The following is a 72089-nucleotide window of genomic DNA, read 5'->3' as shown; positions in this document are numbered from 1 at the left end:
TTGTATAACATATCAAACAAGAAGGGGAAAGCTAGTGGGAGAGTCTGCGACTAACCAAACTATATTTTTTGTGGAATAGCACATAATGATGGATTCAATAGAATATTTCCGTCTGAAAAAAAAAATTTACTATTCAAATAACGTTAATTATATGTTTAAGTTGTTGAATTTATTGTTGTTAATTCCTACCTGAAAGAGCTCTCATATTTACTTTCTTGATGATTCGAACTCACAATCTTAAAATTGATAATTTATTTATGTGTTTCTTCTTTTTGAAGTTCTTGTTAAGGTAGAGTTAACATTTATTTGATTCACTTTGTAATTTATTAATTTACACAGAGTTTGTATTTATTAGTTGTATAATAAATTTATATGTATATAAATTTATTAGTTGTATATATCTAGAGTTGAAACTATTAAATTCTGATGAAATTATATATCGCACCAGTCAGCTCCTAAATAGTAAGATACAAAAAACAGAAACGCATTTGCACACTTACCAAAAAGATTTTTTTAAAAAAATAGAAGCACATAACACCATCAGCAATAATTTGATAAACTCAACCTTGTGAAGGGATCTGGTTTATGGGCGATATATATCTACTGTCAGGCTGGAGAAGGTACAAGTGATTGGTGCACAGTCTCCAACTGATGACTTGACAAACCCAGGAACCTTGTGAAGAGACATGGTGCGACATACTCCTCACTGCCAGGCTGGAAAAAGTACAATTAGTTGGTGCACAGTCTCCAATTGTGACAAAAAGGACAGAGACCTCGACCAATGGCGTGGTCTCGAAGGTTATGACTATTTTTCATTAACCTAATGTTCAATAGCTATAACTTTAGTTTTTGCAACTTCAAAAACTCTTGCAAAGGCTCACAAAAGCGAAAATTCATCCTCAAGATCAACTCAAACCAAATAGAGCTGCAAGCTTATTGGTCTTAGGATTAATTCTTTTGTACATACACTGTAAATCTGTTACATCTATAGAGGAATCAGATAGTTGTTTGGTGTGAAAATCTTAAATCAGTTGAGTCCAACTGATTTAGTGGGCACGTTGTGCTGCATAGTAAAAGTCTAAGTCATCCGGAGCGTGGTATTTTAGTGGACAACCTACGTGTTGCTTAGTCAAATTCTAAGTTGTCTAGTAGTGAAGCTTAATGTGCAGTGTGGTATCTAATTAGGCTTATTAAGTGATAGAGTTATCACTTAAACATGAGATTAATAACTTTTTCTCACATTGATTGTAATCGGGTTTTACTTTTGCTTGAGAAGATTAGTGAAAACGGTTGAAAATCTTGTGCGACAGGTCATGGTTTTACTCCCGTGAGCAAGAAGATTCGTGTTGTGTTGTTGCTATTATTTACTCTTCGTTCTTAATTTGTTTAAGTCAACGAACCTGGTCCGTTGACTGATAATGAATTGCACGAACTCTATCAATATATATATATATATATATATATATATATATATATATATATATATATATATATATGAATTGTAGAAAATTATTTCTCCCAATTTAATTATTTCGGATGTATTTCGTATGAGGAGATTATTTTTTTAAAATGTTTTCTTGTTTCTCCACATTTGTTTGTATAAAAACTTTAAAAATATTTTCTTCCAAAAATGAAATTTATTAAGATGAAAAAATTAATTTTGTTAATATAACTATATAAGTAAGGAAAACAGATTTTGTCGTAATCAAATTTTGTTAGAATATTAAAAAAAGTAAAAGAATAAATATTTTTTTAAAAAAAAAAAAAGGTAGAAAAACATTGTCCTGTTTGTACCAAACATCCCCTAATGTCCTTAGCTTTAAGTTGCCTAATCATGGCTGAACTAGCTACAATACAATAGGACGAGAGATAAACATTAATTAAATGAATCCACCATTAGTTTTAAATAAATCCGTCTTTATTTTTTTTCAAGTAGATTAAATACACAACACATATTTTGCGTCAACATCAAATAATTTAAATATATGTAATTCACATAAAATAAATGATGAGTCTACATTCAAGGAATTTCTATTTCAAGCATATCAATTGTATCGGTCTTAATTCTATAGCTCATGCGACTAATTAACAATAAACATAAATAAATAAATTTTAAGTCTAATTAAATTTCACATAACAATAAATATAAATAAATAAATTTAAAGTCTAATTCAATTTCAAAAATTAGTTAGTGAGGGAGAATTGTCAAGATTTTATATTTAAAGATGAATTTTTTTCAATTAATATAATATTTTTCAATATTATTGTTACACTTCACCTTACCTCACGTCTAAAGTTAAATATCTCAGACACACACGTGGGCGGTTGAGTAGTGGGTTGATTTGATCAGAAAAGTAGTATACCTCCGACTGAATCAATATCGCGTTCTCCTTTGCTGCTATGATGCATAACAAATCATTTAATTTGTTGGGGCCTAACATTAGTACATAATAATTGAGATGAATCTTTCTCTAATGCTTATAAATAAAAACATAATGTTCAAATTCATATAAAATAATAATTTATTGAATGATTTAGATGTAGAACTTTTCAACAATGTAGAGAGAACAAAGTGACATGACCTCTCGGAAAAACATATAAGCAATAAATTTTGAGCCCTTTGACTCTTTTTGACCAAACAGGAAAAAAAAAACATATAAGCATGTGGTTATGAATTGAATTATTATTGTACATTTCTATTGTTTAAATTTATTTGTTGAATTTAATTTAACTAGAAATTAAAGTAAGTAGAAAAAAATCTTAAATAAAAATATGAGAAATTAAAGTAAGTAGAAAAAAAATCTTAAATAAAAATATGTAGAACACTTGATTTATACTCCCTCTGTTTCATTTTGTATGTCATGTTTTTACTTTTTGTAATAAGAAATAATGTAATTATATTTTTTTACCTTATTTAATTTTTTTGGAACTCAAGTTTTCAATCAATGAATATAAATTAATTTATTTTGCTTAATTAATTTAACCAATGAACATGAATCATTTACTTAGCTTTTCTAAGTTGGTCGAATGTGTATTTTCAAAGTTAATAACTCACAAGGATAAAATGAAAAATATGATAATTTATGTATTTATTTTTATGAAATGACAAGTATGTATTATGGACCAACTATTTATAAAAAGAGATCGACATATAAAATACGACTAGAAAGAAGGAGTATAAATTTGAAATTTTAATTTATAGAGTTTTTGGCCAAACTTTTTTCTTTCATTAGCGAGTGTTTTTGGAAGAAAACAAATATTTTTGAAGTGTAGAGAAATGGTTGTAAAAGCTAATAAAATAGTTTTTACCTAAAAGCCTTTTTTGAGAAAAATATAGTTAATTTTTTTTAAAAAGCTTTAATTTAACATTAATTATTTCCCACAAGTGTTTTTTAGATTTATTGGTCTAATTAATACGAACTATTTTCGCCAAAAATTATTCGTTTGAAAGCATTTTCAAAATAAGCTAATTTTAGAAGTCGGTCCAGGCTATTATTTTTTACTTTTTAATTTTATAATAAATGTATAAAAGAATTCTTTTAATTTTATTTAAATAGTACTACAAAAATATTTAAAAATTATTTTTTATTTTTTTGAAAGCAAAACTTAAACAAATCAAGTCAAACATGCTTCAAAAAAATAAATTAGATAAGCAAATTGAAACTAAATAAATATTAATTTAACCATGTGATAAAAATTTATTAATTTTAATTAAATTTTGAATCCATCCCTCCGTTTAAATCAAATTTCTTTTAAATTTTAATCCAGAAAGTCTATCTTCTTAAAGTTGCATTATCAATGTTCTTTTTCATTAAGCTTATATATTATACGTTATAACTTGCTGACGACAGATTATTTTTTTTAATTTTTCCCGTACAATTAAGGGCCCGTTTAATTACGATATAAGAGGGCATATTATTCATGTATAAAATATTGTATTAGTTTTATAATGTTTGGTAAAAAAAATTTATTAGGTTGAAAAGTCAACATGACTTATACTATGTCTGATTGCATTTTTGTAATCCTACATAATTAATATCAACATAACTTATGAAGAAATCCATGCAGGGTAGAAAGTGGAATAAGTTATGTGGTATTAGTTATACATGTATTATGGGGTTGTTTGATTACTGGTTAGAGTTATGCAGATATTATCAATGCAAGGTTTAGTTATGGAGGTATTAATTATGGAGAGTTTAGGTATGCAGGTATTAACTATGCAGGGTTTAGTTATGTAGGGCTTACTTATGCAGGATTTAGTTATGTAGGGCTTAGTTATTCAGGATTTAGTTATGTTGGGTTTATTTATGCATTAACTATGTGGATATTAGTTATGTAAATATTATTTTAGTTACGTAGAAATTACAATACATGAATTATTAACTATTTAATAGTAAAATTGTTATAAATTATTTATATATAATTTATTTTCAAAATAATAATACATGCTAATAAAATGTTTAATATATTGAGTAACATATGATGCTAATATTTGATTAGCATATGTGTCGTTAAAAAATATACAATAAAGTTCTAATATTAAAAAATATTTATAATTGGATAAATCAATTAAAATAGTAAATATATAAAAAGAAATGAAAATAATCTATGTATAATAAGAAATAAAAACAACACATGTTGATAATAGAAAACAATAAAGTTTTCAATGGAAAAAAATAAAATAAATTAAAAGAACTAAAAATGATCTAAATATAAAAAATAAATAAAAACAACAAATCTATTTGTAGGAAAACAACAAAATTTTCAATTAAAAACAATAAAATAAATTAAATGGAAATAAAATAGTGATCTGACCAAGAATATAAACAAAATTAAAATAAGTACAAAATAGTGGATAATATGATCATGAATTCGACCTTGCTTGATGATTTTCCTCTTTAAATCTTTTTTCAAATCAATTTATAAACTACTTTAATTTTTAAATTAGTAGTTCTTTTTTTTTTTTGTATTAGTGACAGAATATTAATCAAAATAAACATAATCAAAAAGAAAAACAAAGAAACCATGATGAAACTGAAAATAGTTTACTTACACTTCTTGTCTTTCCACATCTTCTATGTCGTATCGTAGTTTTACATTTTCTTTTTCCTTCTATTTCATATTAATTAATTTTTGAAATATTCTACATTTAAGAAAAATAAATTAAAATAAAATTAAATCTAGTATTTTATTTTTATCTTTATTAATAATTATCAAAAATTTATAAATATGATGATTAAATATTAATTAATTACTAATTTCAATTTAATGAATATTTAAATTAAAAAAATACATAAAATTAATTTTAAAAAATTAAAATCTCTCAATAATTTAGTTAATATGGGATGAAGGCAGCAATATCACAAAAATGCTTTTAAGTTAATCAATAAAATCGTTTCTCTCAAATGGTGAATTCTATGCCGCGTAAATTCAAATTAATAAGACTTATATACAGATATCATATCCGAATGAAAAATCAAAGCATAATTCATCATGTTTTTTGTGATTTTAGTGAACCAGATGTGAAATAAAAAAAAAACAGAGAGATGGATTTAGTTGTTCTAAGAATCAAAGAAGAGGGAAACAACCAAAACATATACTACTAATATTAATATATATATATATATACTTATTATCTAATAAAATTACAAGATCTTTTGAACCTCTATAGCTCAAGTCTCAACTCCACCATCTTTATTCTTATCATTAATTACACAAGCCCAAAAAAATCCCATGAGAAAAATCTAATCTCCGCGAGCAAAGCAGAGTAGTCTCTACTCTGCTCTCCTCGCAGGATTTAGGGAAAACAAAAAATCATATCTACGATGGGTTTACAGGAGTAATTTTGATTACAAGACCTGGAAAAACATCATCAGGATCATGAATATGTGGATTCTCTTCAACAATAAAAGGATCACCACACTTATCACTAATCGTATGTAACGTTTCTCCTTCTCCAACCACATAAATTTCATCACAAGGCCGACTCAAGAACCGATTCCCTTTCATTACGGCTCCGTCTGTTGAATAATTCTCTTTCACTGAACTAATCAAAAGCAAACCCAATACAAAAATAGCACAGTAAAACGAAGCTGCATCGGCTATCGCTACTAATTGTGCTTTGCTAGATTTTCCTGATACTAAAACGAACGCCATAATTTAATTAATTGTGCTTTTCTTTTTCCTGAAAAAAACAGAGCAAAATTTTGAAAAAACAGAGGAAGAAGAATGAGTTTTTTGTTTGAGAAGGGATTAATTATTATTATTATATATATAGAAGAAAATAAAAATGAATTTGGGTTGGGGAGGTAGGAGTTGGTGTTATATTCAGTCGTGTTTGATGGTTAATGGTTTAGGCAGTTGAAATTGAAAAAAATCATCTCAACTATATATTTCATCTTTATTTCGTCTACTTATGAAAATTTTGACTAATTAAACGCGCCATCATTTATTTTGATTGGAAAAAAAAAACTATTTTTAGCGATAGAATTAAGTTTATTTCTCACATATAGTCATTTATTTTAATGACTTCTTTTTCGGCATAATATATAAATATGTAATTTAATTTGACTTTAAATCATATTTATGTACTTCAATTTTGAGTGTGCATAAATAGCCATTTAAATTTGTATAAAGTTGAATAAACAGACGCACATGTCTACATGTCATCCTACATTTTTGTCCTACATAGTATCCTACGTGTATTGTGTCATGTTGGACTCATGTATTTATTTATTTAAAAGTTAAATAGCTAAAATATCTGTTTGTGCATTATGAGAATTGGAGGTCAAAATTAAAATTTGAAGTCAAATTTAGGGTCCAATACATGTATTATGCCCTTTTTTTCTATTGAAGTCATAATAATAGTAATAAATTCTGAAAATTCAAAAGTTTCAAAAAATATTAAATTGTCAATTTTGTGCATTTTATTTTTTTACTTTTAAGATTTGAAATATGCCAAATAAGTTTTGAAATAGAGTATATTATCTTCCCATAAAAGATATTATAGTATATATTTTCAAACAAAATTCATTTTCATGAGTACAAATTATGCTTTCCCTTATACATGGTAGATTACTCCTTATTAACCATATGATAGCTAGTAAAACTGCGAAAAAAAAAGATACATTCCACGCTTGAAAATAATAGGAATTGATATTAGATGATTTTGTTTACTAATCTAGAAAAAGAAAAAATAATTTAATATTTATTTATCAATATATAAATATATAAATATAAATACAAGTGGTGTTATCTTGTCAAGTGGTTGACCAAATTTTTTTTAGGGAAGGTGGCTATTAATTAGGTGTCCAAACCATTTATTTGGTGAGTAAAAATAATTAAGTGGGGGAGTACTAAGATTAGTTTCTGTATTATTTGATAATGGATAGGACACGTGGCACATTTATGAGGTTTTTTGGTAATTTTGCGTCAAAGTTATAGAAAGGTCACGCAAAGCAGATGAGTCATATGTTGTCCACACCGCCATGCCATGTCATGTTTGAGTTTGGTTTCTACACGTCTTAAACTTTATAGCAAAATTACTCAAATAAAGGTTTATGTTTACCTAATTTCTAATATTTTCTTTTATTTTAAAAATCACTGAAGTTTTTTTAAAAAAAATATATTTGAGTTAGAATGTAATGTATTTAAGCTATATATTATGAGCTAATTTTTAATGTATCGAAGTACATATTATGTATCTGGGCTAATAAATATATAAACTACATATTATGCATCTATTATATATATCTGAGATACATTTTATATTTCAATTTGTATTACTTATTAAGAAATTAATATAATTATTAAATTAAAAAAAAATAGATTATAATCCCATATTAAAACTCGTGATTTCTAAATTTCATCTTCTGAGAAACTGCCACCTACTTTTGCATATAAAGGAGTCTCTCCAGATCATCCTGAAGAATTTTGTCCAAGTTTACATGGATATTTTTAAGTAAGAGGGATGAGTTAAGATAAATATATTTGGTTTATTATATATTTTATATAAAATTATTTATTTATGTATATTTAAAATTAAAAAATATAAATATCAGTTGAAATCAAATTAAATGTCAAATAAATCACATTTATATATTATGAACAAAATTTTATATCAATTTCTCTCTCTTTTTTTTTTTGGTCATTGTTTAAATTTTGACCTCATTAAAATTTGGCCTTTTAAATATATATACTCGCAGCCAAATTTACTTTATATCTTTTTAGATGGTATAGATTGATTATACAAGATCATAAACATGTTATATCTCTTATTTAATTAAAGAGTCCATCACTTGTTTTTAGTTGTTTCAAATAAAATGTGCAGATCTCTCTTTAATAAGTGATTTACTATTAAAACGAAAAAATATCGAATCAATAATAGGGAAATTTTTGCTGATTATATTTAATATAATTTAAATTATTAATTAAGTGTATGATTATTTAGAGTTTTTTTCTTTGTTAAAATTTGAGCGGATAATAATCATTTCACCAAAAATCAAAAGCGAAATCATAAGAGAGACGATAAGAGTTGAATTATTTAGCCAATTCCTGGTAATCACCCTATCATGTTACTTTTCTCCGTCCACAATTATTTATCAGGGTAGATCATGCATTTTCTTTAAAGAAAAATTTAATATAAGGTGTAATTTGATAATATAATTCTACTGTATTAAGAATATTAAAAATTTACATAATTTTTCAATTGAACAAAATGAAGTAATTATTAAAGGCAGAATTAAAAAAAAAACTAATTATTTCTTGATTGTTTAAATGAACAACTAATTTTAAACATTTATTTTTGAATATACCTGTCAAACAATTTTAAGACGGAAAAAGTATATGCGCTTACTGTTGACACCTAATTTTTGACCCGCGTCGGTATGAGTTAGTTAGTTTTATAAACCTTGCGAAAATAAATATATGTACATATATACATATATGTATGTGTATATATGTATATCTTAAACCCATTCCTTTACCCATCAGCCCCAACATTAATTCCCAGGCCCAATTACCTCAACCCAACCCAATTCAAACCCAACATTCCCCTCAACCCAACCCAATTCAAACCCAACCACCCAAAAACCACCCAAAAACCCGACCCAACACCTGACCCAACCCCAATAACCCGTTTTCCCCCCTTTCTTCTTCAGCCCCATTCAATCTTTTCCCAACAGAAACCCAGAACAAAATAGAAACCCAGAACAACAACGAAACCCGGAAAACCCCGCGTCTCCCCCACGCTCTCTCGCTCTCTCCCTCAATCTCCCCACGCTCTCGTCTCCCTCACGCGTCTCTCCCCCACGCTCGCTCTCTCCTTCCCCTCTCGACATAAAACCCAGAAAACCGGAAAATCTCCAGAAAACGCAGACCTACGCAAACCCCCCTTTTCCTTCTTCTTCTTCTTCGCGTCAACTCCCCAGAAATCGCGCCAACAACCCCGCAGAGACCCATACCCTGTCAAGCAGGTCTGCGAAACGTCGCAGTCGTCCTCGCCAGCACGCAATGAGTTTGAAAAAAAAAAAAATTTCGAATTTCGAATTCAAAGGGAAGCCTGGCGATCCCCCCTCTAAATACCCTCGATTTTCAGTCACGGGGGAGAGGATTTTTTTTGGGAGAACTTTTCTCTACCTTAAGGCTAGAAACAATCAATCATATACATTTACGTGTGAATACTTAAGAAAGAGACTTCAAGGAGATTGAAAGCCGCGATTCTGTTTCTTCTGCTTGTTGATTCGCCTTTGGAACCGTTTGGAGTTCATTTCGGTGGTGGAAGCTTGCTATCTCGCTCGTCGTTTCCGCTCGCTGCTTTCGAAAAGGTAAATACAGTTTATGCTTATGTTAATTTATCTCAGTTAAGCTTTGTTTGATTCATCGATTCGAGTTCGACTTTGGTTTGCTTCTACTGTAAATGTGTCTAGTATTGAGGTTTCTTGTTGATTGATGGGTTATGGATTTCATTGTGATTTGCATTTAAAGTATCGGATTCGATTTCTAGCGTCGATTTGCATTATGTCTCAAATGCCATTATGATGTTCCCTACTACATCATTGTTGTTATGTAAGCTTTGTTACCCTTCTGTTCATCATGGGTTATTGCCTTAGCATAAGATTTCGTTGCCTGATAGAATACAAATTTTGGTTCAAGTCTTGTTTAAGTTTGTCTTTCTTTCTTCTTCTAAGAATTCCCTATGGAGCTATAATGTGTTTTTCCCTTTGGAATAGTTTGAGTTTCTAAGTGCGTAGGGGAGGGGTACACTTCGATTTGTGCTTCTTGAAATTGTATGGTTCGATCTTAATTTAGTTCTTATCTCGTTTCGTCTGAAATATGGTTGTTGGTAGTTCAAATTCTAGTTGCCAAATAGTGTTGTACGTTTTGTCGTTTGCTTGGATTCATTCATGCTATCTCACTTTAAAATGGACCTTTTATCCCTCTAGTTCATAGTGCTATTCTCAGTGAGGTCCTCGGGTATGCATTTTATCGTTTGTGTTAGTAGCTATTCGACTAATTAATGGCCTTTGTATGCCTGAATTTAATGATCCATGTTCATTCACTGCATGCTTTAGTGATAAATTTGCTTAATGACAAACATGAGTTGCTATTGTTTAGGCTTAGTTTGCTTCCTTAGCTTTGATCAATTTTCTTAGTTTGGGTTTCATTCGGCCTTCTCTAAAGTTATATGTGTTTCTTTTATTTGCGTTCCATTCAAAATACATCTGGTTTACGTCATCGTTCACATGTTAACTTACTTCTATTTTATCGCATGTGAAACTCCTCTCGAATCCTTATGGATTCTACTCCAACTCGTTGCATTCTCTCGTGGAGCCGTAAAGGCTCAAAACATATTCTTCGAGTCGTAGACCCCCTCAAAACTGGCGTACAGGTTGAACAAAAGAAGAGAGCTGCTGGAAATTAATTTGCAGGTCGGAAAACCAGCAGCTTCAGTGCTGGAAAGCAAGTTTTGCAGATTTGAGAAGCTGTATACCAGCTGTATACATCCGTTATACACTGATATACAGTTTGAAATGTGCACAGGAGGCCTAATCCAAAATCTGGGTTGATGGAAGTGAAAATATGCTTCTGGAAAGGGACTTTAAACTCTCGAAAGTCGAAAAACAGGCTGATATACAGTCTGTATACACTGATATACAGACACGATATAATATAAATATGTGTAAAAAATGTGATTGGCAGGGGAACGTAGAGGGACGCCTATTCTAATTAAAATTCGGAATTAGGCAAACAATGCGGACGTAGGGTGCAGCCCGTATACATTAGTATACATTATCGGGCGACGATATACATTTGTTAAGTAAGTTTTAAAAATTGTACAGGTACAAATGCGCAGGGCAATACAGGGAAAAGTAGCGGAAAATATATATTCAAATAGGTGCGGGGCTTGAGAGGTCCAAATGGGTCAAATATATGCTGTATACAGCATGTATACACTTGTGTATACTTTGTGATTCTTTTTTCAGGATTGGGCCAGGGCCCTTCAGCCCCCCCCTTTATTAACAGGCCCAAAGGCCATTTTTTTTCTGCAGGTTTTAAAGAAGGCCCAAGTATAAGGATTAGATTAGGACAGGTGGGCCAAAGCCCAATTGAATGAATTTGGGCAATCAAGCCCAAGTTCAAATAATTCTTTCTCTATTATTTATTTGTTTGAATTATTTAATATCTTGGTAGATTTTTTTTTTTTTTTTTTTAAAAAAAAAAAATCTCCTAAAGGGGTAGCCATTTTTCATTATTTAAATTTTATTATTTTTGTTTTTACTTACTTTTATCACAATTTAGTTTTCCTTAAATTAATTCCCTCAAAATATCTCCCTTTAGAAATAAATAATAAAAATAAAATAATAAATATTAAAATAAATTTTCTTTTTACTTAAAAAGTCATTTAGTCAAATCGCCGGTCAACCGCAAGTTAGCGGACATCCCGAGGGCCTAATACCTTCTCGGGATGTACATTGAACTTCGAACCTTTGTTTTTCAATTGATTTTAATCTGTTTTAAATCTTTTGAAATTTTTCTTGATTTTATCAAAATCAAGTGGCGACTCCGTAATTCGAAAAGTCGATTTTTCTTAAATAATAAGATTAATTGATTTTTCGAAACCTAGTCAATGTTTTTTCATTTTTAAAACCAAAAAAATAGTTAATAATAATTTTTAAGTAAAACACTTACAAATTGACCAATGCAACATGTTATGACCATCGGGGATTTGCCAATTTGGCAATTTCAATCGACTCTATATATATAAGTCCAAAGTTAAATGGGTAAGAATAATTATTGAACATTTTAAAAGGGTATATTAATTTTTTTAAATCAAAAGGATAAAATTGCTCCTAACAAAGCGATTTTCTTTTGATAAAATTGACGTGTTAATTTCTTTTAAAAAAACAACAAAAATCAATGTTATGACAGTGATTTTGTCGAAAAAAATTTCTTTTTCCGCAGCAATTTTGTCAAAAAGAAATTTAGCAAATGGGAGCCCGGACCAAAATGCCTATAATGCCTCTACTAACTTAAAAGGAAATCGTTGTTATAGCAGCGATTTCAATTTCAATTTTTTTTTAAAACACTGCATGAGCAGCGATATTGAAAAAAAATCAAAAGAAAATCACTCCGTCAAGAACAATTTTGCTCTTTTGATTAAAAAAAAAATTAATATGCTCTTTTAGAATTTTTGACAATTTTTTTTCTCTTTTGACTCCCCATATATATCACTTGAGACGGTTACTACATTCAGTCCATGATAAATAAAAATTTAATATATAAATATATTTTTTAATTTGATCATATTTCATATTGAGGTTTTTCAATTTTTGATATGTACAAATAAATACTTAAATTTGTATAAAACTGAATAAGTAGACACGCGAATTTTATGTGGCATAATACATGCCGAACATCACATGTGATATCAGACAGAAATTGCCTTATCGGGTGTCATGTACTGTGTGTCTATTTATTTAATCTTATACAAATTTTGAGTGTTTATATATATATATATATTATACCTTAACTAAAATACAAAAGAAATTGATGCTGGATCAACTTTTGTCTTGTGATAAGAATTGTGGGGGGCTAAATTTTTTATGTTAAACTATCCCAAAAATATTCTTTAACATTGTATTACATATTTATATCAAACTCAACACAATTTTCTTCAAAAGAGTTGAGCACCCAACAAATGCTTCCCAAATGAAATGATTCACCTAATTTATCAAACTTTAACCAACCTTTCATTGGAAAAATATTCCAACTAACAGTAGCTGACCCAGTCGTCATTCAAGTCTTTTCAACAATTTTGGCCAAATGTAATTTACCTCATTTCAGACACAACATACATAAGCATCAGTTTCAACAGAAATTGTCAAAATTCCGAACACTAAAGGCACGCCAAAAAAGTGTTGCCATATTTTATGATAAAGACCGTGACTTTTTCATTAAAATTGCCCATAAAATATAAAACTAAACCAACAATATTTGAACAAAACCCTAGGGAAATGACTTCAGTAGTTAGTATTACTATCATATTTTTTTTTTTAGACTAAAAGGGCAAAATCGCTACAACCAAAGCAATTTCTCTCTGGCAGATATGGACACCATTTACTCTGTTTAAATTAAAAATTGAAATTGCTATCCGAACAACGATTTTCTCTTTAAAGAAAAATCTTTTATATCTCTAATATTGCTGCCATAGCAATGTTTTCATAGAATTTTTTCAACGCTTTTTCTCATGAAAACACTGCTTTAGCAGTTTTTTATAAATAATTTTTTTTAAAAAAAAAACGCTGTGCTAGCAGCGTTTTACTTAATTTTCTTCTTTTTTCATTCCTGTACTTAATTTATTTTTAAAACAAATAACTGCTGCATTGGCAGCCTGAAATTTATTTTTATTTGGAGGGGGGATTTCATTTTTATTTTTTTTATTTTTTTTAATATTTAATAAACGTGATTTTTAAAAAAATTAAGGAAAAGAAAAATAAATTCAGGAAAAAACGCTACCAAGGCAGTTAAAAGTAAAACACTGACTTTTTTTAAAAAAAAATAATTATGTAAAACGCTGCCCTGACAGCGATTTAAAAAATAAAGTTTAACAAAAAAGCGGTCAAAGCAGCAATTTTCATGAAAACAAAATTAAAAATAAAACCTATGAAAACGCTGCTACGATAACAATATTAGCGGGGAAAAAAATTGGGAGAAAATCGCTGATCAGACAGCGATTTTTAATTTCAAAGGAGAACACGATGTTCATATGTGTCAGAGGGAAATCGCTTTGATAGTAGCGATTTTGTCCTTTCGGTTAAATAAAAATATGATATGCCCTTTAGAATTTTCGATAATTTTTTTTACCCTTTTGGCTTCAAACTTAAAATACACTATCAAATAGTTTAGTGAATAAAAAAATATACTATAAAATAGTTCAAAAAAATAAAAGATCCTTCATAAAATTTGATATTATAACAATAATTTCGACCAAAATTAAAATATTTTTCATACCATTTTCCCTAAAATCTATATAAAAGGGAAGAGCGTAAGTCAACTCCTTAACTACAATCGATCCACTAGTGGCTTTAACTATTAACCCTATAAGTTAGGTAAAAACTTTATATTTGTTTACGTCAAGTCCCCTCGTATTTTCATACCTCTAAACGAGTAACATTTGTCCACTTAATTATTCAATCAATAACTTAAAATTAATCTCCTCAACTATTTGTCTGACTATGTTTGAGACACAATAACTCGACCAAATAGTTAAGGGGATTAATCATAATTAATTGTCTACTTAAAACATACATATAAATAATATTAATTTAACATAAACACACGATACACGTCAATTATCCAATGAGATAAATTGTAGACGAATTAAAAAGGAAATTAGGTTCTTTTTTATGTACTTAACGCCCAACAACCTTGGGCACGGAAAAAATATTTTCAAAATATATCATAAAGATGAGTCAAGTTTTATTTTTTTTTAAAAAAAGCAAATTAAAATTGAAATTCTACCTATATGAAGATTCAGAATTTAAAATCGGAATTTTGTTTAAATATCATAACCAAACACAAATTTATCAAATTTAAAGTCCAAATTGTATGATCAAACATGAAGAAATTAAGAAGGAAATACGAATTCAAAGCAAGAAGTGTGTGTATATATATATATATATACATATAATTTATGCTCCCCACACGATTTTATTTCTATACATATACAGAGCAATTTATTCAACATATATTTGTTGAGGCTAAAAAAAAGTAGTTAAAATGTTTTAACAAATTAAGTACTATCTCAATGACTTGTTGTTGTTGAAAGGAACAATCTTAATAACAAGTCCAGGAAAAACATCATCAGGATCATGAATATGTGGATTCCTTTCAACAATATAAGGATCACCACATTTATCACTAATTGTATGTAATGTTTCTCCTTCTCCAACTACGTATATTTCATCGCACGGTCGATGAGACATCGATAGTTGATTTCCTCTTACCACAGAATCCCAATTCCTAAGGTTATTTTCCCTAATGGAACTCATTAATACTAGTGCCATGAGGCTAATTGCACATATCCATGAAGCTAATTCAGCTATGAGTATTGAAGTTTTTATTTTGCATTTGTATTTATTGGATAGAGAAGACATGATTTTTATAATTGAGAAGAAAATAAAGATGATTTGATGATATTGTGTATAAAGATGGTGATATTTATATGGATTTTATTAGTGATGAGAGAGTTTTTGTGTGAGCTTTTTAGGTTGAGGATGACTTTTGGAATATTGGTTTTGAATTAGGCAAGTTGAGTTAGTTGATTGGACTACAATATGGCGTGTACTTATTATATGTTCACCAAATTATAATAGACCGTTATGATTAATATAAAAGGTTGATTAGGTAGCTCAAATATCTTTTGTAAGAAAGACCGCGATAAAGTTAGGATTTTCATTAAGAGAGTTCAAAATTTGAAGAAGTGAATATAGAACTAGTTAAAAGGAGTTTGACATCTATTTTAAATAACAGTTGAATAAATAGTACTCACTCTGTCCCAATTTGTGTGACACTTTTAAGATTTCGAGATTCAAACAAGTCTATCTTCGATCGTAAGTTTTTCATATATCTTTTAATTATTTTAAACTGTCAATTATTGTGACTTGTATTATTTTTTACGTAATTTATAATAAATACATTTCGTCTCAAAAAATATTGAAAATTTCACGCGCAAATTTTTAATCAAACTTAAACTGTTTGACTTTCCAAAAACGAAAAATGTCACATTAATTGAGACGGGGAGAGAATAATTTTCCACGGAAGAAGATTAAGATGAACCCCTGTCCCAAAGCTGGCTTCGCTCCTAGAGATGGATCTTGCGTTTCACTTACCCCAAAAGCTAGAGGAGACTATCTATCGAAAAAATAAGAATTGGGATGGGTTCGAGTTCAGCTTTGATACCATGTAAAAAGTGAATTTTGGTTCTAAAAAGCTAGCTCATGAGAAAAAGATTGTTCAAATCATATTAAAGAACTCACTCATCATTTAAACGATCAACGTGGAACTCTTCATGGTTTGACATATGAAAAGGCTTTATTATTATATATAACTAGCTAGTACAATTTTAATATAATGTTCCTCCATGGTTGGAATGGTAGCTTAAAATAAGTTTATAAGTTAAATATGAGTAATATATTTGGTTGCTATAACTTGTAAACTATGATGACATTTCAATTAATAAAGATAGAAATGAAAAGTTTACGTTATTATAATTTTAAAGACATCATTATTCTAGTTAGTTATTATAATTTTAAAGACATCATTATTCTAGTTAATTGATCCCTTTCAGATAACTATTGACTAACTACAGAAATGAATTTAAATACTTAATAGATATTGATACATCAACAAATCTCACTAGTATTTTTCTAGCAACTAACCTGGCAATAGCAGCATGGACAGGTTTTATTAACACCAAATACATAATTATAATAATATAGTAACATACCACTAAAACCTCACGTTTAATAAACAATTACAAAGAGAAAATACCAAATACAATTAATAACAAATGCACTTTCAGAATAGAATTAGGAGGAAAACATTTTAAAAAATCCAAATGTCAACGAGGAGTACGTACTAAAAAGGTGATCGAAGGATGGGCCTAGTGGTAAATAAAGTAGGAGGAAAATTACGAGTCTCATATTTTAATTTTAGTGACGATAAAATTTTTTTAGGTGATTTCTTTGTTTGAATTTCGGTGATCAGTATTTATATTGGTCAAAAGTAGCCAGTATCTGGTAAAATAATTGAAATATGCCAAAAATCGACTCTGAACACCAACGTCATTAATAAAGACGAGGAGCGTTTTCTTGTTTTTTGAGGGATTAGGTTTGTTGGTGTTTGTCATTATACCAGCCGTTTTATTGGCTTTTATATCTATCATGTTTGTTGTTCATTGTGTTTCAATTATAGCATTATTTTATTATTTTTTTTACTTTTCTTAGCTCGTAGGATTTGCACTACTTTCCTTGTTAGTTCTATGTTTTCTACATAGTTGAATTTGTTGCACGTAAATCAGGTTTTTCAGAAATAGCATCTCTACCTCAACAAGATTGTGATAAGGTTTATATCCATTTTATCCATTCAATTCCGACTTGCGAAATTTCACTGAGTACTTTGTTATTGTTAAAAGGGGATGAGTGTTAAAATGGTGCATACTTGAGCAAGTGGAGGGGAAGATGAATGACGTGAAGGAAAGGTTACCTCCCCCATTAATTAGACCAATAGTTCAAAGCTTTAGCCATCATAATCAATAACAAACCGAACCCTAACCTAAGATCCTAAAGTCAATAATGAGTACTAAAGGATTGTGAATATTCATCAAGGGGACCAAATGATCACTTTAATTTCTTCTACAAAAGTGTATTTTGGCTGATTGCACTTGGCTTCTTGACCTTGTCAATCCCTTGTATGTATGTGCGCTCTTTATTGACTTGATAACAATGATTACAACCATTTGATGCAAATATTCCCCTTTATATTTCATTGATGAATAATTATACATCAACATAAGTATTTGTTATTGCCACTCAACAATCAAACATATGTGGAATCATATATTTGAGAAAATTACGCGTATAAGTAAACATATATTAGTTAATTAGTCAACATAACTATAATTTTTCTTAATTACAATTCACAATCTACATTTAGCTATAATACTCGGCTCAATTTTTTAGTTTTGTATAATTCATACTGTTATATAATTTGGAATAATATCATTTGCGTAACGGTGTGGTATATTGGTGGACCCCTTTTTTCTCATTATATAAAGTAAAAGGGTCCTTTTATAAAATGGGTCCGATGTCTAGAAAACGTAGTTATGTGACCATTTGTACAATTTACCCCTATATTTGCATGTATTAAAGTCAATTAAATATTGATTATGCGGCGTTGATAAGTCAATTAATTTTAGTAAGAATTGGTTGGGTTGGGCCACGATCCATTGTTTTCTCCAATGAAGAAGATGAGAAAAATTACGCGATAAAGCCAATTTATACTATTTAATTACTCATTATAAATATCATTTGTTATAATTATTATTCACGACTAACATTATATGTTAATTACGTGGACTGACTTTGAGTTTACATAATTTGTCACGATTGTATATGTATAATTCGCCAGAATATACATATACATATGTATAATACGCAATTATTTAACCTATATACATATGTAGTTCACTTCTTTCCCACTCTCTGCCCTCTCTCGCTCGCCTCTCTCCTCCCTCTCCCAATCTCGCTTTTCATATATACAAATGCATATGTATAATATACAATTATATACATATACAATTTATCTCTCTCCCACTGTTTGCCCTCTCTCGCTTGCCTCTCTCCTCCCCCTTCCAATGTCGCTCGCCTCTCTCCTCCATCTCCCGATCTCACTTACCATATATACAGATGCATATGTATAATATGCAATTATCCAACCGATATACATATATAATTCACCTTTCTCCCACTCTTTTCCCCCTCTCTCTCCCAGTCTCTCTCGCCTCTCTTGTAGATACGAATGTGATATCAAACTATAACTATGAAAAATAATTAGACTATTTTAAAGTAACCATATGTGAAAATAAAAATGATACCATCATAGAACAGACATAACAAGATTTGATATTTGAATCATCTGTAAACACAGCAAAGTCTCAAGGTTCTATACCTGAAGACACAACAGCAGTAGTAGGAACACAACTCTAGATTCTCTCTATTCATCAGAGGAAAGTGAAACATAAGATGACATGAGAATCCACAGAGACATGCACTTATATTCCATATCTAACCTATGAACCACCAAGGAACACATCATTGCCAACAACAACAAGAACACACACATGTCCAACTGGACCATCAACACAGATGTCAGTACCTGTTTGTGCCATTTAACTGACATTTATGTTCAATTTTGAACGTGTACAAGTAGGCACACGCGCATACACACATCTTACTATGGCAAATCATCTGAGACACGTTTGACAAGCACCTAACCAACTTTTAACCTGCCAAAACTGTGGTTGAATGGTGTTTTGTTGCACGAATATAGGTTTCGCTGTGAACTTGGACCACATTACTGGTAGAAAAATTGCAAAGTAGGTGACAGGAAAGTGAAATTGAACATTTGCACAACAGATGTGTTCCAGTACTACTGGTATAATTGGAACATTTTTCACTGTGCAACACTAATGCATACATTAGCAAACTTATTCAAGGAACACACGATTTTTGAGCTACATCCATAACTCGTGAAAAACAATACAGGACGGGAGACCAGAAATGTCCTTCAGAGATTTACACGATTATCATGATTTTGAGTACAAACCAGACTAGGAAAAAATATGCCTGGAACCCATCGAGAGCTCACTAGTTAAAAGCAACTAAATGGCAAGGCTCTAAGCTAGCTACCTCTGAAAACCAAAACTGGTACTTCTTTATCTTATTATATGTTCCTTGCTTGGTACATTCTCTCACTGGGAGAAGAAAAATAAGATAATTGCTGGCCAGCAACAAAGAAATGTTGTCGCCGTAAATGTGTTGATCCTCTCAAGATGTACTGCTGGATTCAGTTGACCACTTCCACACTCTAACTTGACCTGATTCATCACCAGTAAAAAATAAACCAGCAGGACCAATCTCTATTCGACGGACACCCTCCTTAGAGAATATCTTCCCCCTCTCAGAAAAGCTAACCAGAAGAAGTAATGGTGTTAAAGATCAGTCAATAATAAGAACAAAATATGACTTCCAACAACATAGAGAGAGAGTGAGAAACTTACGATGGCAAATCATAGACACGAATGGTGTTGTCATTGCGCGAGCAGAGCAATACAGGCTTTGCTTCTGAATCATGCATGCCACAGAGAGTAAGCACTCCCTGAAGATAAGAAAACACTGTCAAATGACAGAGCGTCTCCAAAAAATAGATTATGAATCTATAAATCATTGGAGTTTGGCAGGCAAAGCAACCCAGCCTCATTTTTCTGCTCTATATGCAATCTACTCAAATCACAAAGCAAATAGAGAAAATTTGAGTATAACTAAGTTTCAAAGTTGTCACAACAATCATTTTCTCCAGAAATGTTTTCAAGATGTTAGATTATGAGATCAAACATAAAAAGTGTAAATTGTTGGCTGATATTGGGCACCGACTTGCATAACTAATGCAGCGTTTGGTTTGTGGTATTAAATAATACCTATACTAGGTAACACGGGAATCTATCTGTTGTTTTAAATTTTATGCAGGATGAAATGTGAGAATATTGGTATTGGCAATGTAGGATTAAATTATTGAAAGACCAAAATGCCCTTTCAAAATAAGCAACTCTTGTATAACAGTTTTTCTTTATTAATACCAGCATAATGAATATCGGCATAACTAGTAAATGAACCAACCAACCCTCTGAGTCCCTTTAAACATTCATGTTACAACAGTATTTCACATTTTATCGACATCTAAACATTAAGAATGATGCTACTCAAAGCATCTACGATTTTATTTGCTGACAAACCATCCAACTTATTCCGAAATGAATCCAAATTATTCTGTCTCTTCCATCTGGATAGCACAAGTTCCAAATTTAATGCATGTCCTCCATGTGAGGAACATACACCAGCTTCTCCACATACTTTTACAGTGCAAAAAATTTGAACTGTTTCTGTAGACTACTTACAAAAATATGTTCCACTCATCACCAAAAAGATAAAGAGCACAAGTAGCAAAACAAGTTATTGTTATTGGTGCATTGGTTTTCTTATCTTCCTCCAAGGCTACTTAAAATTGTCTAAAACATGACCATACAAAAAATTGACCATCCCCTCCCGTCATCCACTTTAAAGAATCACTTCGGTCTTCAATCAACCTCACCTCATTTAACTGTTTTAGAAGAAAGGTAACACTGTCAATCATCCGCTTCCGGGTGTTTTTTCATAAATTAATGTATCTACTTGTTTTACAAGTCAAGATGGATTTGCACCAGGGATCGACACTCAGCCTCTTTCTATTTGCCTTGGTGTGGATGAATTGACACGGCATATTCAGAGCGAGGTGTCATGGTGTATGTTATCTGCAGCTAACATTGTTTTGATCGAGGCGACTCGGAGGGGAGTTAACGGTAGGTTGGAGGTGTAGATGCATACATTGAAGTCTAAAGAGTTCAGGTGGAGCATGCAAGACCAAGACAGAGTATTAAGAGTGCATGAGTCAGGCATGGAAGTGGGACTTGCTTGATACACAAGCTGTCCTCAAGAGAGAGATATTTAAGTATCTAAGATCTCTGATCCAAGGAAATGAGGAGATCAGCAATGATGTCACACATCGTATTGGTGCGGCATGGATGAAGTGGAGGCTTGCATCTGGAGTCTTGTGTGACGAGAAGGTACAACCAAAACTTAAAAGATAAGTTCTACAGAGTGGTGGTTAGACCAGCTTTGTTGTATGGAGCGGAATATTAGCTAGTCAAGAACTCCCCGGTTCAAAAGACGCAAGTGGCAAAATCTAGGATGTTCAAATAAATGTGTGGGCATACTAGGAGCGATAGGATACGCAATGAAGATATTCGAGACGAAGTGGAAATGGTCTCCATGGTGGACATTGGACAAGATGAAGGAAAGGGAACTGAGATGATTTAGACATGTGAAGCGAAAACGTGTGAATGCCCAGTGAGGAGGTGTGAGAGGTTAGACATAGTGGGATCAAGGAAAGGCAGAGGTAGACCAAAATAAGTATTGAGGAAGGTGATTAGACAGGATATGGAGCATCTTCCGCTTACGAGGACATAACCTTACATAGAAGGATATGGCAATCAAGGATAAAGTTAGAAGGTTAGTCGGTATTAAAAGTTGTCAGTTGTCTTATTACTAACCTATTCATGTAGTTGATTTGGTGGTAATATAGAGCATTGTGTCAGTCGTAGTATTAGCCTATGTATGTATTCTTTAGCTTTTGGTATCTAATATCATTAGTGGTTTGTTGTGTTTAGGTGATCGCACCTTGATATTTAGTTATGGTTCCTTAAATATATGCTCTCATTGCTTTGTATTAGTTGTCATATTTCTCTCTGCTCCCGTTTTTCTTTAGATTACTACTTTGATTTGCTTGAGCCAAGGGTCTAATGGAAACAATCTTGGTCTATCGTAAACAATCTCTGAACCTCGCAGAGATAGTGGCCTCTCACAGACCCACTTTATGAGATTTTAGTGAATAAGTTGTTGTATCTATAATAAACAAAGAACTACACCAAAGATGTAATTCAGTAATTAATTACAATAGTAGTCAAAAGTGCAAAACCTACCACCTAAATCCCTCATAAACCGTCTAAAACATGATTTTTTAAATTTGCCAAATCCAGTCCCCTTACTGAGATATTCTACAAGATACAAGTCTCGATAACCATCTTCCACATAATCAAACACACCTCCTTTAATGTTCAAAAAGAAAATTAATTCTATCTATCTCCCAATCATTCAAGTTCCCCACTAAGACATCCTAGTAAACAGCTTTCTTCATTAACTAAAATCTTGTAAAAATCTAGAAACCTATCTTTCTAAGTGGTATTGTCTATCCATTTGATTGACAAAAATTTATCCATCTTCCGACCAGCTCTTCCTGAAGACTCCCAAAGCACTCCCAAATTGCAACTTCGGGGTACCAGGTCTAGCAGACCAAGTCTTTTCAATTAGTTGATCTTGAAATATGTTCTTGTTTTGTTTCATTCCAGTAAAATAGGACATAGATAATGATCAGATGAAATTTCAGGCTTACTCTTCTATATAGAAATTTGAAAGTGTCATTGCGCACATTTGAAAGCAAAATCTATCAATTCTAGATGCAAAGGCATAAATACACTATTACTTCTAAGCAATGCATAATGTCCTCCATGAAGAGGAGGATCAATTCGAGAAATATCCAATAACACTTTTGAAAAATTTAATTTGGCTATATAATTCTGAGAGCACCTGTCCACACTAAAATACTAGTCTTTGCTGGTATTGAAATTACCCCCAATGACACGTGATCAGCTCCATAACCCTTTCAATACGAGAATTCTAACATAAGGCCATGCCATTCTTTTCTTGAACAGGGGCCTTGCATGCCAGGAAATAGCTTAAGTCTAATGTTTGTCGACGAAATCAAACAGCAAGCAAGCAATTTTTCTTAACACTCCTAGATTCTCCTGTTCAACATCCCTACAAACTTGCTCACTGTTACTTTCATTTCCCAATGAATATACTCAATTGTTTGGCTAATCTCCTATTGCTGAGGCGTTTTTCCGTTTCAATAAATTCATTAAAAAAAAAAACTGTTGACTCATAGACAACTATCTTGTTTCTTTTTTGTAGATAATATCCTTGCATCTTTTGTTGTTAGAGCTGAATAAATAATTTAATTCTAGATTCTATCTATTTTTCAAAAATCCATATAATTCAATTTTTTGTAGAATTTAATTAATATTTAGCTTTTATAGTTTGTAAAGTATATACTGTCTTTATTTAGCAACTTTAACATTATCATTATACAACAAAGAAACAAAAGACAACAGTTTTCAGAATTCAACTCACAATAAATTAATTTCACTCATAGGTGTTGTTTGGCCAAAAGGCCCTGTAGAAGGATTTTAATATGTTACTCCCTTACGAACCATTTTACATGATCATACTAATATTTGGATATCCACATTACATTTTTTTTTGCTACAGTTTTCTCAAAAAAAACTCAATTATCTCATTTTTTTTTATGACAAGGGAAACCCGCAGCTGCTACCCTTTGGGTGCGCATAGGGGAAAACCCCCGCTCCTATGCAATAGCTCACAAACCACATAAGAGAGGTAACCCGCACAAGGCAAGCCTAGTGCAACGAGCTCGACCCAGAAGGCAAACCCTTGCTTTCGCTAGCAACGGGTCTCAATTATCTCATTTTTAAGGAATGCTTTCTAATGTTTTTATGCAGTTCCAAATATACCTTCCTATTTTAGACAAAGTAGAGCCAAATCATCATCGGAGACCAATAAAAGTTGAAAAGTTCTACTTTCATGTTTTAAGCACCATTTATTTGGGACAAGATACCATTTTTCTTTATAGTTTGTACCATGTATAAGTTACTCTTTAAGTAATTAACTAAAGAATTTTCAATAACGTCAATGTAGTATGACTTCTGTTCTAGAAAGTATATTGAACTACAAGTAGAAATTTATTAGTATTAAAGAAAATTTCATCAAAAATAAACACAAACCATTTTATGAATCTCTTCCCTATCAAACAAATTGATAATCCTAAGCTTCCGTCAATTTTTCTTGTGGGATTACATTGGGTATGTTCTGGAAGCTTGTGTTGTTGAAAGCTTCCGTCAATTTTTCTTTTTCTATTTTGTCTAACATATCACTTCTAGAAGGTAAATTTTAAAACTTGTCATCACCAAATGAGTTTGTTTTAGTTTTGACTTAATTAATACTCCGAGCCATTTATCTAGATGATATGTGAGACCAAAGAATCATAAAGTAAATGTGGACAGACGAAGCAGTCTCACTTACACAATCCTCTTGATGAGTATATGTAACCTCCAAGTTCCCACTATCATTAGCAGCCCAGACCTATAAAAACAAGCACAATCATCAACACATGATTGGATAAGCTTAAGAGAGCTAAATTTTTCAAGAAAAAGAACAAACATAAACCTTTATCGTTTTGTCCAGTGAACATGATAAAAGAAACTGATCCCAGCATAGAACAGACATAACAACACTTGTATGATCTGTCAAGATCTGTAAGCACTCTAATGTTTCAAGGTTCCACACCTGAAGACACAATAGCAACAGTAAGGAAAAACAGTAGCAACTGCAAAGTCTAGGTCAAAATGCAGAACTCTATATCCCTAACTTTCTCTACATATCGAGAGGAAATAGAGAAACATAAAGTGACAAGAGAATCCACATCGCTCTCTGACCAACTTACTCTTATTGAATTGTCCATGGAACCAGAATATAGTCTATTAGCTCCAACGACCAGTGATACCACATGATGGCTGTGTCCTGTCAATGCTTTGATTGGATCAAAATTATTGGTGCTCCCATTATATTTCCATGCCAATATACCATCCTGCAGTACTTTCCAGTTAATTTATAGACTGAAAGACCAGGTTGTATAGGCATGCACTTATGTTACATACAATCTTCTTCTTTTCCTTTATTTCGTAAACATATAACTAACCATACACACTTACCTCCGTACCAGCAAGGAGCATATCATTGCCAACAACAAGAGCATAGACTTGTCCAACTGGCCCATTAAGACTGAGGTCAGTTCCTGTTTGAGTATTCCATGCCTGCAAAGTTATCAGACACATCCGTGACGTAAGGAATGGAATTCACTATATTAAGAGTGTTGAACGTATTCGTAAATAGATATGCGTGTCTATGTATGGGATGCCCAAAGTATGGAGAGAGAGAGAGAGAGAGAGATGAACTGCAAGCAAAAAAAGAAAGATAATAAAATAATTCTGTTTGACAATTCACCTTGACAAGATTAGTTAAACCCACAAAAATCCATGGGCCTTCACTCAGCATAGAACCTACTTCACCATCAAAATTGACAACCCCTGCACACTACAACAGGAGGAAAGCACAGCATAAGAAAACATTCATGATCCTCCAAAGCTACAAACTAGAGTCTCACAAATCATCATATCCAATGGAATATTTTGGCAAGAGACTACTTGACTATACTTCAGATGGAAATCTGAAAGAACGTTTATCACATAGACAAGCTATATGTCCTTTAGATTCAACTTCAAAACTACTTTTTTTTCTCTTTCTGGGTAACTTTCAGTTTCAGAACTTGTTTTGTTACAACTGGTCAAACTGAATCAATTTTTTCTTTTGGTTTTACTTTCAGTAAGGCAGAAGCCTCATATTTTATAATCTTAATACTTAACAGGTTAACTGGAAAAAAAATTCTCCTTATTCTTGGGATGCTAATAAAAGCTGATGCAACATAAATTACTTTGCCGGAGAAAAGTGATCAGTTCACATAGTAGGGACAGAAGTAGAGCCGAGTAATTGACATTGTTTCTTAGATATTCCCCAGTGAATTTTATACAATATGGGGATTTCAAGGGCAAAGAAGACAAAATTGTCCTGTTCCAATTTTCAGGTAAATATGAAAGGAAAAAGTATGAGGAGAACCTGCCCAGACTGGCAATCCCACACTCGTACTGACTTGTCCGTACTCCCTGAATAAAGCTTATCCGAGCCTGATGGCAAAGCAATCCCTGTAACAACCTGTTTCAATACCCATTTAATTAAACAATAACAGAATACCAACCCAATACTGAAGAGAAAAGCAAACTGTCCTGCCCCTTAAATGAAGGGCAGAATCAAAACTTCAGATATAAAAACAGAACAGGATTTCACATAATGAGTCTTCAGATTCTTTTAGACAGAATAATCACCTTTTGGTGCCCTTCAAGTGTTGTCAACAATGTGAAGCAGTCCCCAGTAGTCCATGAATGCAAATACCTACAGGTGTTTCCATATGTACAATTCCCTTTAACCCAATAATTACAAACTTTTTCAGTCTTCCTCACAACTGCACCTCCGCCAGCCGCAGTTCTCCCCCATGTATTGTTAAAATTCGGATTTCTCCGCATTCCCGAACCTCGATTATCATCAGAAAACCCATGAGGCCGCTTCGACGACGACATTCCATTCCCCGCCGCATGTTGCTGCTGCTGTGGCGGTCCCGGTAATTCTCTATGTAAGAACGGACATGGAAACCTGTTACATCTTCCAGCCCTCCAATGAAAACAAACTTTTTGCTGTTTATTATTACTGGTGTCCCCTTGTGAAGAAGGGCCTAGCCGCTGGAACACACGCTTGCTTCCATCCATTTCCATTACCTTCTGTAATCTTGAATGGTCAAGCCTGCTTTCTCTCTTTTAATTTGCAAGTTTCTCGAGCTTCTGATATGATCTTTGGGAGACAAACCCAGTGATATTTGAAAATTCGAGCTTCTGATATGATCAGTGGATGCAAACCCAGTGACTTAGAGCAAGCGAATAGGGTTTGATCATGACAAAGGGAGACTAAGAAGCTCAATGAATTGATGATTGGATACAGTAAAACGAGAATTGGAATCGATTACTAGGGTTTTGATGAATTGAAAACCCTAATTTCGGAGTTGCAGAAAATTAATTTGGAAGAGAAGATCCCCAATTTGTATACTTCGCGACAGCGTAAACTTTACGACCAGGTAAGTAACGGGGTTATTTTCCCCGTAAAAATAAAAATATTAAGAAACTTAGCACGTTTAAATAGTTCATAAATTTTATTTAGATTTGTAATATGTGTTTTATTTTTAATTTGAATTTTTTCATAAATATAGTAAAACGCTTAGGGGTCGTTTGGTACAAGAGTAATAATACATAAATTAGTAATGTAAGGGTTTATTTTTTATATCAATTGTTTGGTTCATTGTTTTCCACAATTTTATATTTGAGTTAAAATTTTAGAAAAAACTTTTTTCCAATTATTTTCTTGAATTATTGTGAACTTTTTTATTTTATGTAATTGGGTTAATATAGATAATTATCGGATAATATTATTTTTTTGTTGCTTTTACCTAGCTAGGAAAAGAACAATTTTATTACATGTTTGTTATTTTCTCACTTGACTTATTTAAGCGTAAATAATTTCATCTTAATAAATTGATCATTCACAAAACACCAGTTTTCGATTTAAAAAAGATATATCATATACTTTTAAATTGAAAAAGACGATAAATGATAGTAAAATTGAATAAATTATTTACGTTTACACATAAAAATGGCAAGTTGTTAATTTTAATATGTATGCAATTTTTAGAAATTGCTCAAAATATAAATAATTAGAAACACACAAATATATCATCAAATAATACATTCAATTAAGATCGCAAACGTCATGTGGTGATATATTTGCCTTTTTCGATTAGTAAATGTTAAACAACTCAAGTTTTATATATTATGTTGATTTATATTGAATTTATTTAACACTCTATAAATAATAAAGTTTGTAAGCTAATTTTTTAAAATAAATTAACTAGTACAAATATAAATCATAAAATCAAGAAAATAAATAAAGGATTTAAAGATTTTTTTTGTCTTTACATAGATATTCTCATGGTATTAAATCGTATGTATTACTAATACCACCAATGGAGCTACTAGTTGTACCTCATATAATAATTGATTAGTTATACATATGCTAAAAATTCCTACCAAATATAGTACTAAATAATATGATACATAATACGTAAACTATCCTAATACTTAATACTCCCTACCAAATGACCATTTATATAATTTTACAACATAAACACATCATAGTTCATACTTCATTCAGAAGGTATCAAATTATCTTAAGGTGTCAAATTAATAAATCTCACATCTTGATGTTATTTTAAAAATATATATTTGTAATCATATGTTACTATAAACTCTAAAATATATATAACTTTATAAATATTTATTGATCATGCAAATTAATAACAGTAATAACCAATTGTTCTTTGATAAATCGAACATAATTCATGTTGTGCAATTTTTTAAATTTGTGTATGATTTTTTTTTGTAATATATAAATTTATGGGTCAATATCTTTTTTTAGAAAAAAAGAAATCAATTATAATTTGACATTTCAAAATTGAAGATATTAGAATTTGAAATCATGATTTGAAATTAAAATTTGATTAAATGACAGAAATTCCTTATTCAAGTTCTCTTATTACCATTATACCCTGTTAGTTTTACAAATTCCCAAAATCCTTCATTTCCATGCATTTGATTAATGTATCAGCGCATCAAATTCATGTATATCGCGCATTAAATTAATGTATCTCGCGCATCAGATTAGTATATCATGTATAGAATGTAATGTATCTTACTTAACGATTAATGTATCTAGTGCATCTGATTAATGTATCAACACTTGTATTATTGTATCAGTTTGAAGAATTTTTGTAATTATAAATTTATAAGGGACAAATGATAATTGCTTTAAAAGTATGTTAATTTTGTCCTTTGCTCTTAAAATTTATGTTAATTTTACAGACAGACACTTGATCTAAAATTGAAGTTTAAAATCAAGCTTTCAAATACTATAGTCAAACGTTTATTAAGCTAAAAACAAATTAATATTTCAAAATAAAAGGAACAAAATCAATTTGTCCTAAATAATGTGAAATAAATTAAATTTGTATAAGTATGATAAAATATGCTCTTGTCGTTTCTAGTTTCATTTCAATGAAATGGAGACCCTGAAATAGATTCATGAATATCATGAATATATTCAAGGGGAGTAGCAACGTTTGTCCCTAGACTATGAAAAAAAACAAATTTGTCCTTATTTTAAAGTAAAGGATAAATTTGGATTTATTTAGAAGATATTTTGAGTTTGTCGTGATTGAATAGTTAGTATATATTTCATGTATAATTTAATTAAGTTATATTCAACTTTTTGAATAAATCATAATATACATTCAGTGTATAACCCGTGTATATACAAGCTATATTCATTTTTTAAAGTGTAGCATAATATATAGTCGGTATATACATTACTTTTGCCATCTTTGTATGCTTTCAACTTTTTGAATATATCATATCGCTATATTTATCGTAAGTTATTTACTTTGGTATATACGTCTGAAACTATAAAAAAAAAAAACATCAATTGAATTGGTTGCAAAAATAACAATTTCACCACACTTTAAAGGGTTATTTGATTGTTATGTTGAGTATGCAATGATTAATAATTAATATAGGGGAAAGTTATTCCTATTATTGATAGTATTGATCAATCATGATAGTATTGATCAATTATGATATTATTGATATGGTGATCAATATTGATGGTATTGATAGAAAGTTATTCCTATTAGATAATGAAATAATAATATCAAATTAGTCATCTTAAGATAAAATAATGAAAATAACAAAAAACCATCTCAGGTCCCTCGACCATGTTTTCTATTGAATCGAGTTTTTAAAATGCATGTTGTTTTTTAATACAACAAACCAAATGACTGAAATAATACTATAATTAACTAATTTGAATATAATTAATCTTAATATAATTAGTTTTAACATAACTAATTTTAATATAAATTGTCTTCAAACCAGACAACTTATTATAAAATTTATCTTGATAGTTTGAATACAATAAGCATCTTACTTAGTGTTTGAACTTAAATTTTCTAACCAAAAAAAAAAAAACATAAAGTGAAGTTAGAATTGAATTTGAAAACATGTATGGACTTCGTCGTAATATAAGACATAGAAGACTAATTTGAATATTGTTTTTTTTATAAATACAAAAGTTTGAAGTAGGGTTTGAAATTTAAACTAGTAGAATAGTTATATTCATTTGTAAAAGATAGGAAACTTTCAATCAAATATAAAAGTTTGGGCCAAATTTTTAAATTTTAAATAATTCAATAGTCATTTTTAAATCGAAAAGAGACTTGAAGCTATTTTCGAGATTTAAATATTTAATTTCAAAAATTAAATAAATTCTACGAGTAGATATTTAAACTTCTTTAAGTTTTGATATTTTTTCTGTTAACAATCTATGATTAAATGAGATCTTAATCTAGCTACAGTATTCATTATTCAAAGAGGAACCCTTCATATAAAAGAAAACATGACATATATACATAAGCTTTAAAACTATCATAAATATTCGGGAAAATGTACAAGTACCCCCTCAATGTATGCCTAAAATCTCAGAGACACACTTATATTATACTAAGGTCCTATTACCTCCCTGAACTTATTTTATAAGTAATTTTCTACCCCTTTTCGGCTTATATGGTGGCATTAGCTTGAAGAAAAATTATTAATAAAATTTATAGTATTTTGGAATATTTATGTGAGCACTTCTTAAAGAGAACCTCATGTAAATATTATATAACAAAATTTAATCCTAAGCACTTCTTAAAGAGAACCTCATGTAAATATTATATAACAAAATTTAATCCTAATCATGAATATATAATAACTAAAAAAAAAATAACTATCTAAGAAACATATTCTATCCCCTCTTTCATTTAATTATTTGTTTTCTTTCCGCAAAATGTTTGTAAAATGTGAAGTTTTATTGACAAATTTATATTTAAATTCAAATTCATGATATGTTATCAAGTGAAATTATCATTAATAATGTTGAATTAATATTTAAGTTAAAATTATATGACTTAAATAAAGTTCAAACCCAAATGATTAAATTGTTAAGACGAGTTCAATTCATATTCTTCGAGTCTAAACTATTTTAAAATTGCTAGAAGATCAAATACCTCCGAATTTTATCTCATGCTTATATAAAGGAATCTTCATAAGACAAGAAAAAAGAGAAGAGAAATGCTTAAAGAAACTCGACTCTTGAGTAGTGAATCGTATATCTTTCAAATACAAAGAAGTAATTATCTCCGAGAATTTCAATGAGTAATCCATTTATTCAAAAATGAAGCAACACTTAGATTGAATAATCCATTTATTCAAAAATGAAGCAACACTTAGATTGTGAAGAGAAGAATTAGAGGATTATATTTTTTATAAGATTTAAAAAAAATTGTAATTAGTGAATAAATTATAGAAATCAAATTTATTACTAATCACTATCTTTCTTGTCTGGATTATTATTACTTTCCAGAAACAAAATTAGTCGTTTCCAATGATTATTACTCCGAGAATATATTTAAAAAGACAAATACACTTTTAAATTTATAAAAACAAATTAATTCATGACTTTTATTTTAATTTTGACTTAAGAAAGGAAAATCTCCAATCACGTAAATATTATATCACGTTTAAAATGATATATTTCAAAAAAATATAGTCATATAAAAAGGTATAGATTTTCTTTTGAAATTGTCTTAAAAAATCAATTACACACTTAAATTATCATAATAATCTATTACCTATTTTTACTAGTTAAAAATAAATTAATTTGCCCCTAAAATTGAAGTGACAAGATAATTAAAAATAAATAAAAATAACGCTCGTCAAATAATTATTAAAGTAAAAAAATTAAAAAAATTCCTTACCTCATAGCAAAAATAATCAAACAGTACCAGATGTAATACTTGACCTAAGATTTGTTGGTTTTTATTTGTGTTTTTTAATAAAAAGTTTCTTACATCATCGACGAGGTAGAATGTTGGGGGTTTCTTAATCGTTGAAGCTACAATTAGCTTTTTGCATGAATATGATGAATAATTGATTGAAAAGGGAAATAAAATTATTTCTTATTATTCCTATCTTTTTAAGGAACCTCCTTGAAGAATATAGGAAAAAATATTTCTAATTAGCAAGTCACAACAAATTTATTCAAGTGATACGGTGGAAGCTCGATTCCGTAGTCAATCAATGAAACAAACTGTATCATTTTTTTTGTGGTTCATTTTGAAACGACAAAATTCTTTCTCTTCACGAATAAGCTTCGAATTTCGGATAGTTTACTTGGTGGTCATTACTGAGAGTTTCTTCTTTATAATTTTTGTAAAGAAGAAGATAATTATTAGAGAATTTTAATAATTAATTAGTGTAAAATATAGCTAACCAAAAAAAGTTAATTATAAAGAAAAAAATATAAAAAATTATAATTTCTGACATAACATTAATGTATCTCTGATGTGATAGCGTGTACAATATACAACATACTATGAGAATGACATTATATATCTAGGATGATATTAAATTTATTTTTAAATAATAAATCTACATAATAAATCGTTAATGATAATTTAAGTATTAAACTGACTTTTGTAGATAAATTCAAAAAGAAATTTAGGCCTATAAATTTCAAAAAATTCCTTTCTTTCCTATATTCTTATCCATTCAAATAATATACTCACATAAAGTGATTATATTTTTAGGTCTACATGAGAAACTAAGATTCTGTGAGCTGACAAATGATGTCACGTTCAAAGGGTATCTGCATTATTTATGTACGAACATACACAACTCAGAAAGGTAGGGCAATTGGGTATCAAAATAATGATAATTAAATTCAAACATTTAAAATTCAAAAGCAATGGAACCTAACCAAACAACAAAGCACCAAAGGAAAGTCTTTCGTGGTGCATCGGATGAAACTGTTTCTTCGTTAATTAAATATTTTAATTTAGAGATTTTAATATAAAAAGTTTTTAGTAATAAATATTTTTCCATAGTGAACTTTGCAATAACGTGAATTCAAATTGATTGATTTTCACACGTATATCAAACACATATCAATGCAGTTATTTTTTGTATTAAATATTTTAATTTTGAATTTTTTATATGAGAAAACTTTTGGTAATGTGTTTTTTTCGAAATTGTCATGCACCACACAAATTCAGATGAATTTTTCCATAATGAACCAGCAACCACGTAGAGTTTCAACACGTATATCAGACGTAGAGTTTCAACATGTAAATCAGACGTAGAGTTTTAACACGTATATCTAAACTAACAAAACTATTCTTTTTCAATCAACCATCTTGATTTCATGAAAAATTTCAAGATAATATATGTTTTTTTCTAACCCATGTAAATTTAATTTAATGAAATTTCAATATCATATACACGAACAAAGAACGAAAAAGGAAAAAGGAAAAAAAGCAAGAAAGTAAATACTAATACAGCACAACGCAAAAGACTCTGCCTATAGAAATCAAATTAATATTGTGTAGGGGTTGGGTTTAAGCTACAACTTTGAAGGCGACCAGACAGCCCCACTCCACAGGTGGTCTCTCGACTTTCTCTCCCTGTGGGTTGTGGGCAAAGAAATTTATAGCAATTCCCTTCTCGGGTTCGTGATTTTGGCCTACCCTTTCTTTGTATTTGTATCTTTTTACCTTTGATTTGAAAAAAAAAGTTCGTCTTTTTATGCGTTTTCTTGAAAAAAAATGGATCTGGGTCTTTTTCTGTATTCGAGGTAACTTTGGATATGTTTCTTGGAGCCATCTTTGTTTATGTTGTGTCTTATGTTTCTGGGTGTTTGCTAGTTTGTGTTGTCGGAGTTGATCAGGGTGTTAAATTGTTTTTCTTGGTGACGTATGTTGTTGATTTTATTGGCTAGTTGGGTTTAATTGTGAAAATGTGTAGAGTACCATATCTTTTTTTTTTTTTGAAATATGAAATCTTTTTTCTTTGTGTTTGTTGTTTGCTGTTTTCGTTTTATTAACAGACTGATAGTTGTAGGATCTGTCCAAAGATGAATTTTGTTTTTGTACTGTGTTTTTCTGATAGTTATTATCTTGTATATAGTAAGAACTTCAATTTGCAGTATGTAAGCTTGAAATTGAGTTTGTGCACTTTTTTTTGACTTGTCAGATCCAGCTGTTTTTCACGTTTGCAGCTTAGAGTATGATCTTGTGATGTGATGAGTTTATTATTATTGGGGCAAAATGACCAGATTAGTTGAACGGCTAATGTAGACACAGACTTCACCATCTGGTTGTTGGAAGCTTCTTTTAGTATGTTGACCAAACTTGTGTGGTTCAAAATCAATTATTTGACTTGAAAAATTTGTTTTCCTAGTTGTTGGAGAGGATAACTTCGACTAGGTAGTCAGTGTATTCGAGGTTGGGGAAACGGAAGTTGAGATCTTTATTGGTATTCTCTGGTTATATTGGGTTCAGTTCTCGTATGGCTGTTGCCAAGAGCAACAGCAACACTGAATCATCATTTTATACATCATGTTGCTATAAAGTTGCAAACTTGAGTGGGACCATTTTGGATGCAAGTCATACTGCTAATCTGTATGATCGTTACATTCTTGGAGAACAGCTGGGCTGGGGGCAGTTTGGGATAATCAGGACATGCTCTGACAAGTTTAACGGAGAGGTGTTGGCCTGCAAATCAATTGCAAAAAATAGATTGGTGACTCAGGAGGATGTGCGAAGTGTCAAGCTTGAAATTGAAATAATGACCAGGCTTTCTGGCCACCCAAATGTTGTAGATCTCAAGGCGGTTTACGAGGAAGAAGATTGTGTACATCTAGTAATGGAGCTTTGTGCTGGGGGAGAACTTTTCCACCAGCTCGAGAGGCATGGTAGATTTTCTGAGGCTGAAGCCAGGGTTCTCTTCCATGACCTAATGGAAGTGGTGATGTACTGTCATCATAAAGGCATTGTACACAGAGATCTTAAGCCAGAGAACATTCTTTTGGCTACAAAGGGTTCTTCGTCTCCGATAAAATTAGCTGATTTTGGTCTCGCAACTTACATCAAGCCAGGTAATTTCTCCTTTCCTTTGAAAAAACCTAATATGCAACATTGTTATACCTATTTTCATAATTTTATGCATCATCAACTTTCTTGTTCCAGGTCAAAATTTGCATGGTACTGTTGGCAGCCCATTTTATATAGCTCCTGAGGTCCTGGCAGGAGGTTATAATGAAGCAGCTGATATCTGGAGCACTGGTGTTATTCTTTACATTCTTCTTAGTGGAATACCACCATTTTGGGGGAAGACAAAGTCAAAGATCTTTGATGCTGTCAGGGCAGCGGATTTGCGGTTTCCGTCTGATCGCTGGGATACAATATCATCTTCAGCAAAAGAGTTGATTAAAGGAATGTTATGTACGGATCCTTCCCAGAGGCTTACACCTCAGCAAATTCTAGGTATAATATGCAAGATATTTATCAAATTCATTATACTTGTTACCTAAATAGAATTGATGAATAATCTTGACTTAGAAAATCGAACTGATTAATGACGTTTGATGCATCAAGAATGTATATTATTTGTGTTTGACATCAGAAATTGATTTGAAAGGATAGATAGATCAAGCACATAAGCTTGTGAATATAGAATGAACCTACTAAGGGTAGAAGTGGATAGTAAACTGTGAAAACCAGAATATTTAGAATTCATAAGACGTGTAACTGCATCAGATCCGTAAATTTCTGAAAAGACTTGCTATGTTACATTCTTCTCAAAATTATTCTTATTCCTGTGGATATGAAATTATTGAAGTGCAGCTGTTCCATGTTTTTGATCTGTACAACATGATATATCATATTTGCTATTGCTACCACACTTTGTTTCTGCTCTCAGCCTGCTTCTCAGGATGATGAATCTTCAAAAATTCCTCAGTCATTTGATTGAATTTTTCTAGCCTAAGCTGTAATCTAACTTCGGAAGATCCAATTCATAAAATCCTTCGGGGTGATCCAGTGGTTTGAGCTTGTGGGACTCCATGTTGGAGGTCTCAAGTTCAAAACCCCTTGCCAGCAAAAGCCAGGGGTTTGCCTTCTGGGTCAAGCTCGTAGCACTGGGCTTGCCTAGTGTGGGTTACCTTCCCAGTGTGGCTTGCGAGCTAATGCATAGAGAGGGGTTTTACCCACTGCGCATCCAAAGGGTAGAGGCTGCGGGTTTTTCTTGTCATAAAAAAAAAGATCCAATTCGTAAATTGATTTTCTCTGATTGAGATAGATTTTTCAGTTTTTTTTCTTTTATTCAAGCAGTGAGCAGTTGAGTATGTTGCAGTTGGGCAGCTTACTTCTTGTCTGACCTCTTAACTTATGATTTTGACACTTGACAGATCATGCTTGGGTACGGGATATCTCACCGCATTTTGATGGGCCATGCCTAAAAGTGCATTCAGATGAAGGCTCCTGCTGCTCTTCTCTCATGACTCGGAATCAGGATATCAGTTTTGGTCCAGGTTCTGCTGTTCTAATTGATGCCCAATCGCCAAAATTCACATGCAAATCATCATTTTCTACTTTACTAACCGAACAATCAACAACTTCCTATGGATCCGCTGTATTCTCATTCAGTGGTACTAATGGATCAAATGGCCATGACTTTGCTTCTCCTGTTCTAACGCTGCCTAGTTTTACATTCTTCGGCTCGAATTCAGTTGTTGATCAAGGGAGTTATGAAGTTGATTTATCTGTTAGGGCATCTGATGTGGATTTACTTCATAAAGGTAATTTCACATTTTTTTTTTAATTTCATCTTCAAAATGGAAATTGCTATATCCAAAGTTATATGTCTGTCTGGAGTCCTAGGATTTAAACTTATTTGACTTATGCTACAGATGCCAGTGTGGGAAAGGTGTTTATGTTGTCAGATTCTCCTGTATGCTTTGAGCAAGTGGTAAGAGATAAGACAACCGAAGTTAGAAAGAGCGGATCCAATGGATCTAGAGCCTTAGGCATCCAGAGCAGGAGGAACCACACAATTGGTCTTGGTGAATTTGAGCAGATTGATATTGTGGTGACCGAAACAGTTATCCGATGGGCATCGTGCACATGTCTTCCTACCGCCACATCACTCAGGTCTTCTCTTGTCTGCTGAAAGTGTAGGTGACTTTTATGGCTTAACTTGTCAGTAGCTTGTGCTGAGAAAATGAGTTTGTTAACCTTGATGTTCACTTAATGAGGTCATGTAACATGTTAGATTCACGAGCTTCTGGACTAAACTGTCAAAGCTTATTCGCAACTCACAAGTTTGATTTTGGTAAAATGCCGTACCATAAAATGATGTTTTCTTGAGTTACAAAGCTTTTGTCCATTGTTAATGTGAAGGAGAGTGAGTCAATTGCTTCTGTTCTGATATTCAATGAGTTTTGCATGGACATCCGATATCTGTGTAGCATTTCATTTGCCTTGGTCCGAATGTGGGTGTTCGACGTACATTTTCACTAGATACATGAGCTTGTTTTCTCAAACGCAGAAGCTTATATAAACAACAATAGCCTGCTATTCAGAGTTTGAGCTTCAAACATGGCTGCACAAGATGAATGCAATTATCTTTACATGGTCGTTAGGTAGGATGTATTATTCTTTGTTTGGTAGGATTTTTAAGAAATCGTGGTATTAGACTTTTGGTAATACAATGGTTGATTAATACATGGCAGGATTAAAGGCATAGCCACCCTTAATACATCAAACCAAACAATGTATAAACATAATTAGAACACTACTTAATACACCCTATTCATTATTATTCTCATGCACTCTATCAAACGAATTCTAAAGTTTCAACTTGTATAACTAAATGGATAAAAATGACACCGTCAGTGCAACGTAATCGGTTGTTACTGGTTATTACTATCGTTCTTAATACCATGGTCAACTGAACCTAATTGTGTGAGAGCTCTTTTTATAGAGTCGATGCATATAATATAAACTCTATTTTTGAAGTTTTGATGTGGCTTGTTTTGTACTCACATTTACTTGAAGAATACATTTAATCCTTTCTTGTGATTGTCAAAGAGCTGACTTTAGAGTTGTTTATGGTGTGATCTTTTTACTTTTTCAAGTAATATAGTTGTATAAGTTTATCCCATTATGCAACCATGTGAGGAGCTTGTAGACAAAATGATGGGATTTTTTTTCGCGTTGACATGTCCCAAACTAATAATTAAAATTTAAAACTATAGCTTATAATTGGTACTTTGGGTGGAGTGGTCTTGTTCCCACCTCCACATGGCCATGGAGAATAAAATGTTGGTGCAAATACAATAAAACATAATAATGGGAAATGTGGATATGAATGCTAGAGGGACCATACAACTAAGGATTTTTTTTTAATTTTTTTTTTTGCTTTCATAATCGACAAGATTCACTATTATAATTTGTCTTGTTTATGCTTTCCACGACTCTTACGATATCCTTTTTTGCTCTGTCCTTGTTGGTACTCTTTCCTTTATTAAAGTTTTGTTTCAAAGGAAAAATCATACCAGTTGCCACTTTTAGGGCAACCAATTAGAATGTATGTACAAAAGTCTTACACGTATTGTGTCACGATCATCTCATATTGATAAAAACAAGAAGAAATTTCTACTTCAAAGAAATGAAGGCATTGAAATTATGAAAGCTAGTTGCTAAGGAAAAAATGTAGAACGATATCTATAAATAGAAATATCTTGATATAGTAGTCATAACTTAAAAGTGCCCAGAGATCTGTTATTTGAAAAATAAGCAGAGTTTGGAGTTCAAAATTGTACAACTGAAATTTAACTTTAGGGCAGTGTTAATTTAACTTTTAAAGAATGAGGAGACTAGTTTCATAATGTATTGTATTGTTGTGTTGTATCCTATCATATTGTACTATTTTAATGAATAATTATATGTTTTTCGTCGTTACATAATGTCATACATTCATCATTTGAATGATAAACCTGTAAAAAATTGTACGATATGAGGTAGAGCTACTATGAAAAGATAGGATAATCATAAATGATAAAATAGAATCATTAAATAATCGAGATAAGTAAAGACTAAAAAAAATATATTAAGATAATGATACGATCCAATCAAATCAATCTTCCTTGGTCAATTAAAATTGTACAAGGCGACAAGAATTCTCGGTGAACTTTCACATCATTGTAGATTCAGGATGGTCTAAAAGGATATGTCAAACATTTGATCAATAAGATTCCAAATTTTTTTCCTATCCAGTGTCCGGTACCTACATTGGAACCCGATTAGATCCGGATTCATGTCGGGAAGTTCCAAATTGGGGGTAAAGCGCTCCTAACAAAGGCGACTCTGTATCTAAAAAGAGTCGAACCCGAGACCTCTTGTTTAAGAATGAATACTTATCACTCCATCACAACTCTTATGACTATAATTATTTTTTGTAGTAGAGACAAAGAATGGAAAAATTTAAGAATAGCCATTTTCCAATAGTCTAGAATTGAAAGATTAGTTAAATTTTGGAATGTATGACATTCAAACGTAGAAAAGTGAAACTTTATCAAAGTAGTATGGACAAAAGATGTTTCATCATTTTAATTTGAAATTCATGACATTGGCATGGTTTTCACATCAAAAGTTGTTTCTTTTAAATGGATTTTCAAACACTAATTATTTTCTAAAACCGCCCCCCCTACAATTTTTACAATTTGAATGAGATGATAAAAATCGAACTTAGAAATAAAATATTTGAACCATAAACATCTAATATAATGTTCATTGAAAAGTTCTTTCTAATGTTAATTTCCTATCCATCTTTATTTGTCCATTCTACTAAAAATAGTTATCCAACAATACTTGTCTAATCCGTCAATGGGAAAAAAACAATTCCCTTAGTATTTTATGGATAATATGTTGGAAAAAAACCGGATTTGCTTGAAGGAATATTACAAGATGCATCCTGGATAAAGATTAAGGCTTTATTTGTTTGCACATAATAATTCAGATTCAGCCTATCAAGTACGTTTGATTTTTAGGTTCTGAATTTGAATGATTTAGATTCAGCTCATTAAATTCATTTGTTTTATTTTAAAAAAAGTCTCTTAATGGGTTTGAAGAGGTCTGAATGAATCAGATATGTAGGAGAGTTTTAACAACATTCAGACTCATTTAATAAGTTATCAAATAATAAATCATCGCTTCTCTACTTTAAGCGTGCCTTTTTATCTCATAACTAAAAACTCTCTTTCTTTTTTCTCAATCAAACACCATTTTTTCCCTCTTGAACTGGTAAGTTTTCATAAATCCTTTCAAGTTTTCATTTTATATTAATAATTTTCTTGTATTGACTGTGTTAAGAACACTGTTGGTGTATTGACACTTATCAAGATTTTTCAATGAAAAAATTGTACTTCCAAATCACGATTATTAAAACTTTTAAAACTTTTTTTTATTATCAAAAGCGATATATTTTGTTGAAATAAATTTTTATGATATTTATTAATTTAATGTTAATTTCACGTGCACATTCAGATATTGAAAACAAACCGTATTAATTATTTAGTGTTCAGATTTAGAGACCACATTTTAATATTCAGATGTGTATTCAGATCAAAACACGTGAATCTTAATACAAATCTTCATATTCAAGTGTGTATTCAAATTCAGACCTCTTAAACTTAATGAAAACAAATGGGGCCTAAATGACTCTTGGATTTTGTTAATTAATTAATTTATTAATATTATTTGTGTGTAAAAGGAATGTTATGCAAGACTTGGAACATTAACACTTAAATTTCCTAGGGGAGATAGGTCATATGTAGTTTGTTTTGCCATCTGTTGTTGTAAATTATAATTGTTCTTTCTCAGTAACTTTAAGGGGAAAAGGTGAAATATTTTAAATTTTGATCGAAATTTTTGTTACAATATCAAATTGTGGAATGTCTTTTTATCCCTGCACTATTTATAGTGTATTTTAAGGGTATATATGTGCCCACGTGGATATGAAAAATATTGCATAACTATAAATAATAATGTGTCCATTTGGGCACATACATACATTTAAAATACACTATTAGATAGTTCAGGGTAAAAGATCCAATTTGATATTGTAACAACAATTTCAACCAAAATTTGAGTATTTTTAAGATTGTTTCCCTAACTTTAAGCTAAATTTTGCCTTACATATTAAATTTTGAAGTTCTACTGTTATTATACAATATTGTCTACTTTAAAAGTCTATTAGTTCGAGCAAGTCAACAATTATGAGTAGCAAAAATCTTATAAGCAATTTTTTAAATATCATGACTTTCTATTAATATGAAAATGTTAACTACTCCGCCTGAATCTAATCAGATACATTATTAACGACTTTATTTGTTTAATTAATCATAGTTTCACAGAAGAACTTTATAAGTTTTCAAAAACTATCCAATTTTTTCTAAATTACACATGGACCACCTTTTCGGTATATGGACATCACAAACTAAAATATAACTAACAACAATACACAAAGTGATGGGATTTGAGAATGTTAGAGTATATACAGATCCTATTATTACCTCATAGAGATAGAGAAGTTGTTTCCAAAAGACCCTGACTCAACTACGACAAATCTAAGTACAAGGAAGAAAGAAAATAGCGTAAGAAACATAACAACTACAAGAGTAGACCAAAAATAATAAAATACTATAATAATCGAGACACAATAAATAACAAACGATAATGAATATTTCAGACATCATCACAAACTGAATAGGAAACAAATATTCGATTTTTAACATTAATATCCCTAGAATGCATGGTTGCAATTATGCCCAAGGACCCGACCACTTTGTCCACCTTGTGATGATAAGGTCCCTAACTCGTGGACACAAATTGGCCTCGTCTACTCAAACTTGAGGTTCACATAAAAGGCAAAATATCTTCAAACTTTTAAACTTTCTGACTTATAGAAAATTATCTATCCATTTTCTCTTCAAATCATAACATTAGCAAAATGGGGTCTCAAATTTACTCATCAACTCCTCAATTCTCCTGCCAATTTCCCAAAATCAAATCAAGACAAATATCTTCATATTCCTCAGTTCAGTTAAAACCAAGAATCAGCATCATAAGTTGTCAGCAACAGCCACAGTCTACTGGTGTTGTTACTGAAACACCAGTTCCAAGAACTGCTATATACAATGTCGACTTCAAGACTTTTGAAGATTGTAAACTTGGCATATCCAGATACCCAGATTTTGTGTATAATGCACAAGGGGGTACAGGTACTGGAACTGGCAAAAGAATTGAGTCGAGCGATGAAATTTCAATTGATTTTGACTTGGAAAAGTTGTACATTCCTCCATTAACATCTGCAACTGCTAAGTTCTTGGGATTGCCATTGCCCCCTTTTCTGAAAATTGACGTTGAACCTGAGCTCCTTAGAGGATATGTCAACCAAGAAACTGGCAAGGTACATTCCTTACCGCTTTCATATATTGTCCTTAACAGAAACATATCGTGAATTTATCAAGAAGCTGAGAAAAGAGAGGTTAAATTTCAAGCTGATACCTTTTACAGGTTAATCTGGAGTTCAAAGCCAAGTTCTGGTTTTCAGTTGGAAGCATCTACAGAGCGCCACCACTGCTTGTGGATACGTTATTAACATCAGACGAATCGAAGGGAGGAATGAGAGGAGGAAAAGGGGAGAGGCTAAATGAAGAAGGAAGGTGCAAACTTGTTGGGGTGGCAACAGTTGAACCTATTGACGACTTGTTTATGAATACATTCCTTGGCCTTCCAACAGAATGTCTTGCAAAGATGAATTCTACAATCTCACTTTCCAGTACCTAGAGACTTTGCCAAGCAATAGTTATGTGAGATCACATTGTATAGCTCTCAAACATTGATATAAAAAGGAAGGTCAATAAATTGCATAGTTAAGTTAAAGAACATTCAATAATGGATTTTGTAAACAGAAAGTGTAGAATTCATGGGAACCTGGACGTGAATGTCCATTGATACGGGATTTACAATACACTGCAATTGTACCAATTTTTACATCAGCTGTATATAGTATGTAAACTTTGTATACTTTGCTGTGTTCCAAAAGAAAAAGGGAGGACTTGTCCCTCTGTTATACTTCCTGCTATATCCATCCATCCACCAGACTTTCAACAACCGATCCGTAATAATTGCTCCTTCAGTGCACAGTATCATGCTGCATCAAGGAAATAAGGGTCAGAACAATCACGTGTAGTTGAACACAGTTAAACTAAAATTACCACAACTCAAACATGTTTTGAAATTGTTCTGGTAAACTAGCAAAGCAAAGTGCTATACATTATTCAAATGCGAGCCTCTGAGTATCAACCAGAGAAGCATATTGACCCTTCCTTTCCAACAACTCTAAGTGTGTTCCCAACTCCGCAATCTTCCCATCAGAACACAAAGCAATTTGATCTGCATTCTGAACTGTGCTCAATCTGTGAGCAATTACCAAAGTTGTTCGTCCCTTCATCAGATGGTCCAGGGCTTCTTGAACTAGACGCTCACTTATAGTGTCTAAAGCACTAGTGGCCTGCAGAAAATACAGAAAGTAATGTCATATTCATCAAATATATTTAGTATTACAATTGAAAGTGGATCCAGACGTTGAGCTTCATGCATTCAAGTTCGGAGTTTTACCACAACCAATTTGATCTACTGAGTTCAATTTCTTTTTGGGGGGTAGGTTGTGGGGGGAATAATTGTGAAATACTACCATGACAAGCAACAACATTACACCTAAAGAGCACCTAGAATTCATATCCACTTTCCAGGAAGGGTAAAACATGATTAAGTATGCCTCCAACAAAACCAAAAAACTAAGTACATAATCTCTGGATAAAAAGTCTAATCTACGAGCCTTTCTAGATCCCTGTAAGAAGTCCATTCCTTTCAATTACTTCTGTCTTTATCTGTGATACTACAAAACTGGTATTTACATTTTCAACTCTAAATAACTTCCACTTCCTTGCTCGCCAATGTGGTATATCATAGCACCCCACACTTCTGCCATCACTTCCTTATTAAACTTTATCCATCTTTTCTTTTTGATCCATTCCGGGCATAGTTGTGTTAGCCTCAATATATTTTAATGATGACAAACTGATCCCATAAACCTACTATGCAGGAGAAAGAAAAAAGAACCAAGAAAGATTGTAACTCAACAATGCAAGGAAAGGGAAGCAGCCATGGAAGGTTGACAATCAAGGAAGATTTCTACTCAACTACACAGGGAAAGAGAAGCAATCAAGGAAGATTGTTACTTGGCACAACACAACGAAAGAAGACCCATGAAGATCAAGGCAGATCGCAGAACAGAGGAAGAATAATGCTCAGTGTGGTACTTGGCTGAACAAGGAAAGAAAATCAACACATACGGACATATCCTAACATCAGCTACCTCCACTCTTTCGAATTTAGGTGTTTCGTATACAATAACGGCAAGAATAATCTGGGAAAATTTGATCATCTTAGTGATGAAATTATTTTTCTAGGATTCTCTCCCTCCGGTAGATTTTTCAGAGTTTTCAATAAAAGAACTCTCTGTGTTGAAGAATCTGTACATGTTGTATTTGATGATTCTATCCTTAGCATTCAGAATTCAAAAAACGGACAAGGGCCTAAAATACCCTTAAAGTATTGAAAATGGTACAAAATTACCCTTCATCCACCTATTGGCTCCAAAATGCCCTTTTCATCCACCTATTGGCTCCAAAATACCCTTGTCATCCACCTTTGGGTTCAAAATTGACCTTTTTTTATTGTTTTAAAATTAAACTCTTTAAATTTTTTTTTAAATGCTGGACGTTCAACTATTAATTATTATTTTAATTTATTAATATATTTATAAACCAATCCACTACCCACTCATTACTAACTAAACCTCACTCAATTAATAATTCAATTATAATATCAAAATCGTCATAAACACTACTAAAACACGATGAATTATAGATTACTGAAAATGACATTCAAAATTATTCGAGTCCGAATCGAAGCCCCAACTAAATTTAGGTTGAGCCGCTTATTTAGGAGGACACTTTCTTTCAAAATTGAATTAGAAATTTATGATTAAAGGTAAAGAAATAATAAATCCCGAATTAATTCATGCACTTTTTTTAAATATAATTTTATAAATATTTGTGATTTATTTTAAAACCTTTAATATATTATTTTGAAAAAAAGTTACATATGAAGTAACATCACATAATTGAAATGTAAGAATAATTAAGATGAACATAGTCAGACTTTTAAGTTTATCGGTGATTTTTATGTAGCCACTTGAATGTATGATAATTTACTTCTATATTTTTTAAAAACACTCAATTGGCAGTAGCTTGCATTAATAAAGTGACGGGTTCATTAATTTAGAGGGATTTAATTAGTAATGGGTGAGTAGTGGATTGATTTATAAATTACACTAATAAGTTAAATTATAACAAATAGTTGAGCGCCACGTATTTTAAAAAATATTTAAATAGTTTAAATATAAAACCGTTAAATAAGTGGTCAATTTTGAACCAAAAGGTGGATGACAAGGGTATTTTGGACCCAATAGGTGGGTGGGAAGGGCATTTTGGAGCCAATAGGTGGATGAAGGGTAATTTTGTACCATTTTCAATACTTTGAGGGTATTTTAGGCCCTTTTCCGTTCAAAAAATGAATGTGCTGCTGCAGAACATGTTGAAAAATACTCTGAAGAAACAAAGCAATAGCCCGATCCAAAAATTGCTGAGGGAATAACTGAGTGATTATCTGAGACGAAAAGTCAACTGATCCATTTGAACTGCCTAAACGCTCAATCTCACGAAAGTGGAAGCATATGCAAGCTATCCAGACAACCTCAATCATGGAACCCAAATGCAAAAAATGCAAACTAGAGCTTCCGTGAAAAAACAAGCATCCACGACGCTAATACACAACTGGAACCAAAACAAATTGATTAAGCACAAGATGACGAGTGCTAGACGAAGGTGATGCAGGAAGAACTTGATTAATTTGAAAGAAATCAGGTATGGACATTAATGAAACGACCAAAAGTCTTTGTGATAGGAACCAAATGGGTCTTCTGAAACAAGCTAGATGAGGAGGTAAAGTCATTAGAAACAAAGCAAGGTTAGTCGCTCAAGGTTACTCACAACAAAAAGGTATTGATTACGAAAGGATGTAAAAATGCTATGTCAAATGGACTTGTAAAGGAAGAGGTCTTTGTTAAGCAACCTCCTGGCTTTGAAAGTTTCTCTTGTCCAGATTATGTTTTCAAATTAACTAGAGCCATCTATGGTCTCAAACAAACCCCTACGCTTGGTATGAGAATTAAGCACCTTTTACTTGGAAATAATTTCCAACCTGGCAAAATAGATGCAACTCTTCTCTTACAAAATTCAGAATCTAGCATCCTTATTGTTTAAATTTATGTCGATGACATTATTTTTGGAAGCTTTAAGGCCAGTCTCTGTGAGAATTTTGCCAGTCTCCTGAAAGAAGAATTCAAGATAAATTTTATGGGAGAACTTACTTTCTTCTTGGGACTACAAATCAAACAGTCGACTAAGGTTACTTTCATTAGTCAAACCAAGTACATAAAGGAGCTACTCGAAAAATTCGGGACGAGAAAAGGTAAAATTTTGGGACTCCTATGAACCCCTCAACTTGCCTCAAAAGCAGATTTGCCAGGTAAAAATGTCAATGAGAAAACATATCAAGGAATGATCGGATCACTACAATATTTGACTGCCAACCGACCAAACATCATCTTTAGTGTCTGCAAATGTGCTAAATTTGAATCAACTCCAAAAGATTCTATCTCACTGAAGTAAAGAGAATCATTTGATATCTCATTGGAACCCAAGATTACGGATTATGATATCCTCACTCAACAAATTTTGATTTAATTGGATATTCAAGTGCTTATTTTGCAGGTGATAAAAAATGATAGTAAAAACACAAGTGGCACCTGTCAAAATTTTGGGCGAAGCTCTAATCTTTGGCATAGCAAGAAACAAACTTCAATGACTCTATCACCCACTGAATTAGAGTACTTGTAGGGAGGTGTGATACTCAACTGTTATGGATAATGCATTAATGAAATGACTAAAAATTATCTTATGAATTAGTACCTATTTTATGCGGTAATAGTAGTTGTTGAATTAGGTCTTAGGCCTAACTCACACCCCAAAAGCTAGCCAAAAGGGAGGAGGATTACCCAAACCTTATAAGGAGTCCACCCTTCTCATTAACTACCGATGTGGGACTTTTGTCATTCCTTAACACCCCACCTCACGCCCAGTGCTTAGCATCTAGTGCGTGGACAATTTTGATTTGTGGGGGTCCCGACATCAGGTGAGACGGATCCTGCTCTGATATCAATATAGGAAAAGAATATTATTAAATTGTTGATGTTTATATATTACATTAAGACCCTATTTATAGACACCAAAATACAATCCTATACCAAGTAGGATACTATTTACTATTCCTATTTTTGTTTTTATTCCTATTCTATTCTAAATAGGATTGTGTAAACCTATTCCTATTCTACTAGGATTGTACAAACCTATTCCTATTCTACTAGGATTATATAGACCTATTCATATTCTAACACTCCCCCTCAAGCTAGTACATACAATTCATGTACCTAGCTTGTTACAAATGTAATAAACACAAGGGGTTTGGTGAGATATTTGTTGACTTCACAAAATTGACAGTCAATCTCAATGTGCTTGTCTTCTCATTAAATATTGAATTTGATGCATAATGCCAGTCAATCTCAATGTGCTTAATCTTACATGAAATACTGAATTTGAATGTTGGTGTTGAACTTCCCAAACCAGGCTTGAGAAAAATTGTTCTAGACAATAGAGTGATCTACACAATTGACATACAAGGCTACTAAACTCCCCCAAGCAACAAAGTGCTCAAAACTAGTATAAAGTATATGGATCTTGTTGGAATCAATACATGAGTTGATATTAAATAAGAAAGTGACCAAAAAATTGATCGGAACATGCTCATATGTCGGAGTATTAGATTTGATGGCTAAAAGTGGTCATAATCTAAAAAATAAAATTATATGGGTATGGTCGGTATGATGTCACGACCCAACAAGTAAATAGAAATTATATAGAATAGTTCAAATTGATGGAACGAACCCCATTTAAAAAAAGAAATAATATGGTAGGGTTGGAATTATGGCATAACCCTACGCAAATCAGATTTGAGGAGTCACCGAAAAGACGAATGGAACTATGCAAATCAAATTTGAGTCACTGAAAAGACATGATGTTATGCACAACTCAAATATGAGAAAATAGTTTGGAAAAATCCACGGTATTACGAATTAAATTTGGAAATACTCTGAGAAGATGCACGGTGCTACGCAAATCAGATATGTAAAAAAAAGCTAGTCACCAAAAAGATGGCACGATCACAAATTATCTATGAAAAAGTAGTCACTGCAATGATGGCACAGTGCTACACAAATTAAATATGAAAAAGTAGTCACTGGAATGATGGCACGGTGCTACAAAAATAAAATATGAAAAGGTAGTCACCAGAATAATGACATGGTGCTACACAAATTAGATATAACAAAGCAGTCACCGCAAAGATACACGGTGATCCATCTTTTGCTAACATAATCAAACATAATCATTAGCCGGACAGGCGACATATATGGATAATAGCCGCCCGCCGACAACAGAAGCTCTTTGATTGTTTACCAAGATCGTAGAGGCTCTAATACCATGTTGAATTTGGTCCTAGGCCTAACTCACACCCCAAAATTTAGCTTAAAGGGAGGAGGATTATCCAAACCTTATAAGGAGTCCACCCATCTCATTAACCACCGATGTGGGACTTTTGTCATTCTTTAACACTAGTGCTATCAATCTTTCCAAATATATTGTGCATCATTCTAGAGCAACGCATATAGATATTAAGCAACATTTTATTAGAGATCATGTTGAAAATGAAAATTTCGAGTTAGAATTTATTGATTCTGAAAATCAATTGGCTGACATTTTCGGGAAACCTCTTTTGGAAGATCAACTTTGTTTTCTCCGTGAATGTCTTGGAGTTGCCATTTTAAAATCATAATTCTCTCCGCTCTCTTTAATGCTTAAAGTTACTGCATTTAAAAACCATATTTTGCAAAAAGATTTTTACCATCATTACTTGATCTTTTTATTCCCTTTCCTTTTCCCCATACTCTATTCCTTTACCAAAGCGCCACTTCCGCTCACATCTTTCACATCATAAACCCTCCACTCTCTTTTCATACTTCCTCCTCTCATTAAATTTCTCCACAATTCACTCTTCCTCTCTAAGAAAAAGATCTTCCATGGCTTCCTCCACCAGATGTTCAAGTAAAAGACTCCACAACCTCTCTGAAGCCGAATTCATGTCTCCTGTTTCAGACTCCAATTCTGAATCCAAAACCGTTCCCTTCGAATTTTCCCCTAAAAAAAGCTATGCTCCTTCACAAGAAAAAGGTAAGTGTAACAAAAAGTTACGGTGGGGAGAAGCCAATGATTTCACTGCGGCGGACATGCGTCTTTTCTGGAGTGCAAAACAAAAAGACAAGTTCTTGGCCTTCAATAGTCGCCCAATCATCACCGGAAGGATGATAAGTTTGGAACAATTGGAGGATTCTCATTGTGCGGTAAGTGCTTATTTCAAAGCCCAAAACTTATCTCTCTTCTTTCAGCGTTGTGGTTTAGTAGTTTATGAGGAACCTGTTCGTATGTTTTACGCAAACCTTAGGGTTTCTAAGGACAGTGGGGAACTAGAAACCCTCGTCTTGGGAAAACGAATTATTCTGAATGATTCTCTATTCGAAAAAATCTTTAAAACCAAGTTCTCTGGTGACATTCCTTTCATGACTGGGTGTTGGCTTGATGACTTTGAAGTAACTCTAGATGAAGCCAAAATTTTTGTGGCCGAATCTGGGTCAGACCTATCTGATTTTGGTCCTTCCACCCTCTGTTTTGAGAATCATATCTTGGCTCACATTATAGCAACTACTCTGCTCCCTAGGAAGGGATCCCTGAGCAATATCACCGACAGGGATGTTTTTGTTCTTTACTGCCTACTGAAGAAGTACAAGATAAACTGGGGTGAATGGTTTCGAACCTATATGATTGAAAGTGCCGTTGAATCTGATACTCATGCAATTCTCCCCTATGGATTGATCATCTCCCGCATTTTGATTGGCTTGTACATTGATCTCTTTTACTACAAGCCTCTTGAAGTCTCTGTAACCTATGATATTCGAACTTTTGCTAGCATGGGATACATTTTGATTGATGGAAAATGGTCGAAGAAAGGCCCTGTCAAGTTGAAGGTCAAACAACCTTGGGCCAGCAAGAAAACTACCAACTCTGAAAGTTTACTGAAAGAAGTGGCTGAGATTAATGAAATGCAGCACAAGCAGGAGAAAATGGACAAGGTCCTTCATCAGCCAAAGGACACAGGTACTAATGTGGGAAAGGTACGGATTTCTATGGATAGTATTCATCAGCAAGAAAGGATTAAGACCAACAAACTGATCAACCAAGTTGACTCCCTTGACCATGGAGCCAACTCATCTCAGAATGAGCTTGTTGTGACCATTCAGACTTCTTTCTCCAACCTTCCCTGGAATGTTGAAAGATCCAATAACTCCTTCGCTGGGAGGATTATCAACACCCTTAAGTACTTCTTTTCCAAGTGTTTTTGATCCACTCTTTTTTTTGGTGTCCTCTCTTCAGACTATCGGTTCTTGGGAACATTTGTCCCTCTTAAAACAATTTGTTTTTGCTTTGTAACAAGGGATGTTTGATCCCCCTGCAACTATGTGCTCTGCATGCTACCCAACTATGTCTGCTTTTATGTTTAGTTATTGTTCCTATCTTTGCACATATTGTTCTGTCTTCGCTCTTTTATCTTCTTATAATGTCAAAGGGGGAGAATGAAGCAAAAGAATTCTGAGTAAGCGAGTGAACCATGACATATAGTATAGGGATAATATCTAATCAGGGAAGTTATCTGCTTCTTAACTCGTTTTTGTCATCATAAAAAAAAGAGGGAGACTTTTAGCCTCTATATGTTATATAATGACGACAAACTAACCCCATAAGCCTGTTGTTAGAATAGGAATAGGTATATACCATCCTACTTAGAATAGATATAGGAAATGGAATAGGAATAAAAATAATATATAGTTTCCTACTTGGTAAAGGATTGTATTGTAGTGATAATAAATACAGTTTCGATGTAATAATGTAGATACACAATTCACTAATATTTTTTCCCAATAATTCTCACATGGTAATAGAGCCTCTATGATCTCAGTAGAGAATCAAAGAGCTTCCGCTACCCGCAGGAGGCTATTATATATCCATATATGTCGCCTATCTAGCCAACAATTATGTTAGGAAAAGTTGGGTCATCGTGTATCTTTCCGATTACTATTTTCTCAAATCTAATTTGTGTAGCACCCGCATTTTTTCAGTGACTCTCATATCTTATTTGTGTAGCAACGTGCTATCTTTTCGGTGACTACTTTCTGATATCCGATTTGTGAAGCACCATGCCTTCTATTAGGTGATTACTTTCTCATATACGATTGTTGTAGCACTCTTTCCGGTGATTACTTTTTCATATCTAATTTTTGTAGCACCGTTCCATCTTGTACTATTTTCTTATTTGTGTAGGGTCGTGCCATCATCCGGATCCTTGCTTATATAGTTTCTCTTTTTCAATTGTAATGACTCTTCTAGTCATTTTATCTTCTGTGCATCGTTTAGAGCGTTCCTATACCGATCCCAAAGCATTTATGATTTGCTGGAATTGACAGTTCAGTTCACCTGGTCGTTTGTTTGATTATTGTGTGAGCTTTAGTGTTTTTGGAGCTTATGAACCTTGAACGATCAAAAGTTCAAGAAGATGACATTGGAATCCAATTTTGACAATTCCATCAGTTCCGAAAGGGTCATTTTAGGCTAGTAGCATGGTCGACATGACTCCCTAAGTTTTTAGAGTGAGTTGGTGCAAATTAGGCGTTTTAACTTTAAGTTTAAGGCTAAGTTTGACTTTAGTCAACATTCTCGGTAAACGCACTCAAATGAGAATTCCGTCAGCGCGGCTAGCTCTGGAATGTTGAGTTTGGTCCTTTTTTTGTGTCCTGAGATTTTTGATATTTTTCCGAGCCCTTTTGTGGTTTTTGACTTAAAATGTCCAATGGAAGTGGGACCCACATTTTATCGAGATGACCTCTAATGAAAACTTCAACTACGCCATTGAGTCCAGAATGTCGACTTTGGAGGGTAGCATATCTGTTTTATTTTTATCAGGTTCAGAACGAATTCCGAGCACCCTGTCGAAGACTTTGAAGAAATTAGACAAAGCTGAAATCTGGTGCAGCCCTTTAACGACCAGAATTTGGGGTTTTAACGACCAGATTTTTTGGTTTATTAGCGACCAACTTTGTCCTTTATAAAAGCCCAAATTTCAGCCTTTGTGTCTTACTTTAAAGTTGCGATATATTGAGCTATAGAACTCCAAAATGGGCGATTCAAAAGGCTAAGTTTTCGAGGGCAACGCATTGGTGAGTTTGGAATCTGATTTGGGATAAATTTTGTGTTTTAACTGCTGTCATAGCTCATTTTTGAGCTCAACTTTTAGAAGGTGATTTCTTGGCCATTTTAGGTCAAAATCTGCTGATTCAAGAGCCTATATTTGGGGGTTTTCTTGAGGATCGTCGTGGTGTGATTGGTTTTAGCAGTCGTACCTTCATTTTTGGTAAATTCTTGTAAATAGCTAATGTCATTGTTGTTGAATTTTAGCGTGGAACCTGGATTTTTGGTTGCATATTTGTGTTGGAACTGTTTCGAGTCCCGAATTGTGTTCCATTTTGGAACATAAGTTTTGAGAGCTGTTTAGGACCTTTATTTGGGGTTAATTCTGGGTTTCTTAATGCAAATCCCACTTTTTCCATTTTGACCGCGTAATTGAATCGTCTCCGTTTCTTGCGATTTTAGTGTTTAAAATGACCGTAATAACATTGTGACTCTATTTTTGATAGTGTATCAACGTTTCGAGGCCATTCAGAAAGGAAAAGCTCCGAATATATGATTTTTAACACCTATGCATGATCCAATAACTACCCTACCCAAATCCCAACTAATCAACATGCATTCACATGTTCGAGTTCAATCTAAGAAGGAAAACCGTAGCCTACCCGAACGCAGATCATGCGTGCTCCAAAAATCACTTCACCGGAGCTTTTCCTTTCTGAAAGGCCTCGAAACGTTGATACACTATAAAAAAAATATAGTTACAACATTATTACGGTCATTTGAACACTAAAATCGCAAGAAACGAAGACGGGTCAATTTCGTGGTCAAAACGGAAAAAGTGGGATCCGCCTTGAGAAATCCAGAATTAACCCCAAATAAAGGTCCTAAACAACTCTTGGAACTTGTGTTCCAAAATGGAACACAATTAGGGACTCAAGACAATCCCAACATGAACATGCAACCAAAAATCCAAATTCTACGCTAAAAATCAGCAACAATGGCGGCATTTACAAGAATTTACCAAAAATGAAGGTCCAACTGCCAAAACCAATCACACCACGACGATCCTCACGAAAACCCCCACAATATAGGCTCTTGAATCACTAGATTCGGACCTAAAATGACCAAGAAATCACCTTCTAAAAGTTTTCCAAAAGTTGAGCTCGAAAATGAGCTATGACAATTGTTAAAACACAAAATTTATCTCAAATCGGGTCCCCCAAATCAGATTCCAAGCTCACCAATGCGTTGCCCTCGAAAAATCTCACAACGTAGCCTTTTTAATAACCCGATTTGGAGTTCTATAGCTCAATATATCGCAATTTTAAAGTAAAACACAAAGGCTGAAAATTGGGGTTTTATAAGGACGAATCTGATCGCTAATAAACCCAAAAATCTGGTTGTTAAAACCCCAAATTCTGGTCATTAAAGGGCTGCACCAGATTTCAGCTGTCTAAAATCTTCAAAGTCTCCGACGGGTGCTAGAAATCCGTTCGGAACCTGATAAAAATAAAATATATATGCTACCCTACCAAAGTCGACATTCCAGACTCAATGGTGCAGTCGAAATTTCCATCAGAGGTCATCTCGATAAAATGTGGGTCCCACTTCCATTGGCCATTTTAAGTCAAAAACTACAAAAGGGCTCGGAAAAATATCAAAAACCTCATAACACGAAAGAAGGGTAAAAACTAGACCAAACTCGACATTCCGAAACTTCTCATCCGAGCGCATTTACTCAGAATGTTAACTAAAGTCAAACTTAGCCTTTAACTTAAAGTTAAAACGCCTAATCGCACCAACTCACACTGAAAACTTCAGGGGTGTCGACCATGATACTAGCCTAAAATGACCCTTCCGGAACTGATGGAATCGTCAGAAGTGGATTCCGATGTCATCTTCTTGAACTTTTGATCGAAAATGATCGTTCAAGGTTCATAAGCTCCAAAAACACTAGTGTGTTTGGTATGACGGAAAACATTTTCTGAAAAATGTTTTCCAATTTTCTCATGTTTGGTTGGGACAAAAGTTCTGGAAAATGTTTTCCAAATCAACTCATTTTCCTCAAAATTAAAGAAAATGACTTCCCTTCAAAAATTAAGGAAAACATTTTCCAAAGCTCTCCTCCAATTTTAAATTACCTTTTTTTTTGGAATAACATAAATTTTCAATTTCAAAATTTTATTTTTTCACCGATCTCTGAACACCCTCCCCTCTACCCCCCCCCCCCCAACACCACCCCCTCCCCAAAAAATTAATTTTACTTTTTATAAATATTTTCAACTCCAAATTTTTATTTTTAAGCTCCTACCTCCCCCCCCCCCCCGGCCAGCCCCCTACCCACCCCTACCAACCCCAAAAAATTAATTTTATTTTTTAAAAATACTATCAACTTCAAATTTTTATTTTTTCATTCCTACCTCCTCCCTCTGCGCCCCCCCCCCCCCCCCACCACCACCACAACTACTCCCACCCCTTATCACCACCACCCAAAAAAAATTATTTTTAAAAAATATTTTCAATTTCATAAATTATTTTGTATTCTAGTAAAACTAAAAAATATTCTTCAAAAATATTTTTCATTCATAAATCAAACACTAGAAATCATTTCCGAAAAATATTTTCTACTCACCAACCAAACATGAAAAAATAAGTCCAAAATCTACCTGGAAAACATTTTCCTTCACACCAAACACACCCTAAAGCTCACACAATAACCAAAGGAACGACCAGGTGACATAATTGTCAGTCCCAGCTAGTCATAAATTGTAATGACCCTTCTTGTCATTTTTAGTGTTTTATCTTCTGTGCATCGTTTAGAGCGTTCCCATAGCGATCCCAAGTCATTTATGACTTGCTGGGACTGACAAATCGACCACCTGGTCGTTCGTTTGGTTATTGTGTGAGCTTTAATATTTTTGGAGCTTATGAACCTTAAACGATCATTTCGATCAAAAGTTCAAGAAGATGACATCAAAATTCAATTCTGACAATTCCATCAGCTTTGGAAAGATTATTTTAGATTGTCGACATGACTCCAGAAGTTTTCAGTGTGAGTTGGTGCGATTAGGCGTTTTAACTTTAAGTTAAAGACTAAGTTTGAATTTAGTTAACATTCTGAGTAAACGCGCTCGGATGAGAATTCCGTCAGAGCGGCTAGCTCCGTAATGTCGAGTTTGGTCTAGTTTGACCCTTCTTTCGTGTTCTGAGGTTTTTGATATTTTTCCGAGCCCTTTTGTAGTTTTTGACTTAAAATGGCCAATGGAAGTGGGACCCACATTTTATCGAGATGACCTCTGATGGAAATTTCGACTGCACCATTGAGTCCGGAATGTCGACTTTGGTAGGGTAGCATATATATTTTATTTTTATCAGGTTCCGAACGGATTTCTAGCACCCGTCGGAAACTTTGAAGATTTTAGACAGCTGAAATCTGGTGCAGCCCTTTAACGACCAGAATTTGGGGTTTTAACAACCAGATTTTTGGGTTTATTAGCGACCAGATTCGTCCTTATAAAAGCCCAATTTTCAGCCTTTGTGTTTTACTTTAAAATTGCGATATATTGAGCTATAGAACTCCAAATTGGGTTATTAAAAAGGCTAAGTTGTGAGATTTTTCGAGGGCAACACATTGGTGAGCTTGGAATCTGATTTGGGGGACCCGATTTGAGATAAATTTTGTGTTTTAACAACTGTCATAGCTCATTTTCGAGCTCAACTTTTGGAAAACTTTTAGAAGGTGATTTCTTGGTCATTTTAGGTCCGAATCTAGTGATTCAAGAGCCTATATTGTGGGGGTTTTCGTGAGGATCGTCGTGGTGTGATTGGTTTTGGCAATTGGACCTTCATTTTTGGTAAATTCTTGTAAATAGTTGCTGCCATTGTTGCTGATTTTTAGCGTAGAATTTGGATTTTTGGTTGCATGTTCATGTCGGGACTGTCTCGAGTCCCGAATTGTGTTCCATTTTGGAACACAAGTTCCGAGAGTTGTTTAGGACCTTTATTTGGGGTTAATTCTGGATTTCTCAACGCGGATCCCACTTTTTCCGTTTTGACCGCGAAATTGACTCGTCTCCGTTTCTTGCGATTTTAGTGTTTAAATGACCGTAATAATGTTGTGACTCTATTTTTGATAGTGTATCAACGTTTTGAGGCCTTTCAAAAAGGAAAAGCTCCGCGGAAGTGATTTTTGGAGCGCGCATGATCTGCGTTCGGGTAGGCTACGGTTTTCCTTCTTAGATTGAACTCGAACATGTGAATGCATGTCGATTAGTTGGGATTTGGGTAGAGTATTTATTGGATCATGCAGGAAACAATGTATTCTTCTACAATCGGTTCCGTCACTAATGCTTTGGAGTTCCAGATTTCTTCTGCCCATACTTTTTCTAATACATATACATGGTCAAGCTATTTGGTTCAAACGAATGTAGCTAATGCAGTAGGTCCCACCCCTAATCACAATATCATCTAATACCTCGGAATTTGTCATTCATACTTATACTGTTCTGACTTGAGCTGGATGAGTGAAATTCTATGACGTAAATAATGACCATGGTCCTATTAGAGCAGATTGGGAAATAGATCTCGATGCTACAAAAATAGAAAGTTTAAATCTTCCCATGTAATTCACAGGCTTAAACCAGAATTTACAAAGAAAAAGAAGATACTAAGGCCACCCACAGAATGAACTGCAGAGCATACATGGTGAAAGTCAATGGACACACAGATAAAGCATAGGAGGTCAAAGATTACCTCATCAAGAATCAAAATAGGGGCATTCTTCAGTAGAGCCCTTGCAATAGCAATTCGCTGAAAATAGAAAGATGGTATAACCAATTAATCAATATAGCTCCGCAAACTCGTGAAGAGGAAAAAAAATGAAAAGCAATGATAAGTGCATGCATAAACAGCATAGCAATTTACTACCTGCCTCTGTCCACCACTCAATAAACCACCACGTTCACCAACCAATGTGTCATAACCCTGTCAATTTCTTGAGAGATAATTAGCAGATATAAGAATAACTATGAAATAGAGGAATGAAGAAGAAGCCTTTCAGAAATGACAAACCTGTGGCATTGAAATTATGAACTCGTGCGCATTGGCAGCCTTGGCTGCCTTTACCACGTCATCCTTGGATACATATTCATCAGGGAGAGCATAAGCAATATTTTCTCCAACCGATACAGAGAAAAGAACAGGTTCCTACAAGCGAGATTTTATGCATGTCAGAAACAAATATTAAGTGATTGCAATGCCCAGGACAATCACTGACATCATCAAGAATTTGATTTCAAGTCAAATCTTCGGTGGAGAGAATGAGCATGAGAATAGTGTCTCACAGATTCAACAGTGAGTGTTGGAGAGAAAAGATCAATACATACTTGATTAACTAGAGAGACAACCCGAGCCCACTCGCTCTTATCAAATGTTCGCAAATCTTCTCCCGCAACAGTTATCCGACCTCGAGTTGGCTGCAAGATCAGGTTATTAGCTGATAAATTTACCTTTAGACCTTCCTAGGAGGACCACAAAAGCTTGTTTTCAGTAATATTCAAATAGAAAATCGAAAGTAGACCTCATAGAAACGTGCCAATAACTGTACCACTGTACTTTTCCCTGCACCACTTGGTCCCACCAGAGCTGTAACAGTTCCACATTTTAGGGTTAAATTAAGGCCACGAAGGATTTCCACATCAGGCCTCACTGGATACGAGAAATCCACATCTGCATGCGAAATATGAAAAACATTATGGTGCATTTTCCATTACTTTTTCCCACTGTCTTTTTCAGATAATAGAAGAGTCCCAGATTTCTGAAACCATAGATGAACAGACAAGAATATGATCTGTTTCTCCTAAGCAAGACCTTTTACTGAAAATAGACCAGAAAATCTTTATAGAAAGATCTACCTTATATATTTACCCTTACAAAAATGAACTAATCAATAAATCAAACTTGTTTCCTATACCCTGTTACTTTTCAATATAAATACTCTATCCACTTTTTCCAGTACTAGTTCCTGGGAACATGCATTGCACATTGATCTCTAATTTTAGTTAAAATATCTTTCACAAAATAATGAATCGAAAAGATACTTTAATTAAAAGCTATATCAAGTGTCAATGAATTAAGTTTGTCAGATAAACTTGGGTTCGTTTAATTTTTCTTTCAAGGGTGAAACAGAGACTACATAACAAAATATTATGTTAGATATCAACTAATATATGCACTTGCGCATAGAAGTTGAAATGCTCTCTGAAATTTCAGCAACAATTTGTTATTCCTATTCAGCAAAGAAGTCTCCTTTGAACAACAACAGTATATTCAATTAATTCATCAATAATCTATAACTATATAAAATCATAATAGACAAGGCAATTAATATAATTATATTTAACAAAACAATTGTGTTGAGTTATAAAATAGGAATAAAACTATTCATCATCTGCTTCGCAATGTGAAAGTCATTGGAACTAATAATGCAAACCTCTTTAATTGTGATGAGAGTGTTAAAATCATATTCAGTCCAAATTAAATGTTTAGTCATCCTAAAAGTTAAAATTATTATTTTTAACAAAAGTTAAATTTAATATGGTTCATATATTAACATTCATGACAAGAAAAATAGGTGAATTTAATTTAAAAAATGGGATCTAAAATAATATAGTCATGCTAAATGAATTTTCTGCTACATATTTAATGGTAAATGCATGTAAAAGTAGGTTCGACACAAATTGACCAAGCCTAGAAGAATACATATATATATATATATGTATCAGAACCTGACTGCATCTTGTAGTGATCATCCTTTAATCCTCATCCTCATATCCCTTCGTGAACCACGACTTCCTCAAGTTACAACACTAAAAAGTTTCTTTATATAACTATTCGAACAAAACATGACTCTTGCTCTTCTTTAATGATCCCAACAATACATGGGTCTCTTACTCTCCTCTCGTACACGGTTTCAAACATATATTTATAGCTCATTTCATGGTTGTTGACATTATTTTTCTCCTTTTATCTTCTTCACCATTACAAAGGAGGATATGTGCACATTAGAAACACTTAAATCTCAATTAGAGCTAGGAAGTTGCATCACGTAAATTTAATGTCAAGGAGAAGGTGCACACGTTAGTTTACTTCTTTTTGGCTTATTCATTATACAATTTAACTAATGATCATTGATTGTCTAGCAAATAAATAACTTACAATCCAAAAATAATTTAAATAATACTATTTAATATTAATTAAATAGATATTTAACTTGGTTTAGGCGTAATAAGATAATCCAACTTTGCATTTTGGAGATTCCCACTTTTAATAATATATATATAGTTTCTCTGTATCCATGCTGAATAATGTAAATACTTCAAAAATTCAAGAATTTCAACTAAATTTTTTAGCCCAAATAAAAATACAAGTTTTATAAAAGAATTAAATTAAAGAACTTAAAGAAAAAAAAACACAAAAAAAGATAGCGAAGAAAATATACAATATACACATTGTTCTTCAGACTTGATTCATAACAATATATACTAGTTCTTGTCGACACCCTCAACGTTAACCCATCAAAATTTAAGCGTTTCTTCATCGAGTCAAACTACATCATGAAAATAGTACAATAATACTATAAGTGTTTCACTACTTAAACTATAGAATGAAAAGTTTACCTTAGGTAGGAGCCTCATGAAACAAAAAAGATAGATTTATATAGATAAAAGTGAAGGAATACCAAAAGAAATCCTAAAGCTTTGAATTAAATATTTGGAGGTTAAAGAATATAAAAAACACAAGAGTTATGGATATCAAGAGCAACAATTAAATACGTAATTCAATTTGAGTTATGAAAGTGAATATCTAAAGCAAATAAAGAATGGAAGAAATAAAAAAAAAGAAAAAATATTAGTGCAAAAAATAATATCATACTAAAGTGGTTTTTCAAATAACCAAATTAGACAAAGAGTCGAACATTTAGAAAATTTGCAGACATATTAATAACTTTTATGAATAATATAATGTTTAAAAATGAGAGAACCCCTCTTTGGGTGCTTTAGTTGGATATTAATAATTCAGCATTCAAGTTTAGGGGTGATTTTAGTTGGGGATAGTATAGTAATTTAGGGGGATAGTATAGTAATTTAGCATTCAAGTTAGTGGTTAGTGAGTTCATGTTTTTAAGGTAGTATGGATAAATAGATATAGACTGATTGATAGATAATATTACAAGCAGCACCAAAATATCAGATATGGCAGAAGTATATACCTTCAAGACAGACATCACCGGTCTCCGCCAAGTTTCGCACACTGCTACCAAATTTTAGTGTAGACATGTATCTTGTTTTGGTAGATTGCTTCTTCTCATGAGAATCATTCACCAAGTATAACTCTAAAGTCTCATCATGGACCTTCTTCTGCTTCATGTCTTTCTCTAAAGAACATGCAAGCGCTTCATCAATTTCAGCATCGGATAAAACTGAGTTAATTCTCTCAGTTGCTGCAAGAGCTGCACGAAGGTCTCCAAAGGTATTTACAAGGCCTTGAACCTATAATGCTTAATATGTTAAGTAGATGATGGAAGATAAAATGGAAAAAAAGTGAGCAACATCAAAAGAAAGGGTGAACTCACTGCGAAAGTTAATGTAAATGTATATCCGATAAATGAAGCCATAATTCCCACTGATAATTCACCCTGCATATGGTATAATTTAATTGATCAGTTAATAGACAAATAAAGTCATATCCTTAGAGGAAGAGTCTCCAGATATAAATTTACCAGTGGATTTTTAAAAAAACCGCCATATGTAAAACTCAAAACTTGAAAACAAAATTACATCTTAAGACGGAAAAACACTTGAAGAATAAATATCCATCTTTTGTTTTTTGAAGGTAAGATATAAATATCCATCACTTTGCTTAAAGTACTTACTGCCTTTACTTTGCTTCCACCAAGGCAATATAAAGCCATCAACGAGATATAAATTGCCACTCTCGTCACTGACTCATGGAAGGATTTGAAGGTCCCAATCTTTATGCTACTACTCTCAAACTCAAGTACCTGTCACAAATACACTCTAGCATCTCTAGAACAGCAAGTATGGAAATTCTAGTCCTTACTAAATCTAAGAAATCAAATAGCCTCTATGTTACCTGGCGAGCAAATACTGACATCTGACGCTTCTCCCCACTAAATGACCTCACCTGCAGAAGAGGCCAGTACAGTCGTATTCATTACCATCTGAAATTTAGTAAAGTTACAGAAGTTGAGGTAAAATCTGAATGGGCTATAGATCATGAACTTACAGTGCGAATGGCAGAAAATGATTCAGTCACAGAATCAGCTATTGATGCTTGGACCAGTCCATGAGCTTGGAAGACATTTACAGTTGACCTCTTGAACAGAGCTAACAAGTTCTTAAACATTAGAAAGGCACACATACAACTCAAACACAATACCAGTCATTACTAAGTGCCTGTTTGGATGGGTTTTTAAGAAGTAACTTATAAGTCAAAAGCTAAAAGTACGAGTAGAGGATACCCTACTTTTGGCTTTTGACTTATTTTAGAACTTGTTTGCCCTAAAAGTGAGTGCTTAAAAGCACTTTTTAACCATTCCAAACACCTCTAACAATAAAAAGTGCTTAAAGTTAAAAGTCAAAAGCACCTAAAAATAAGCTAATCCAAATAGGCACTAAGAGTCTAAAACCCACAAATTATCTACTTTCTGCATTTTCATTTCTACTTATTACTAACTTTTGCTATCATATCAATAACCCATATTTGATATGGTATTTATTTTTTTCTTTTGCGTATACCAAGATTATATGGTCTTGAGCAATATAAGTAATCTCCACATATAGTCAATACAATCAAGCTAATATGACAATTGTACTACAACAACATACCTAGTGTGATCCCACAAATGGGGTCTAGGATGTGACAATAGTAGAATTTATAAATCATATTAATAAAATTATATAAGTCAAGCTGAATATTATATTAGTGTTTTATTATGATTACAACTATCAAGAGCGTACTGAGAAGCTGAGAATTCAACAAAGGTATTACCAATATCTATAATTTATTAGAGTGCACAGAAAAACCAGTAATATCGAAAATAAAATATTTACCAACTAAAATAGACACTGCGAGGATGAGCAAGCCCAGAATTGGTGCAAGTTGGGGAGATAGAGCAAACAATAAGGATAATGTTCCCACCACCTGCATGAAAAGAGAACCCAGCTATGTGAAAGACCATGATGCTAGGTACTCACAAAGAAAACGCATTAAGTGGACGAGAAGAAGGAAAAATAAAATTAATGGACAATGCATTTGAGTGTCATTAAGGGAAATCCGGTAGCTGAAAATTTGGAGTCAAGAAATATGCAATTGAGGCCTCACCGTGTACATTTCCAAAATAAATCAGAAAAGAGTAGTGTCTAAAAAATCTTAAGAACAAAAATATTCGGAAAGGGAACATCAGGAAATTTTACCCAAGAAAAAGAACACTAGAATTGTTCTAATGATCCAACATTGGTGATTGGACTCACTTTGCAATCAAAGAGAAAGAGAGCTGATTCCAAATAAATATAAAGCTCACTTTTGTTTAGTGAGAGTAGCTTGCCTCTGATAGTGCCCTAAAACCACGATCCCGTGAAGTATTCTCACTGACAATATTTTTGAGAGAACCCAGATCAGATGTTAATAGAGCTGTTAATTCACCAACCTGCAAATAGAAAATGTAATGAATAATAGGTAGGCATAGGAAGAGCTTTAAACAAAAATGCCAAATATATGAGTCTTAAGTAGACAGCCAAACTTGGAAGGCCTACGAAAGAGTAAGACCAAGTATACACTGCATACTCCACCCTCCCCGACAGCATCCATACAAGTCATAATATCATCTGCTCAGGGTTATATGATCTCTTATAACTGAAAAAACCAATCAAAAGCTGAAAAACCACAGTGCTCAAAGGCTGCCTCAGAAGTTATAACTCATACTTGCATCAGGTAGATTCCACAAGACATTTTTTAGAAGCTTTAAGCAAACAAAATTCCAAGACAAAACCTTCTAGATGCAGTATACTAACAACATGAAAACTTATGGTTCTTCAGGGAAAAAAATTGTACAGAATCATGAAGTCTTCCTATGCTTTTTCCTTGTTTCTAGTCTCTGAAGAAGGCTATTCAGCAACTGGAAGTATTTGTCTATATTTGAAATAAAAAATACAGAAAGAAGTACATGTTTAACACTCAAACAGAGAATAAATTAAAAACCATTATAACCACAGGTGTAAGAAATTTTCCAGATCAATAAGGCACTTTGCTTCCTTAATAGTAGAAGAGTCTTCCTTTGAAATAAAACATGGATATTGTACAGCAGCATGTGTGAGAAAGCTAGTTCTCTCAAAAGCTTCAAGCATTTAGACCAAGGCCAAAATGAAGGGACCTAAAAAGCAAGCAATTTTAACCGGCACATCCTTAGACCTGAGTAAATAAAGTAAAATCTATTTGGAATTCATACAAGCACGCACGGGCAGGTACGACCTTGTATCATGGAATAGATGGCACAATTAATGAAGTATCATACCTTGTAACGGTCAAAAAAGTCAATCTGCAAAGAGAAAGAAAGGCAAAGTGTTACAAGAATGAGCTGAATGAGCTTGTAGAGTAAATCTTGGAAAACATTTCCACAGCACTTGAAGCCAAAAGGAAGTATATATGTTCCTGTACGGTAATAACTATTTCATATATCAGTTGATTGATCTTCTCCATGCTACAATAAATCTTAACAAACATTTCCAAAGTAGTAGAAGTGAAAAAGCAACGTATGTCTTTTTAGAAGGTAAAATATCTATTTTGTAAATCAATTGATTGATCTTTCCAATTACAAAAAGGTTATAGGCAGTGATTATTAACAAGGTTAGAAGAATGCTACAGTTACCAAGGAATCATGAGAAATAAAGTAAAGTAATTAAAAGATGTGATGCCTTAAATCCATGAAACTAGTATGCTACCAATTCAAAGTTGCCCCGGTCACAGAAGCTACAAATGCATCTTTGGGTTCAACCGTTCAAATGTTGATAATTAATGACTTTAGCCGTCCAAATTCAAGACGTCACTTATAAACTATCATTTTATAACACATCATCATACATCAGGATAAAATTTTGACAGCTACCTAATCTGATTTTAGTGTTCACCTTTTGAATCAGTACTCTCCGAAAAATTTGAGCCCTTAAGCTGGACATAACCTTCTCCCAAATGGAAGTTATGTTCGCCACATAGATAATTGTAAAAATAGGCTCCAGTGTATATAGAAGTGCCACTTTGCTGAGCAGTTCCAAAAGAGGATCTGTTCTTGTTCCAATAAGTACCTCAAAAAATCTTCCTGCAATGATAATCTCAAGATATTGTAAGGCCTACGCAGCATAAATTTTCTATTTAAAACATAAGTTATACTCCTCCAGATTCAAAAAAAAAGAAATTATCGCACCTTTTCAATGTTTTAAAATAAATGAATTTTTCAAAGTCCAAAGATGTATTAATCAATTTTTTCCAAAATTTCTCTTTCATGGGATTTTCAACTCTCTAGTTTTACGAAAAGTTTGGGAAGAAACAAAAGGGTAATATTGATAAACTAATCTTTAATTAACTTTCTTTTGGAGTGTATCACACCCCCAATAAACCATTTATTTTGGAATGAAGGGAGTATTATGTGGTTCCATATGCAATTGTATCGGTATCATAATTTTAACTAGAATTTCAAAAAATTTGGCTTAGTGACACCACTCTATCAAAGTGTCTTTTCACTTCTGCTGAAATTTCACCAACAATCTTGCGTAATATGGGTGATACCATCCTAAACTAATATAATTGACTTGTCACTTCTATTTTCTCTGCTCCAAGGGGCTGACAGATTTACATCGAATTGATTTTCAGCATAATGTAAGTAACACACCCAGCATTTCAACGAAAATAAGCAGACAGAAAGGAAATTGGCAACTCAGATCCGAAATTGTCTCTGATAGGTCAAACAACTTTAACGTGTGACACCCAAAACTTGCACCTTTCCTGCAATTAAATAATGCACTCCCAAGTATTCGGTTCAAATTTTGGCTGGAATAGTTATATGGTTTGCATATGCTACTGACCTGTAGTATTGACCACCCCGTTGCCAAACCAAATAATGAATACCCAAACTCTTTCGTACTCAACCTTGTCATTCAAAATTAAAGCGAACTAAACATACTTAAAACTTCTCCATATGTTTGTATTATCTCTTGCATCAGCATGTTTAAGAGAGAAATGTCCATCATCTTATAAACTGTAGAGGTGCTTAACGTAATCTTAAGCTACTCCACATATGGACAACTGGTCTTGGATGAACCATATTCAATAGAAATTGTTTTTTGCATATTGATCTAGTATCCCACATCCTCACTCATGAGATATCTGATAAACTACAAAGATCTATAGTTCTCTACTAATTGCTTTAGAAATAAGGCAAGATGTTAACTATCACAATTATTCATTCACTATCTTTTACCGCTCCAAGCAATGGCGGCTCAGAATTTTTAACAAGGGGATTAAAAAAAAGATGCTAGAATGCGACACTTACCACCTGTTAAGGGGATTCACTAATGTATAAATATACAAAAAAAGTTTTGCTTTATCTAAGCAATATAGGTTTTTATCGAAGGGGATTCAATTGAATGACGATGCCAACAAGTAGAAAAAGTAAACATTTCCACTATCTTACTGTTGGTGGACACATAACTTTTTTTAGACTGAATATTGAAATTTGAATCGAAAAGAATGTGATTTGTGTCACCATCTCACTGCCTTAAAACCTGAAATATCTATTACGAATTACAATTCATTTCAGAAAATGAGAATGTTAGCACTTTATTTCCTCCTAATTACTGAAAATCAATGCTCTTTCTAATAACAAGTAAAAAAAAAAAATAGGAGTACTCCTTTTTCAACTTATATGACATTCTTTCCAATTTGAGACGTTACACAATATCTGATACTATTCTAGTTTTATTCAACTGCCACTCATTAAAAGCTAATCAAGTTTTTATCTTCGAGGTAGAGTTTTAATACAATATCATGCGCATTATATGAGTACCTTAAACTTTTACATGTCACATTTTACTTTATCAAAGTCAAAAACTTTGACCAATATTCATATTGGCATAATACATATATTGGATCTTAAATTTGGCTTCAAATTTTAACTTTGACCTTCAAATTTCATAATGCACAAATAGGCACTTTAACTATCCAACTTTTAAATAAATAAACACATGAGTCCTACCAGACAAAATACACGTAGGACACCACTTAGGACAAAAAGTGACATGTACGATGACATGTAGGACATGTGTGTCTATTTGTTCAATGTTATACAAATTTAAGAGTTTATTTGTGCACATCCAAAGTTGAAGGACATAAATGTGATTTGAAGTCAAGTTAAAGGGCACATTTATGTATCATGCCTATTCATATTCATAGTATTTATATGAGAGAATTGCAACTAATAGTTTGAACATTTAAATTTTAAATTTAATATCAAATTGATCTAAGTTAATTTAGATCTAAACATTAGTCAAATTAACTCTAGTGAAACGTGACAAGTAAAGGCGCATTTATGGAGTAATAGAGTATATTACATCTTTATCAAAACAAAATAAGAAAATGCATACCGGAAAGTAAAGGCAGGGAAAGAGAACAAGTGGTGCAGATGACAAGAGAGAAAACAGAAGCAAGGAGCTTCAACTTGTGCCGAGAAACAAGTTTCCATATAAAGCCCCAACGGATAACTTCAATTGGCTGAACCGCGACTAAACTATCATCCGATTCTTCAAATTTAGGGTCGCTTTCTGAAACAAAAGCATCAAAAGCAGGGCCTGTAATATAAGCCGAAGATACGACGGACCGCTTCAGTTTCCGGCAATTAACAAATTGTGAACGAAATGGTTGTGCTGTTGAGATGGAGAACTGAGAAGGTCCATTGGAACGGAGGAGTACCAGCCGGTGGTTGCGCCGGCGTTGTATAGGGAAAGGGGTGAGGGGGAGACCCCAGAAGGTGTTGGGTACAGTAGCCATGTAGTAATACTTTAACAAGTTCTTTAGAAAATTTTCTTATAGATTTTTGATTTATACATAGTGTGCATAAATGGCCAGGAGAAGAGAGAAGCAACATGCCTTCTCTTTATCCGGCCTGAGTCCCCAAATTCCAATTTGTCGTCTTCTGTTTTTTTCTTTTTAATTTAGGGCTTGTTTGGTAGTCTATAAGAGTTATCAAGTATCGATAACAAAGAAACTAGTTGTAAGAATTTATGTGCTATAAAGATTAGGGGTGGGCGTTCGATTTGTTGCTTCGGTTTAATCAAATTTTGATTCAGATTTTTGGTATTCAATTTTATAAAAGTGTGCACCATAATTTATACCAAACTAGATCGGCTCAGTTTGATTTTTTCTACTTCGTTTAGTTCAATGTTTTTAAATTGATTTTTCGTTGTGAATAAAAATAAAGAGGGAATATGATAAGTGTTAAGAGTTTCATCATGTATTTAATAAAAATAAAGAGGGCATAGATGACTTTTTAGCAAAGATGCCAAAGGATTTGTTTTTGTTTCTTAGCATAGATGGTTGTCATTTTGTTAAAGCCTAAAGGCTTTTTCCCATCACCGAAATGTTGAATGAATAAAGAAGACAATAACTAGCCTAGCAAATACGATGCCACAATTAACTTTTGAACAACCAAAATATAAGAACTCACAATGTACAATTGTACATAAACAACAATAGTTCAACACATTATTGACATTATATTTGTTGTCATTTAAAAATTGAAAATTTAAATGGATCATGTAAATATTTTGAATCAAAATTCAAAAGTACATAACTATTATTAATTAAGCAATATAATTCAAATATTTTAAGATTTAGTAAATAAAACTTCAATTCTTCGTTGCGCCGTAGTTTCAGGATCCTTGCACCGAACTCCGAATCGAAGTTTTGAAAAATAAAATCGGCATCAAACCGAAACACTGAAGAGGGATGCCTCTTTAGTTAATTTGTGAGTCCCACTTTACTCACTACTATACATCTGTGGAAAAACTGTTGGGACGCGTCCAGATAAAATAAAAAGACAAGGCAGATACCGGACGACAAGGACAATAAACAAAAGAAAGAGCATCATTTCACGTGACGATGGGACCCAGAAGCGCACCCGGCTGAGATGATATGATTCTCTTTCCATTTGAAATCCAGAGTTTGAAGTTCGAAGATCTCAATAAAAAAGCAGACATTATCAGTTGAGGAAGATACGAACAACCCAAATAAGAGAAAATCACCCAAAATATATACATGCCAGAAATCTCTCCTCAACAAAATCCTTAGCATAAAAAAAAAGAATACTGGAAACTTATGTTGATAACTATATAAAGAACAACGGAGTGAAGAAGTATCGAGTAGGACTTTACAACAAAAATTTGAACATTCATAGTTTAACTCTATTGAAATAATCATTAAAACAATCCCCCCATAGTATATATATATATATATATATATATATATATATATATATACACGCATTAGTTAATTACAATGGATATGTCATTTTTAATATGAATAATTAATTTATAATATTACTCATTTTATAAAATTAATGCATAAATTATAATAGTTTTCATATTATATTTTTAATAATTAATTAATTTTGAAAATAGATACTTGAATAATCTAGGAAACTAAAAAATAATTAATGATCATTATAATTACTTCATACATTGATAATTACTTTCAATCATTGCACTACTCTATAAAATTTGAATTTAGAAAAGAAATTTTCAATAAATAAATTAAAAACAAAAAATGGAGAAAAAATAAAAAGATAATCTTAAAAGTTCAAACTTTATCAAGGGTAATTTCATCATCAATAACATCATACTCAACAAATATATTTAGATCAATTTAAAGTAAAAGAAATTGAATATTTTGCAATATTGCCATGTTTGCTCTAAGATTTTATAATAAATTATACATAATATATAGAAAAAGTGAAATGATATTTTTTTTTCTCCAAATTTGAATCAATTAGTATTGAAAAAATTTGGCTCAAAACTCAAAAATTTATTTCCTATGTGATTTGCGAGCTATTACATAGGAGCGAGATTTTATCGTGTGCACATCCAAAAGAGTAGCGGCTGCGAATTTCCCTTAAAAAAAAACCTCAAAAATTTAGATAATCATTCATTTTGAATCTATCATATATATCATTTATAAGTAGTATAGAAAAATTGACTTCAAAAAGACATTAAGAGCATGTTTGGAAGGACACCATCATAATTGAATTTGGTGTATTATATCATCTATTTTGTTTGATTGGACAAGGTAATTACTTGATCAGCAGGTAAGTAGTGTAATTGGCAGGGGGTAATTACACTCTCCCATTTACAATCAAGAGGTGAATTGCTGGTAATTACATCGTGTAATAAACAATTGATTACTTTTTAATTTTTTCAATTCCATTTTTAATTTTTTTGTTTTTTATTTTTTTTCACTTCTATTATTTTAAGTTCTATTTTATTTTTATTATTTTAAAAATTTATAAAAGTTGAGTTTTTATTTTGTATGATTATATTTCATTTTCTTCTCGTTCTCAACATTACTTCACGTGATTTTATGCACTTTTTCGTATTATTTATTTCTTTATGTCATGCTTATTTTCTCATTAACATAATTTTATCAGTATCCTAATTTTCAAATTAAAACATAGTTTATTACTAAGTAAGATTATAGACTTATGTTTTTTAAAAAATAATTAATAAATCATATTTATGTATGCTATATTGAAATTCGCTATAAGAGTTTTATGTTAAATTTTTTGTTTTGAATTTATAATTTTATGTCATATTTTCAGTTTCATTTGTTTTAGTAATATTGAATTCACATTGCAAGTCAATTTTAAATTAGATTTGATAGATTATCTTTTTGTCGAATATTTAATAATTTATGACTTATTATTTATATATTAATCTTTTTTATCAAACATGCATTTCATGATGTTCATAGAAATTTCATACTTTTAGTATTTAAGACCATCAATTGAAATATATTAACTTGAAAAAAAATATAAATCCATATTTTTTTCTTCATAATATTAGTTAAGAACATATGTTTATTAAGTAATATATATTAAAAAAAGAATATATCTCTTAAATATTTAATTTAATATTATTTATAAAGTTCCTTATTTGTATAGTATAAATTTTAAATAATTAGTTTTATTTGAAAATTTTAATACAATTTTATGATTATAATTGTGCATTCAAACACAATATGTGTAATTATATTGTGGCATGTCATGTGTAATTACAGTGTAATAATATTGTGACAACCAAACATGTCAGTGTAATTACAGTGTAATAATATTGTGACAACCAAACATGTCAGTGTAATTACTAGACTGTGTAATTACTAGGCTGATAATTACTGCCCTAATAATTACATCAATTTCAATTACCAAGTGACTTTCCAAATATACGCGGCATAATTGTAAACTTACTCAATTTCTTAATGCAAGTGAAATCTAAAAATGTGACATATAAAAATGAATGGATAGTATAGATATTAGTTATGTGAATCTCTAAATTTACGCTCAACCATAATATTAATTTTATATAGAAATAACGTATTTTCCAACTAACTACTAAATATGACATCACTAAGCAAAATTTAATATATGCATATATAAGT

The 72089-nt window shown here is 32.3% G+C and overlaps 5 protein-coding genes across 9 annotated transcripts; 2 read left to right on the top strand and 3 right to left on the bottom strand.

Annotated features, from left to right (window-relative positions):
• Positions 1–5820: 5820 nt before the first annotated feature.
• Positions 5821–6156, bottom strand: LOC101263880 (uncharacterized). The gene has a single exon (XM_010319263.2). The coding sequence runs from the start codon at positions 6154–6156 to the stop codon at positions 5821–5823; it is 336 nt and encodes a 111-aa protein (XP_010317565.1).
• Positions 6157–19730: 13574 nt separating this feature from the next.
• LOC101261301 (zinc finger CCCH domain-containing protein 48) lies at positions 19731–28022 on the bottom strand. The gene is made up of 9 exons (XM_004234297.5): positions 27008–28022; positions 26742–26837; positions 26073–26162; positions 25781–25882; positions 25513–25656; positions 25236–25355; positions 25092–25151; positions 20342–20439; positions 19731–20250 (listed from the first exon to the last, which is right to left on the bottom strand). The coding sequence occupies exons 1-9, from the start codon at positions 27449–27451 to the stop codon at positions 20109–20111; spliced, it is 1296 nt and encodes a 431-aa protein (XP_004234345.1). The 5' UTR covers positions 27452–28022; the 3' UTR covers positions 19731–20108.
• A 5987-nt stretch (positions 28023–34009) lies between these two features.
• On the top strand, positions 34010–38087 carry LOC101261589 (calcium-dependent protein kinase 26). Of its 2 annotated transcripts, none has more exons than XM_069295484.1 (5): positions 34010–34382; positions 34907–35810; positions 35902–36198; positions 37122–37511; positions 37623–38087. In XM_069295484.1, exons 2-5 carry the CDS (start codon positions 35222–35224, stop codon positions 37880–37882), a joined length of 1536 nt encoding a protein of 511 aa, XP_069151585.1. In that variant the 5' UTR covers positions 34010–34382; positions 34907–35221; the 3' UTR covers positions 37883–38087. The 2 variants fall into 2 exon arrangements, with proteins under 2 accessions (XP_069151585.1, XP_069151586.1); XM_069295485.1 differs by having other exon boundaries at positions 34238–34508.
• A 4306-nt stretch (positions 38088–42393) lies between these two features.
• Positions 42394–68723, bottom strand: ABCB20 (ABC transporter B family member 20). Of its 4 annotated transcripts, none has more exons than XR_011219879.1 (20): positions 68030–68723; positions 65522–65709; positions 64909–64932; positions 63943–64044; positions 63449–63539; positions 62622–62722; positions 62469–62519; positions 62248–62376; positions 61948–62010; positions 61585–61864; positions 58894–59042; positions 58700–58789; positions 58386–58520; positions 58242–58298; positions 58068–58124; positions 44053–44290; positions 43711–43930; positions 43448–43566; positions 43282–43353; positions 42394–43175 (listed from the first exon to the last, which is right to left on the bottom strand). XR_011219879.1 is itself a non-coding variant. In NM_001366388.1 (17 exons), exons 1-16 carry the CDS (start codon positions 68430–68432, stop codon positions 44054–44056), a joined length of 2157 nt encoding a protein of 718 aa, NP_001353317.1. In that variant the 5' UTR covers positions 68433–68510; the 3' UTR covers positions 43647–43930; position 44053. The 4 variants fall into 4 exon arrangements, 1 of the variants encoding a protein (NP_001353317.1); XR_011219880.1 differs by having other exon boundaries at positions 42394–43123; XR_003245882.2 differs by lacking the exons at positions 42394–43175; positions 43282–43353; positions 43448–43566 and having other exon boundaries at positions 43616–43930; positions 58242–58308.
• LOC101262593 (uncharacterized) lies at positions 42725–43803 on the top strand. Its single transcript, XM_004234300.5, has 2 exons — positions 42725–43183; positions 43291–43803. Exons 1-2 carry the CDS (start codon positions 42725–42727, stop codon positions 43561–43563), a joined length of 732 nt encoding a protein of 243 aa, XP_004234348.1. The 3' UTR covers positions 43564–43803.
• Positions 68724–72089: the final 3366 nt, after the last annotated feature.

The sequence above is a fragment of the Solanum lycopersicum genome, chromosome 3 (genome assembly GCF_036512215.1).
Source record: "Solanum lycopersicum chromosome 3, SLM_r2.1".
Taxonomy (NCBI): Eukaryota; Viridiplantae; Streptophyta; class Magnoliopsida; order Solanales; family Solanaceae; genus Solanum; species Solanum lycopersicum.
The sequence above is the reverse complement of the archived record's forward strand: the minus strand, read 5'-3'. Positions and strand labels throughout refer to the sequence as shown.

What these genes read in the sequence shown, in the direction of transcription:
- LOC101263880 (XM_010319263.2), bottom strand. Translation starts at nt 6,156, where the DNA reads ATGGCGTTCGTTTTAGTATCAGGAAAATCTAGCAAAGCACAATTAGTA.
- LOC101261301 (XM_004234297.5), bottom strand. Translation starts at nt 27,451, where the DNA reads ATGGAAATGGATGGAAGCAAGCGTGTGTTCCAGCGGCTAGGCCCTTCT. An exon ending in CCATGGACAATTCAATAAGA is followed by an intron (nt 25,356 to 25,512) that starts GTAAGTTGGTCA and finishes TTGTGTCTTCAG; the next exon opens with GTGTGGAACCTTGAAACATT. An exon ending in ATACTCATCAAGAGGATTGT is followed by an intron (nt 20,440 to 25,091) that starts GTAAGTGAGACT and finishes TCTTATCTTCAG; the next exon opens with GGAGTGCTTACTCTCTGTGG.
- LOC101261589 (XM_069295484.1), top strand. Translation starts at nt 35,222, where the DNA reads ATGGCTGTTGCCAAGAGCAACAGCAACACTGAATCATCATTTTATACA. An exon ending in CGCAACTTACATCAAGCCAG is followed by an intron (nt 35,811 to 35,901) that starts GTAATTTCTCCT and finishes TTCTTGTTCCAG; the next exon opens with GTCAAAATTTGCATGGTACT. An exon ending in TACACCTCAGCAAATTCTAG is followed by an intron (nt 36,199 to 37,121) that starts GTATAATATGCA and finishes GACACTTGACAG; the next exon opens with ATCATGCTTGGGTACGGGAT.
- LOC101262593 (XM_004234300.5), top strand. Translation starts at nt 42,725, where the DNA reads ATGGGGTCTCAAATTTACTCATCAACTCCTCAATTCTCCTGCCAATTT. An exon ending in TCAACCAAGAAACTGGCAAG is followed by an intron (nt 43,184 to 43,290) that starts GTACATTCCTTA and finishes TACCTTTTACAG; the next exon opens with GTTAATCTGGAGTTCAAAGC.
- ABCB20 (NM_001366388.1), bottom strand. Translation starts at nt 68,432, where the DNA reads ATGGCTACTGTACCCAACACCTTCTGGGGTCTCCCCCTCACCCCTTTC. An exon ending in TTCCCTGCCTTTACTTTCCG is followed by an intron (nt 65,710 to 68,029) that starts GTATGCATTTTC and finishes TTATCATTGCAG; the next exon opens with GAAGATTTTTTGAGGTACTT. An exon ending in GTTTTAGGGCACTATCAGAG is followed by an intron (nt 63,540 to 63,942) that starts GCAAGCTACTCT and finishes CTTTTCATGCAG; the next exon opens with GTGGTGGGAACATTATCCTT.